We start from the raw sequence: 72089 nt of genomic DNA, 5'->3' as shown, positions 1-72089 counted from the left end.
TGACTAGAATATTTGCGGTATGTTCCTAAAAAGAGCACATCACTCCTGTTATATAGAGGATCTTTGACTAGAATATTTGCGGTATGTTCCTAAAAAGAGCACATCACTCCTGTTATATAGAGGATCTTTGACTAGAATATTTGCGGTATGTTCCTAAAAAGAGCACATCACTCCTGTCATATAGAGGATCTTTGACTAGAATATTTTCTGTATGTTCCTAAAAAGAGCACATCACTCCTGTTATATAGAGGATCTTTGACTAGAATATTTGCGGTATCTTCCTAAAAAGAGCACATCACTCCTGGTATATAGAGGATCTTTGACTAAAATATTTGCGGTATGTTCCTAAAAAGAGCACATCACTCCTGTTATATAGAGGATCTTTGACTAGAATATTTGCGGTATGTTCCTAAAAAGAGCACAACACTCCTGTTATATAGAGGATCTTTGACTAGAATATTTTCTGTATGTTCCTAAAAAGAGCACATCACTCCTGTTATATAGAGGATCTTTGACTAGAATATTTGCGGTATGTTCCTAAAAAGAGCACATCACTCATGTTATATAGAGGATCTTTGACTAGAATATTTGCGGTATGTTCCTAAAAAGAGCACAACACTCCTGTCATATAGAGGATCTTTGACTAGAATATTTGCGGTATGTTCCTAAAAAGAGCACATCACTCCTGTCATATACAGGATCTTTGACTAGAATATTTGCTGTATCTTCCTAAAAAGAGCACAACACTCCTGTCGTATAGAGGATCTTTGACTAGAATATTTTCTGTATGTTCCTAAAAAGAGCACATCACTCCTGTTATATAGAGGATCTTTGACTAGAATATTTGCGGTATGTTCCTAAAAAGAGCACATCACTCCTGTCATATAGAGGATCTTTGACTAGAATATTTGCGGTATGTTCCTAAAAAGAGCACATCACTCCTGTCATATACAGGATCTTTGACTAGAATATTTGCTGTATCTTCCTAAAAAGAGCACAACACTCCTGTCATATAGAGGATCTTCGACTAGAATATTTTCTGTATGTTCCTAAAAAGAGCACATCACTCCTGTTATATAGAGGATCTTTGACTAGAATATTTGCGGTATGTTCCTAAAAAGAGCACATCACTCCTGTCATATAGAGGATCTTTGACTAGAATATTTGCGGTATGTTCCTAAAAAGAGCACATCACTCCTGTTATATAGAGGATCTTTGACTAGAATATTTGCGGTATGTTCCTAAAAAGAGCACATCACTCCTGTCATATAGAGGATCTTTGACTAGAATATTTTCTGTATGTTCCTAAAAAGAGCACATCACTCCTGTTATATAGAGGATCTTTGACTAGAATATTTGCGGTATCTTCCTAAAAAGAGCACATCACTCCTGTTATATAGAGGATCTTTGACTAGAATATTTACGGTATGTTCCTAAAAAGAGCACAATACTCCTGTCATATAGAGGATCTTTGACTAGAATATTTGCGGTATGTTCCTAAAAAGAGCACATCACTCCTGGTATATAGAGGATCTTTGACTAGAATATTTGCGGTATGTTCCTAAAAAGAGCACATCACTCCTGTTATATAGAGGATCTTTGACTAGAATATTTGCGGTATGTTCCTAAAAAGAGCACATCACTCCTGTTATATAGAGGATCTTTGACTAGAATATTTGCGGTATGTTCCTAAAAAGAGCACAACACTCCTGTTATATAGAGGATCTTTGACTAGAATATTTGCGGTATGTTCCTAAAAAGAGCACATCACTCCTGTTATATAGAGGATCTTTGACTAGAATATTTGCGGTATGTTCCTAAAAAGAGCACATCACTCCTGTTATATAGAGGATCTTTGACTAGAATATTTGCGGTATGTTCCTAAAAAGAGCACATCACTCCTGTTATATAGAGGATCTTTGACTAGAATATTTGCGGTATGTTCCTAAAAAGAGCACATCACTCCTGTTATATAGAGGATCTTTGACTAGAATATTTGCGGTATGTTCCTAAAAAGAGCACATCACTCCTGTTATATAGAGGATCTTTGACTAGAATATTTGCGGTATGTTCCTAAAAAGAGCACATCACTCCTGTCATATAGAGGATCTTTGACTAGAATATTTGCGGTATGTTCCTAAAAAGAGCACATCACTCCTGTCATATACAGGATCTTTGACTAGAATATTTGCTGTATCTTCCTAAAAAGAGCACAACACTCCTGTCATATAGAGGATCTTTGACTAGAATATTTTCTGTATGTTCCTAAAAAGAGCACATCACTCCTGTTATATAGAGGATCTTTGACTAGAATATTTGCGGTATGTTCCTAAAAAGAGCACATCACTCCTGTCATATAGAGGATCTTTGACTAGAATATTTGCGGTATGTTCCTAAAAAGAGCACATCACTCCTGTTATATAGAGGATCTTTGACTAGAATATTTGCGGTATGTTCCTAAAAAGAGCACATCACTCCTGTCATATAGGGGATCTTTGACTAGAATATTTTCTGTATGTTCCTAAAAAGAGCACATCACTCCTGTTATATAGAGGATCTTTGACTAGAATATTTGCGGTATCTTCCTAAAAAGAGCACATCACTCCTGTTATATAGAGGATCTTTGACTAGAATATTTACGGTATGTTCCTAAAAAGAGCACAATACTCCTGTCATATAGAGGATCTTTGACTAGAATATTTGCGGTATGTTCCTAAAAAGAGCACATCACTCCTGTTATATAGAGGATCTTTGACTAGAATATTTGCGGTATGTTCCTAAAAAGAGCACATCACTCCTGTTATATAGAGGATCTTTGACTAGAATATTTGCGGTATGTTCCTAAAAAGAGCACATCACTCCTGTTATATAGAGGATCTTTGACTAGAATATTTGCGGTATGTTCCTAAAAAGAGCACATCACTCCTGTTATATAGAGGATCTTTGACTAGAATATTTGCGGTATGTTCCTAAAAAGAGCACATCACTCCTGTTATATAGAGGATCTTTGACTAGAATATTTGCGGTATGTTCCTAAAAAGAGCACATCACTCCTGTTATATAGAGGATCTTTGACTAGAATATTTGCGGTATGTTCCTAAAAAGAGCACATCACTCCTGTTATATAGAGGATCTTTGACTAGAATATTTGCGGTATGTTCCTAAAAAGAGCACATCACTCCTGTTATATAGAGGATCTTTGACTAGAATATTTGCGGTATGTTCCTAAAAAGAGCTGCCATATAAAGAGAATGTTAGAATGTTTTTGCAGTAGCTTCCTAAAAACAGTCGACAAGCCATGTCATATAGAGGATCTTTGACTTGCAGTTTTGCAGTATCAAAAAAAGGTGTGGCAGATGTAAACATGCTGGTTTTTCCAGCATGTTCCTAAAAACCGCAGTGCTCTTGTCATACACAAAAGCGTTGAGTAATGTTTTTGCAGCTGAGTGTTCCTGTCATTTAGAGGATCTTTGACTTACAATTTGACTATAAATTCCTTAGGAAATAGCAGTAAAATAGAGGATCTTTGACAAGCATCTTTGCAGCAGAGCCCTAAAAACAGCAGTGGTCCTGTAAAATAGATGATCTTTGACTGCATCTTTGCTGTAATGTTGCTTTGTTAGTGTTCCATGAGGAAGTAGGAAGGAGGAAGTAGGAAGTAGGAAGTAGGAAGTAGATGCATCATAGCAGTGATTGTCCTGCAGGGGGTGAGCTGACCCTTTAACTGCCAGGTCAACATTCTCAGCAGCACTTAACGAGGTGGGCGCTTAACGAGGTGGGCTTCTCATGCTAATGTGCGTCTCTCTGAGACACCTGCCGCCATCTTGTGTCACTCCATACTAATATACACACACAGTAATATACACACACAGTAATATACACACTAAATACACACAATAATATACACACTAAATACACACAATAATATACACACTGAACACACACAGTAATATACACACTAAATACACACAATAATATACACACTAAACACACACAATAATATACACACTGAACACACACAGTAATATACACACACAGTAATATACACACTAAACACACACAGTAATATACACACTAAACACACACAATAATATACACACTAAATACACACAATAATATACACACTAAATACACACAATAATATACACACTGAACACACACAGTAATATACACACTAAATACACACAATAATGTACACACTAAACACACACAATAATATACACACTGAACACACACAGTAATATACACACACAGTAATATACACACTAAACACACACAGTAATATACACACTAAACACACACAATAATATACACACTGAACACACACAGTAATATACACACACAGTAATATAGACACTAAACACACACAGTAATATACACACTGAACACACACAGTAATATACACACTAAACACACACAGTAATATACACACTAAACACACACAATAATATACACACTAAACACACACAGTAATATAGACAGTTTTAGTTAACATGTATCTGCTGCCACCTGGTGGTTGAATGTAGTTACTGTAGACAGTTTTATGTATCTGCTGCCACCTGGTGGGTGAATGTAGTTACTGTAGACAGTTTTATGTATCTGCTGCCACCTGGTGGTTGAATGTAGTTACTGTAGACAGTTTTATGTATCTGCTGCCACCTGGTGGTTGAATGTAGTTACTGTAGACAGTTTTATGTATCTGCTGCCACCTGGTGGTTGAATGTAGTTACTGTAGACAGTTGTATGTATCTGCTGCCACCTGGTGGGTGAATGTAGTTACTGTAGACAGTTTTATGTATCTGCTGCCACCTGGTGGTTGAATGTAGTTACTGTAGACAGTTTTATGTATCTGCTGCCACCTGGTGGTTGAATGTAGTTACTGTAGACAGTTTTATGTATCTGCTGCCACCTGGTGGTTGAATGTAGTTACTGTAGACAGTTTTATGTATCTGCTGCCACCTGGTGGGTGAATGTAGTTACTGTAGACAGTTTTATGTATCTGCTGCCACCTGGTGGTTGAATGTAGTTACTGTAGACAGTTTTATGTATCTGCTGCCACCTGGTGGTTGAATGTAGTTACTGTAGACAGTTTTATGTATCTGCTGCCACCTGGTGGGTGAATGTAGTTACTGTAGACAGTTTTATGTATCTGCTGCCACCTGGTGGGTGAATGTAGTTACTGTAGACAGTTTTATGTATCTGCTGCCACCTGGTGGTTGAATGTAGTTACTGTAGACAGTTTTATGTATCTGCTGCCACCTGGTGGTTGAATGTAGTTACTGTAGACAGTTGTATGTATCTGCTGCCACCTGGTGGTTGAATGTAGTTACTGTAGACAGTTGTATGTATCTGCTGCCACCTGGTGGTTGAATGTAGTTACTGTAGACAGTTTTATGTATCTGCTGCCACCTGGTGGTTGAATGTAGTTACTGTAGACAGTTTTATGTATCTGCTGCCACCTGGTGGTTGAATGTAGTTACTGAACTTAGACTGCTGGCCTCACAAGTCAGAAATATTTGACTTCAGTTTGCGGAGCAGAAAGATATAAACTACCTTTGTGACTTTTATTAACATCCAAACATGCATATAATAACTATAGTTACATTATATACTTACTATAGTTACATTACATAGTTACTATAGTTACATCACATAGTTACTATGTTACATAATAGATACTATAGTTACATTAGATAGTTACTATGTTACAGCTCATAGTTACTATAGTTACATCAGAAAGTTATTATAGTTACATCACATAATTACTATAGTTCCATCACATAGTTACTATGTTACATCACATAGTTACTATAGTTACATCACATAGTTACTATAGTTACATCACAAAGTTATTATAGTTACATCACATAATTACTATAGTTACATCACATAGTTACTATAGTTACATCACATAGTTACTATAGTTACATCACATAGTTACTATAGTTACATCACATAGTTACTATAGTTACATTGCATAGTTTTATAGTTACATCACATAGTTACTATGTTACATCACATAGTTACTATAGTAACGTCACATAGTTGCTATAGTTACATCACATAGTTACTATAGTTACATTGCATAGTTTTATAGTTACATCACATAGTTACTATGTTACATCACATAGTTACTATAGTAACGTCACATAGTTACTATAGTTACATCACATAGTTACTATAGTTACATTGCATAGTTTATATAGTTACATCACATAGTTATTATGTTACATCACATAGTTACTATAGTTACATTACATAGTTACTATAGTATTACGTTAAGAAAAGTAGTATTGCAGTATTACTACTACTATGTAGTATTTATCCCGTACACAAAGCTGACGTAGACGACGGATGTTTCCGGCAGTTTGGGGAGGCGGAGCTCCGGGAAAGGCAGCGTCCCGTCGCTGTCGATGTGCGTCTGGACCGTGTAGACTTTGACGGAAGCTCCGCCCCCCAGCACGGAGGTGTGGACAACTCCCAGCCGGGCCTGCTCCTGGTAGGCCGCCCCCTGCTCCCTGCCCAGGTAGATGTCCTGGACCCGGGGCGAGTCGGGGGACCCGATGGCGTGAAAATGGAGGTGGTTGTCGCCGTGTGCATCCGTGCTGGCGAAGGTGACCACGCTCAGCCTCTCCAGGTGCTGCACAGCAAAGTGTCCCTCCAAAGGGGGCGGTGCCCTCTCCCTGGAGGACCCCGGCCCGCAGTACATCAAGGTGAGGTGCCTCACCTCGGAGTTGTTGAGCAGGCGCGCGGCGTTCCAGGGCGACGTGTACCACACGGTCAGGCGCCTCATGCTGAAGACGGGCGAGGCGGGCGACGGGGGGCGGTGCAGCGCCGAGAGCGTGATGTCTTTGCAGCGGCAGTCGGCGAGCGCCGCCACCCTGCAGGGCTCCGGCTCCTGGCTGCAGGAGTAGCAGAAGAAGCTGTTGTGGCTCACGTAGGCCACACGCATGTCGGAGCGCTGCAGGGCCGTGGACACCCACAGCAGGACGCACAGGAAGGGGGCGGGCGGGCCGAGGGACGGCATCACTGCTGGGGGCGGGGCTCGGCGGCCATCTTGACTGGTAGTGGGATGCCTGAAACGTGAGGACGCCTCGTTTAGCCAACAGTAGAATATTTTCTCAAGTACTTTTAGTCAACGATATTGTTTTTGTACCTAACCTTTTTCACCTCGGGGCCCAACTTTTCCACTCAAATATGAACACTGAAGGAGTCGTTGGACTTCTACTTCCTGTTTACTACCTTGCCACATGCTAGGAGAGCATGTTCATCACAAAGATTGCTATCTAGGCTTAGGTCAGGCTAATAAGTGGCTTGGCACTTGGTGGAGGCGGTGACATTTTCTCCCTACTTGCTTTCTTGTCCTGTCCTGTCTGACTCCTTCTTTCTTGTCCTGTCTGACTCCTTCTTTCTTGTCCTGTCTGACTCCTTCTTTCTTGTCCTGTCCTGTCTGACTCCTTCTTTCTTGTCCTGTCTGACTCCTTCTTTCTTGTCCTGTCTGACTTCTTCTTTCTTGTCCTGTCCTGTCTGACTCCTTCTTTCTTGTCCTGTCTGACTCCTTCTTTCTTGTCCTGTCTGACTCCTTCTTTCTTGTCCTGTCTGACTTCTTCTTTCTTGTCCTGTCCTGTCTGACTCCTTCTTTCTTGTCCTGTCTGACTCCTTCTTTCTTGTCTTGTCTGACTCCTTCTTTCTTGTCCTGTCTGACTCCTTCTTTCTTGTCCTGTCTGACTTCTTCTTTCTTGTCCTGTCCTGTCTGACTCCTTCTTTCTTGTCCTGTCTGACTCCTTCTTTCTTGTCCTGTCTGACTCCTTCTTTCTTGTCCTGTCTGACTCCTTCTTTCTTGTCCTGTCTGACTCCTTCTTTCTTGTCCTGTCTGACTCCTTCTTTCTTGTCCTGTCCTGTCTGACTCCTTCTTTCTTGTCCTGTCTGACTCCTTCTTTCTTGTCCTGTCTGACTCCTTCTTTCTTGTCCTGTCCTGTCTGACTCCTTCTTTCTTGTCCTGTCTGACTCCTTCTTTCTTGTCCTGTCCTGTCTGACTCCTTCTTTCTTGTCCTGTCTGACTCCTTCTTTCTTGTCCTGTCTGACTCTTTCTTTCTTTCTTGTCCTGTCTGACTCCTTCTTTCTTGTCCTGTCTGACTCCTTCTTTCTTGTCCTGTCTGACTCCTTCTTTCTTGTCCTGTCTGACTCCTTCTTTCTTGTCCTGTCTGACTCCTTCTTTCTTGTCCTGTCTGACTCCTTCTTTCTTGTCCTGTCTGACTCCTTCTTTCTTGTCCTGTCCTGTCTGACTCCTTCTTTCTTGTCCTGTCCTGTCTGACTCTTTCTTTCTTTCTTGTCCTGTCTGACTCCTTCTTTCTTGTCCTGTCTGACTCCTTCTTTCTTGTCCTGTCTGACTCCTTCTTTCTTGTCCTGTCCGACTCCTTCTTTCTTGTCCTGTCTGACTCCTTCTTTCTTGTCCTGTCTGACTCTTTCTTTCTTTCTTGTCCTGTCTGACTCCTTCTTTCTTGTCCTGTCTGACTCCTTCTTTCTTGTCCTGTCTGACTCCTTCTTTCTTGTCCTGTCTGACTCCTTCTTTCTTGTCCTGTCTGACTCTTTCTTTCTTTCTTGTCCTGTCTGACTCCTTCTTTCTTGTCCTGTCTGACTCCTTCTTTCTTGTCCTGTCTGACTCCTTCTTTCTTGTCCTGTCTGACTCCTTCTTTCTTGTCCTGTCTGACTCCTTCTTTCTTGTCCTGTCTGACTCCTTCTTTCTTGTCCTGTCTGACTCCTTCTTTCTTGTCCTGTCCTGTCTGACTCCTTCTTTCTTGTCCTGTCCTGTCTGACTCCTTCTTTCTTGTCCTGTCCTGTCTGACTCTTTCTTTCTTTCTTGTCCTGTCTGACTCCTTCTTTCTTGTCCTGTCTGACTCCTTCTTTCTTGTCCTGTCCTGTCTGACTCCTTCTTTCTTGTCCTGTCTGACTCCTTCTTTCTTGTCCTGTCTGACTCCTTCTTTCTTGTCCTGTCTGACTCCTTCTTTCTTGTCCTGTCTGACTCCTTCTTTTTTGTCCTGTCTGACTCCTTCTTTCTTGTCCTGTCTGACTCCTTCTTTCTTGTCCTGTCTGACTCCTTCTTTCTTGTCCTGTCCTGTCTGACTCCTTCTTTCTTGTCCTGTCCTGTCTGACTCTTTCTTTCTTTCTTGTCCTGTCTGACTCCTTCTTTCTTGTCCTGTCTGACTCCTTCTTTCTTGTCCTGTCTGACTCCTTCTTTCTTGTCCTGTCTGACTCCTTCTTTCTTGTCCTGTCTGACTCCTTCTTTCTTGTCCTGTCTGACTCTTTTTTTCTTGTCCTGTCTGACTCCTTCTTTCTTGTCCTGTCTGACTCCTTCTTTCTTGTCCTGTCTGACTCCTTCTTTCTTGTCCTGTCCTGTCTGACTCCTTCTTTCTTGTCCTGTCCTGTCTGACTATTTCTTTCTTTCTTGTCCTGTCTGACTCCTTCTTTCTTGTCCTGTCTGACTCTTTCTTTCTTGTCCTGTCTGACTCCTTCTTTCTTGTCCTGTCTGACTCCTTCTTTCTTGTCCTGTCTGACTCCTTCTTTTATTGTCCTGTCTGACTCCTTCTTTCTTGTCCTGTCTGACTCCTTCTTTCTTGTCCTGTCTGCCTCCTTCTTTCTTGTCCTGTCTGACTCCTTCTTTCTTGTCCTGTCCTGTCTGACTCCTTCTTTCTTGTCCTGTCCTGTCTGACTCTTTCTTTCTTTCTTGTCCTGTCTGACTCCTTCTTTCTTGTCCTGTCTGACTCTTTCTTTCTTTCTTGTCCTGTCTGACTCCTTCTTTCTTGTCCTGTCTGACTCCTTCTTTCTTGTCCTGTCTGACTCCTTCTTTCTTGTCCTGTCCTGTCTGACTCCTTCTTTCTTGTCCTGTCTGACTCCTTCTTTCTTGTCTTGTCTGACTCCTTCTTTCTTGTCCTGTCTGACTCCTTCTTTCTTGTCCTGTCTGACTCTTTCTTTCTTTCTTGTCCTGTCTGACTCCTTCTTTCTTGTCCTGTCTGACTCTTTCTTTCTTGTCCTGTCTGACTCCTTCTTTCTTGTCCTGTCTGACTCCTTCTTTCTTGTCCTGTCTGACTCCTTCTTTTATTGTCCTGTCTGACTCCTTCTTTCTTGTCCTGTCTGACTCCTTCTTTCTTGTCCTGTCTGACTCCTTCTTTCTTGTCCTGTCTGACTCCTTCTTTCTTGTCCTGTCCTGTCTGACTCCTTCTTTCTTGTCCTGTCCTGTCTGACTCTTTCTTTCTTTCTTGTCCTGTCTGACTCCTTCTTTCTTGTCCTGTCTGACTCTTTCTTTCTTTCTTGTCCTGTCTGACTCCTTCTTTCTTGTCCTGTCCTGTCTGACTCTTTCTTTCTTTCTTGTCCTGTCTGACTCCTTCTTTCTTGTCCTGTCTGACTCCTTCTTTCTTGTCCTGTCTGACTCCTTCTTTCTTGTCCTGTCTGACTCCTTCTTTCTTGTCCTGTCTGACTCCTTCTTTCTTGTCCTGTCTGACTCCTTTTTTCTTGTCCTGTCTGACTCCTTCTTTCTTGTCCTGTCTGACTCCTTCTTTCTTGTCCTGTCTGACTCCTTCTTTCTTGTCCTGTCCTGTCTGACTCCTTCTTTCTTGTCCTGTCCTGTCTGACTCTTTCTTTCTTTCTTGTCCTGTCTGACTCCTTCTTTCTTGTCCTGTCTGACTCTTTCTTTCTTGTCCTGTCTGACTCCTTCTTTCTTGTCCTGTCTGACTCCTTCTTTCTTGTCCTGTCTGACTCCTTCTTTTATTGTCCTGTCTGACTCCTTCTTTCTTGTCCTGTCTGACTCCTTCTTTCTTGTCCTGTCTGACTCCTTCTTTCTTGTCCTGTCTGACTCCTTCTTTCTTGTCCTGTCCTGTCTGACTCCTTCTTTCTTGTCCTGTCCTGTCTGACTCTTTCTTTCTTTCTTGTCCTGTCTGACTCCTTCTTTCTTGTCCTGTCTGACTCTTTCTTTCTTTCTTGTCCTGTCTGACTCCTTCTTTCTTGTCCTGTCTGACTCCTTCTTTCTTGTCCTGTCTGACTCCTTCTTTCTTGTCCTGTCTGACTCCTTCTTTCTTGTCCTGTCTGACTCCTTCTTTTATTGTCCTGTCTGACTCCTTCTTTCTTGTCCTGTCTGACTCCTTCTTTCTTGTCCTGTCTGACTCCTTCTTTCTTGTCCTGTCTGACTCCTTCTTTCTTGTCCTGTCCTGTCTGACTCCTTCTTTCTTGTCCTGTCCTGTCTGACTCTTTCTTTCTTTCTTGTCCTGTCTGACTCCTTCTTTCTTGTCCTGTCTGACTCCTTCTTTCTTGTCCTGTCTGACTCTTTCTTTCTTGTCCTGTCCTGTCTGACACTTTCTTTATTGTCCTGTCTGACTCCTTCTTTCTTGTCCTGTCCTGTCTGACTCCTTCTTTCTTGTCCTGTCTGACTCCTTCTTTCTTGTCCTGTCTGACTCTTTCTTTCTTTCTTGTCCTGTCTGACTCCTTCTTTCTTGTCCTGTCTGACTCCTTCTTTCTTGTCCTGTCTGACTCTTTCTTTCTTTCTTGTCCTGTCTGACTCTTTCTTTCTTTCTTGTCCTGTCTGACTCCTTCTTTCTTGTCCTGTCTGACTCCTTCTTTCTTGTCCTGTCTGACTCCTTCTTTCTTGTCCTGTCTGACTCCTTCTTTTATTGTCCTGTCTGACTCCTTCTTTCTTGTCCTGTCTGACTCCTTCTTTCTTGTCCTGTCTGACTCCTTCTTTCTTGTCCTGTCCTGTCTGACTCCTTCTTTCTTGTCCTGTCTGACTCCTTCTTTCTTGTCTTGTCTGACTCCTTCTTTCTTGTCCTGTCTGACTCCTTCTTTCTTGTCCTGTCTGACTCTTTCTTTCTTTCTTGTCCTGTCTGACTCCTTCTTTCTTGTCCTGTCTGACTCTTTCTTTCTTGTCCTGTCTGACTCCTTCTTTCTTGTCCTGTCTGACTCCTTCTTTCTTGTCCTGTCTGACTCCTTCTTTTATTGTCCTGTCTGACTCCTTCTTTCTTGTCCTGTCTGACTCCTTCTTTCTTGTCCTGTCTGACTCCTTCTTTCTTGTCCTGTCTGACTCCTTCTTTCTTGTCCTGTCCTGTCTGACTCCTTCTTTCTTGTCCTGTCCTGTCTGACTCTTTCTTTCTTTCTTGTCCTGTCTGACTCCTTCTTTCTTGTCCTGTCTGACTCTTTCTTTCTTTCTTGTCCTGTCTGACTCCTTCTTTCTTGTCCTGTCCTGTCTGACTCTTTCTTTCTTTCTTGTCCTGTCTGACTCCTTCTTTCTTGTCCTGTCTGACTCCTTCTTTCTTGTCCTGTCTGACTCCTTCTTTCTTGTCCTGTCTGACTCCTTCTTTCTTGTCCTGTCTGACTCCTTCTTTCTTGTCCTGTCTGACTCCTTTTTTCTTGTCCTGTCTGACTCCTTCTTTCTTGTCCTGTCTGACTCCTTCTTTCTTGTCCTGTCTGACTCCTTCTTTCTTGTCCTGTCCTGTCTGACTCCTTCTTTCTTGTCCTGTCCTGTCTGACTCTTTCTTTCTTTCTTGTCCTGTCTGACTCCTTCTTTCTTGTCCTGTCTGACTCTTTCTTTCTTGTCCTGTCTGACTCCTTCTTTCTTGTCCTGTCTGACTCCTTCTTTCTTGTCCTGTCTGACTCCTTCTTTTATTGTCCTGTCTGACTCCTTCTTTCTTGTCCTGTCTGACTCCTTCTTTCTTGTCCTGTCTGACTCCTTCTTTCTCGTCCTGTCTGACTCCTTCTTTCTTGTCCTGTCCTGTCTGACTCCTTCTTTCTTGTCCTGTCCTGTCTGACTCTTTCTTTCTTTCTTGTCCTGTCTGACTCCTTCTTTCTTGTCCTGTCTGACTCTTTCTTTCTTTCTTGTCCTGTCTGACTCCTTCTTTCTTGTCCTGTCTGACTCCTTTATCTTGTCCTGTCTGACTCCTTCTTTCTTGTCCTGTCTGACTCCTTCTTTCTTGTCCTGTCTGACTCCTTCTTTTGTTGTCCTGTCTGACTCCTTCTTTCTTGTCCTGTCTGACTCCTTCTTTCTTGTCCTGTCTGACTCCTTCTTTCTTGTCCTGTCTGACTCCTTCTTTCTTGTCCTGTCCTGTCTGACTCCTTCTTTCTTGTCCTGTCCTGTCTGACTCTTTCTTTCTTTCTTGTCCTGTCTGACTCCTTCTTTCTTGTCCTGTCTGACTCTTTCTTTCTTTCTTGTCCTGTCTGACTCCTTCTTTCTTGTCCTGTCTGACTCCTTCTTTCTTGTCCTGTCTGACTCCTTCTTTCTTGTCCTGTCCTGTCTGACTCCTTCTTTCTTGTCCTGTCTGACTCCTTCTTTCTTGTCTTGTCTGACTCCTTCTTTCTTGTCCTGTCTGACTCCTTCTTTCTTGTCCTGTCTGACTCTTTCTTTCTTTCTTGTCCTGTCTGACTCCTTCTTTCTTGTCCTGTCTGACTCTTTCTTTCTTGTCCTGCCTGACTCCTTCTTTCTTGTCCTGTCTGACTCCTTCTTTCTTGTCCTGTCTGACTCCTTCTTTTATTGTCCTGTCTGACTCCTTCTTTCTTGTCCTGTCTGACTCCTTCTTTCTTGTCCTGTCTGACTCCTTCTTTCTTGTCCTGTCTGACTCCTTCTTTCTTGTCCTGTCCTGTCTGACTCCTTCTTTCTTGTCCTGTCCTGTCTGACTCTTTCTTTCTTTCTTGTCCTGTCTGACTCCTTCTTTCTTGTCCTGTCTGACTCTTTCTTTCTTGTCCTGTCCTGTCTGACACTTTCTTTATTGTCCTGTCTGACTCCTTCTTTCTTGTCCTGTCCTGTCTGACTCCTTCTTTCTTGTCCTGTCTGACTCCTTCTTTCTTGTCCTGTCTGACTCTTTCTTTCTTTCTTGTCCTGTCTGACTCCTTCTTTCTTGTCCTGTCTGACTCTTTCTTTCTTTCTTGTCCTGTCTGACTCCTTCTTTCTTGTCCTGTCTGACTCCTTCTTTCTTGTCCTGTCTGACTCCTTCTTTCTTGTCCTGTCTGACTCCTTCTTTCTTGTCCTGTCTGACTCTTTCTTTTATTGTCCTGTCTGACTCCTTCTTTCTTGTCCTGTCTGACTCCTTCTTTCTCGTCCTGTCTGACTCCTTCTTTCTTGTCCTGTCCTGTCTGACTCCTTCTTTCTTGTCCTGTCCTGTCTGACTCTTTCTTTCTTTCTTGTCCTGTCTGACTCCTTCTTTCTTGTCCTGTCTGACTCTTTCTTTCTTTCTTGTCCTGTCTGACTCCTTCTTTCTTGTCCTGTCTGACTCCTTTATCTTGTCCTGTCTGACTCCTTCTTTCTTGTCCTGTCTGACTCCTTCTTTCTTGTCCTGTCTGACTCCTTCTTTTGTTGTCCTGTCTGACTCCTTCTTTCTTGTCCTGTCTGACTCCTTCTTTCTTGTCCTGTCTGACTCCTTCTTTCTTGTCCTGTCTGACTCCTTCTTTCTTGTCCTGTCCTGTCTGACTCCTTCTTTCTTGTCCTGTCCTGTCTGACTCTTTCTTTCTTTCTTGTCCTGTCTGACTCCTTCTTTCTTGTCCTGTCTGACTCTTTCTTTCTTTCTTGTCCTGTCTGACTCCTTCTTTCTTGTCCTGTCTGACTCCTTCTTTCTTGTCCTGTCTGACTCCTTCTTTCTTGTCCTGTCCTGTCTGACTCCTTCTTTCTTGTCCTGTCTGACTCCTTCTTTCTTGTCTTGTCTGACTCCTTCTTTCTTGTCCTGTCTGACTCCTTCTTTCTTGTCCTGTCTGACTCTTTCTTTCTTTCTTGTCCTGTCTGACTCCTTCTTTCTTGTCCTGTCTGACTCTTTCTTTCTTGTCCTGCCTGACTCCTTCTTTCTTGTCCTGTCTGACTCCTTCTTTCTTGTCCTGTCTGACTCCTTCTTTTATTGTCCTGTCTGACTCCTTCTTTCTTGTCCTGTCTGACTCCTTCTTTCTTGTCCTGTCTGACTCCTTCTTTCTTGTCCTGTCTGACTCCTTCTTTCTTGTCCTGTCCTGTCTGACTCCTTCTTTCTTGTCCTGTCCTGTCTGACTCTTTCTTTCTTTCTTGTCCTGTCTGACTCCTTCTTTCTTGTCCTGTCTGACTCTTTCTTTCTTGTCCTGTCCTGTCTGACACTTTCTTTATTGTCCTGTCTGACTCCTTCTTTCTTGTCCTGTCCTGTCTGACTCCTTCTTTCTTGTCCTGTCTGACTCCTTCTTTCTTGTCCTGTCTGACTCTTTCTTTCTTTCTTGTCCTGTCTGACTCCTTCTTTCTTGTCCTGTCTGACTCTTTCTTTCTTTCTTGTCCTGTCTGACTCCTTCTTTCTTGTCCTGTCTGACTCCTTCTTTCTTGTCCTGTCTGACTCCTTCTTTCTTGTCCTGTCTGACTCCTTCTTTCTTGTCTCTGCTCTGTCCTCCCAAATCTAAACACCAGACATGGAATCCATTAGCTGGACTCTCGACTCTGTTCACAACAACTTCTGGACGAGGGTAAGAGGTTCTGGGGAGCTTGGCTGCCCTGACAGACTTGCTGCAAGAAATGGAGACTTACCTGCCTGTCAGTCCGTGGAGGACGTGGATCTACCTTTTTGGAACCCTGATGGTAGGGCAACTTGTGGCATTGTCCTGGTGGGTCGTCTGGTTGGGAACACGATGGCGGGCGTTCAAGGAGCCCAAAGTCGCAATGGAAGGCTTGGGTCGGGCTGTGGGATCACGGACTGTGAACTGAATGGTAAGTTGGATCACATCATGGAGAACTGAATGGTAAGTTGGATCACATCATGGAGAACTGAATGGTAAGTTGGATCACATCATGGAGAACTGAATGGTAAGTTGGATCACGTCATGGAGAACTGAATGGTAAGTTGGATCACATCAGGGAGAACTGAATGGTAAGTTGGATCACGTCATGGAGAACTGAATGGTAAGTTGGATCAGATCATGGAGAACTGAATGGTAAGTTGGATCACATCATGGAGAACTGAATGGTAAGTTGAATCACATCATGGAGAACTGAATGGTAAGTTGGATCACATCATGGAGAACTGAATGGTAAGTTGGATCAGATCATGGAGAACTGAATGGTAAGTTGGATCACATCATGGAGAACTGAATGGTAAGTTGGATCACATCATGGAGAACTGAATGGTAAGTTGGATCACATCATGGAGAACTGAATGGTAAGTTGGATCACATCATGGAGAACTGAATGGTAAGTTGGATCACGTCATGGAGAACTGAATGGTAAGTTGGATCACATCAGGGAGAACTGAATGGTAAGTTGGATCACGTCATGGAGAACTGAATGGTAAGTTGGATCACATCATGGAGAACTGAATGGTAAGTTGGATCACGTCATGGAGAACTGAATGGTAAGTTGGATCACATCAGGGAGAACTGAATGGTAAGTTGGATCACGTCATGGAGAACTGAATGGTAAGTTGGATCAGATCATGGAGAACTGAATGGTAAGTTGGATCACATCATGGAGAACTGAATGGTAAGTTGAATCACATCATGGAGAACTGAATGGTAAGTTGGATCACATCATGGAGAACTGAATGGTAAGTTGGATCAGATCATGGAGAACTGAATGGTAAGTTGGATCACATCATGGAGAACTGAATGGTAAGTTGGATCACATCATGGAGAACTGAATGGTAAGTTGGATCACATCATGGAGAACTGAATGGTAAGTTGGATCACATCATGGAGAACTGAATGGTAAGTTGGATCACGTCATGGAGAACTGAATGGTAAGTTGGATCACATCAGGGAGAACTGAATGGTAAGTTGGATCACGTCATGGAGAACTGAATGGTAAGTTGGATCAGATCATGGAGAACTGAATGGTAAGTTGGATCACATCATGGAGAACTGAATGGTAAGTTGAATCACATCATGGAGAACTGAATGGTAAGTTGGATCACATCATGGAGAACTGAATGGTAAGTTGGATCACATCATGGAGAACTGAATGGTAAGTTGGATCACATCATGGAGAACTGAAAGGTAAGTTGGATCACATCATGGAGAACTGAATGGTAAGTTGGATCACATCATGGAGAACTGAATGGTAAGTTGGATCACATCATGGAGAACTGAAAGGTAAGTTGGATCACATCATGGAGAACTGAATGGTAAGTTGGATCACATCATGGAGAACTGAATGGTAAGTTGGATCACATCATGGAGAACTGAAAGGTAAGTTGGATCACATCATGGAGAACTGAATGGTAAGTTGGATCACATCATGGAGAACTGAAAGGTAAGTTGGATCACATCATGGAGAAGCTTACTGAAATGCCTAAATTGTCCCCCGAGAGAACAGACAAGCCCTTCAAATGTCTGCTGGCTCGGAAACAACAATGGTAATCTACCATTTGACTCCCTGGCACGCTGCTCAAGACAGAAGACGGGTGTTCTGTCCACATCCCCCAGGGACACCTCAGTGATGGACTCTCTGACCTCCCAGGTGAACTTTGCTGGTCACGCCTGCAGAGCGACTCCAGGCCTACAGACACAACCACACTAGACCCTGGACAACATGCACACAAACCCCCACACCTTAACCACCGCTTGAATCCCTGAGGGGTGATGGACGGCTGGGCAGCGCTTAGATAGCAGCAGCACTCACTCCCCTCTGTTGCAAGTCTTGTGGATTCTTTAACTTGTTTATGTGTGCTATGGCTATTGAGGGGTTTTTTCCAGACCTCAGTCTGGACCCCCTCCCCAGGAGTCCAGCCTTAGACTGAATATGTTTTTACTCATCCACCCCCCAATGTTTACCTGTTTCCCACCTTTTTAAGGGGCGCCGGAAGTTGGCTGACCCGTCAAGGACAAGATATTATTTGTCAAACAACTTTGTGATGAACACGTTTCCTGTCATGTGACAAACTGGGAGGAGCTTAGATATCAGTCTTCAATATAGCACTCAAATCAATATTTGCTCATTCAGTGTTAATATCTGAGTGGGCCCCGGGCCCCTCTGTAGTAGCAAAGTTGGGCCCCGAGGTGAAAAGGTAAGAAGCCCTGCCCTAAAGGAAGCAGTGAGTGACGGTAAGAAACACTCTGTTCCACACCGGGAAAGCACATTTCTCACATAGCTGACTTGTGGGGAACTTGGAAGGATCCAGTTCTTGGTTTGGCTCAAACATCTAAAAGTCCACACAGGAAGGAAGCTAACCGCTACATTCTTCTCTCAGGCTGGGAACTTCTAACTTTTCTTCTGCTGCTTGTGGCTGACATGCTACAGCATGCTAAATGTGCTAGCACCTTTCAAGCAAATGTTGTGCTGACATGCTACAGCATGCTAAATGTGCTAGCACCTTTCAAGCAAATGTTGTGCTGACATGCTACAGCATGCTAAATGTGCTAGCACCTTTCAAGCAAATGTTGTGCTGACATGCTACAGCATGCTAAATGTGCTAGCACCTTTCAAGCAAATGTTGTGCTGACATGCTACAGCATGCTAAATGTGCTAGCACCTTTCAAGCAAATGTTGTGCTGACATGCTACAGCATGCTAAATGTGCTAGCACCTTTCAAGCAAATGTTGTGCTGACATGCTACAGCATGCTAAATGTGCTAGCACTTTTCAAGCAAATGTTGTGCTGACATGCTACAGCATGCTAAATGTGCTAGCACCTTTCAAGCAAATGTTGTGCTGACATGCTACAGCATGCTAAATGTGCTAGCACTTTTCAAGCAAATGTTGTGCTGACATGCTACAGCATGCTAAATGTGCTAGCACTTTTTAAGCAAATGTTGTGCTGACATGCTACAGCATGCTAAATGTGCTAGCACTTTTTAATGAAATGTTGTGTGTGACAAAAGCAACATTATTTATAATCTATTGAAGGCAGCGATTATTTCACATCAAAGATTACACTTTGAGTGTTTTTTGGGGGGTCAAATATTGCACATTTTGTGTTTTACCACGACCAAAGAGGGTTTCCTTTGACAAAAAGGACACATAAAAGATGTGAAAGAATGAAAAGTTGATGTCAACAAATGTAAAAGTGGTGGTCACAATGAAACATTGAGGGGAGTCCTGGTGGTCACAATGAAACATTGAGGGGAGTCCTGGTGGTCACAATGAAACATTGAGGGGAGCCCTGGTGGTCACAATGAAACATTGAGGGGAGTCCTGGTGGTCACAATGAAACATTGAGGGGAGCCCTGGTGGTCACAATGAAACATTGAGGGGAGTCCTGGTGGTCACAATGAAACATTGAGGGGAGTCCTGGTGGTCACAATGAAACATTGAGGGGAGCCCTGGTGGTCACAATGAAACATTGAGGGGAGTCCTGGTGGTCACAATGAAACATTGAGGGGAGTCCTGGTGGTCACAATGAAACATTGAGGGGAGCCCTGGTGGTCACAATGAAACATTGAGAGGAGTCCTGGTGGTCACAATGAAACATTGAGGGGAGTCCTGGTGGTCACAATGAAACATTGAGGGGAGTCCTGGTGGTCACAATGAAACATTGAGGGGAGTCCTGGTGGTCACAATGAAACATTGAGGGGAGTCCTGGTGGTCACAATGAAACATTGAGGGGAGTCCTGGTGGTCACAATGAAACATTGAGGGGAGTCCTGGTGGTCACAATGAAACATTGAGGGGAGTCCTGGTGGTCACAATGAAACATTACATTGCTTTGAAAAAGAAATGAGAAGTACCAACACACGTGTGGCCCTCAGTGGAGAAGGTTTGGAGGCCCCTGGTGATCACATGACACGTCCATCAGCTAACTTCTTCTTCTTGATGCTCACAAACAGAAGCAATGGAACTTTTCCTCTCTCCCTCCAAGACTGTAATTTCTCCCACATGTGGAGTTGCAATGCGAGGCTGCCAACCTTCAAGAGGAAAACTTCTTGTTGGACTTTGTGTTATAAAGTCATGTGCAGCTCAACTTACATAATAGTCAGCAACTTTCAACGTGGAACTACTTCTTCTTTGTCAGCTCCACACATGCAGCATCCAAGTCCTAATAAAATAGTCACACATGCATCATTTAAGTCTACATAAAATAGTCACACATGCATCATTTAAGTCTACATAAAATAGTCACACATGCATCATTTAAGTCTACATAAAATAGTCACACATGCATCATTTAAGTCTACATAAAATAGTCACACATGCATTATTTAAGTCTACATAAAATAGTCACACATGCATCATTTAAGTGTACATAAAATAGTCACACATGCATCATTTAAGTCTACATAAAATAGTCACACATGCATCATTTAAGTCTACATAAAATAGTCACACATGCATCATTTAAGTCTACATAAAATAGTCACACATGCATCATTTAAGTCTACATAAAATAGTCACACATGCATCATCTAAGTGTACATAAAATAGTCACACATGCATCATTTAAGTGTACATAAAATAGTCACACATGCATCATTTAAGTGTACATAAAATAGTCACACATGCATCATTTAAGTGTACATAAAATAGTCACACATGCATCATTTCAGTCTACATAAAATAGTCACACATGCATCATCTAAGTGTACATAAAATAGTCACACATGCATCATTTAAGTCTACATAAAATAGTCACACATGCATCATTTAAGTGTACATAAAATAGTCACACATGCATCATCTAAGTCTACATAAAATAGTCACACATGCATCATTTAAGTGTACATAAAATAGTCACACATGCATCATCTAAGTGTACATAAAATAGTCACACATGCATCATTTAAGTCTACATAAAATAGTCACACATGCATCATCTAAGTGTACATAAAATAGTCACACATGCATCATTTAAGTGTACATAAAATAGTCACACATGCATCATCTAAGTGTACATAAAATAGTCACACATGCATCATCTAAGTGTACATAAAATAGTCACACATGCATCATCTAAGTGTACATAAAATAGTCACACATGCATCATCTAAGTGTACATAAAATAGTCACACATGCATCATTTAAGTGTACATAAAATAGTCACACATGCATCATCTAAGTGTACATAAAATAGTCACACATGCATCATCTAAGTGTACATAAAATAGTCACACATGCATCATTTAAGTCTACATAAAATAGTCACACATGCATCATTTAAGTCTACATAAAATAGTCACACATGCATCATCTAAGTCTACATAAAATAGTCACACATGCATCATTTAAGTGTACATAAAATAGTCACACATGCATCATTTAAGTGTACATAAAATAGTCACTCATGCATCATTTAAGTCTACATAAAATAGTCACACATGCATCATCTAAGTGTACATAAAATAGTCACACATGCATCATTTAAGTCTACATAAAATAGTCACACATGCATCATCTAAGTGTACATAAAATAGTCACACATGCATCATTTAAGTGTACATAAAATAGTCACACATGCATCATCTAAGTGTACATAAAATAGTCACACATGCATCATCTAAGTGTACATAAAATAGTCACACATGCATCATCTAAGTGTACATAAAATAGTCACACATGCATCATCTAAGTGTACATAAAATAGTCACACATGCATCATCTAAGTGTACATAAAATAGTCACACATGCATCATTTCAGTCTACATAAAATAGTCACACATGCATCATTTCAGTCTACATAAAATAGTCACACATGCATCATCCAAGTGTACATAAAATAGTCACACATGCATCATCCAAGTGTACATAAAATAGTCACACATCATCATACATAAAATAGTGTACTTACACCAAGTGGTGGCTGAAGGAGTGAAGGAGTGAATGAGTGAAGGAGTGAATGAGTGAAGGAGTGAAGGAGTGAAGGAGTGAATGAGTGAAGGAGTGAAGGAGTGAAGGAGTGAAGGAGTGAAGGAGTGAATGAGTGAGTTCCCAGCAGGCTGGAGAAGAAGATTGCCACATCAGCTGACGTCAGCATGAAGGCGGGGAGAATAAGTCACATGCACACTTTAGTCTTTATCATCTTTCTCATAACTATCATCATTCACATGTAACTATCATCATTGACAAGTAACTATCATCATTGACAAGTAACTATCATCATTGACATGTAACTATCATCATTGACATGTAACTATCATCATTGACAAGTAACTATCATCATTGACATGTAACTATCATCATTGACATGTAACTATCATCATTGACATGTAACTATCATCATTGACATGTAACTATCATCATTGACATGTAACTATCATCATTGACAAGTAACTATCATCATTGACATGTAACTATCATCATTGACATGTAACTATCATCATTGACATGTAACTATCATCATTGACATGTAACTATCATCATTGACATGTAACTATCATCATTGACATGTAACTATCATCATTGACAAGTAACTAGTCTGGACTTGTGATGAGTTAGCAGACATAGATCACACAATGGACTTCTTCACAGGACTCAATATATGTATTAAATACTATCATTATACATCATTGACTCAATATATGTAATAAATACTATCATTATGACTCAATATATGTATTAAATACTATCATTATACATCATTGACTCAATATATGTAATAAATACTATCATTATGACTCAATATATGTATTAAATACTATCATTATACATCATTGACTCAATATAAGATGCCAAAAGTCAACACTGCCGACTAGCGGCCAAAATAAAGAAGTGCATGAGGAAGGAGTTTAATAAAAGCATGACAACATTTACAGTATCAGAGTTCAGAGTGGACTTTTATTGTGGTAGTCTGAGGCACACCTGTGCAATAATCATGTTGTTTAATCATCATCTTGATATGTCACACCTGTGCAATAATCATGTTGTTTAATCATCATCTTGATATGTCACACCTGTGCAATAATCATGTTGTCTGATCATCATCTTGATATGATAAGCATATGGTGTTTACAAAGAAGAATGAAGTTACTGGAAGTATGATAAGCATATGGTGTTCACAGAGAAGAATTAAGTTACTGGAAGTATGATAAGCATATGGTGTTTACAAAGAAAAATGACGTTACTAGAAGTATGATAAGCATATGGTGTTTACAAAGAAGAATGAAGTTACTGGAAGTATAATAAGCATATGGTGTTCACAAAGAAGAATGAAGTTATTGGAAGTATGATACGCATATGGTGTTCACAAGGAAGAATGAAGTTACTGGATGTATGATAAGAATATGGTGTTCACAGAGAAGAATTAAGTTACTGGAAGTATGATAAGCATATGGTGTTTACAAAGAACAATGAAGTTACTGGAAGTATGATAAGCATATGGTGTTTACAAAGAACAATGAAGTTACTGGAAGTATGATAAGCATATGGTGTTCCCAGAGAAGAATGAAGTTACTGGAAGTATGATAAGCATATGGTGTTTACAAAGAAGAATGAAGTTACTGGAAGTATGATAAGCATATGGTGTTCCCAGAGAAGAACATGTCCATTGAACATGAGAGTAGGATCAAATAAGCTTTGCTTGCTCGCACTTAAAAGTCTTACATAGTTAATTGTACTTGTTAATTGTTCTCTACATGTTTTAATATCCATCAGAATGATACCAACACTCCTTGGTATCGACACTATGGATATTTGGATTGATACGCCCAGCCTGTGTTGTGTATAGGGATGATGTTCGAAATCGGTTCTCCCGGTTGTTCGATAAGAAAAGAACCGATTCCATGGACTCGAATCCCTTTTTGAGAACCGGTTCCCATTATCGAGGCCACTATAGTAAAGAAAAAGAGTTGGTTCTTTATTCGAATCCCTGAGAACTAATCCCTTCCCACATACAGGAAATGCCCTGTGGGACCTGCAATGTTTTGCCCATTTGATTGTAGACTCTTACTGACACCTTGTGGCCATATGAAAATACTACACGTCATTAGTTTGGGCACTTCCGGGTTGAGACAATTGAGAAGTCGACAAGTTGCGTTAGCTCTTACAAGCCTTGGAAAAGATAAGTGTGTAAGTAAACTGTTTAACTTGTTTATGTAACTCCATATTAAGGTGGAAAGTGTGTAAGTTTGATACTAAGATGTTTATTGAAAAACGATTTTTGTGCGCCGTTTCAATGGATGTTTTGACGACTTCAAATGGCTGCCAGTCGTGTATTTACACCATCCAAATAGTTTCAACACTCAGAAGTATTTGTTTGATGATAGTACTGTATATTTGTGTGAAGCTAATATTTACATACATTCATTGAATCACGTAGCTTATACATTTGTCATTGTGTGTATTTCAGTTGAAAAAAAATAAAATAACAGTCCAGTGCAAGACAAAAGTAAAGATAGGAAAAGACAAAGCAAGATCAACAACAATAAAGAGCCTGCATGGATGAATGTGCTGTGGATTGTTAGTTAGCTGTCTGCCAAGATGTATAAGCTCAACATGTGGATTGTTAGTTAGCTGTCTGCCAAGATGTATAAGCTCAACATGTGGATTGTTAGTTAGCTGTCTGCCAAGATGTATAAGCTCAACATGTGGATTGTTAGTTAGCTGTCTGCCAAGATGTATAAGCTCAACATGTGGATTGTTAGTTAGCTGTCTGCCAAGATGTATAACCTCAACATGTGGATTGTTAGTTAGCTGTCTGCCAAGATGTATAAGCTCAACATGTGGATTGTTAGTTAGCTGTCTGCCAAGATGTATAAGCTCAACATGTGGATTGTTAGTTAGCTGTCTGCCAAGATGTATAAGCTCAACATGTGGATTGTTAGTTAGCTGTCTGCCAAGATGTATAAGCTCAACATGTGGATTGTTAGTTAGCTGTCTGCCAAGATGTATAAGCTCAACATGTGGATTGTTAGTTAGCTGTCTGCCAAGATGTATAAGCTCAACATGTGGATTGTTTGTTAGCTGTCTGCCAAGATGTATAAGCTCAACATGTGGATTGTTAGTTAGCTGTCTGCCAAGATGTATAAGCTCAACATGTGGATTGTTTGTTAGCTGTCTGCCAAGATGTATAAGCTCAACATGTGGATTGTTAGTTAGCTGTCTGCCAAGATGTATAAGCTCAACATGTGGATTGTTTGTTAGCTGTCTGCCAAGATGTATAAGCTCAACATGTGGATTGTTAGTTAGCTGTCTGCCAAGATGTATAAGCTCAACATGTGGATTGTTTGTTAGCTGTCTGCCAAGATGTATAAGCTCAACATGTGGATTGTTAGTTAGCTGTCTGCCAAGATGTATAAGCTCAACATGTGGATTGTTAGTTAGCTGTCTGCCAAGATGTATAAGCTCAACATGTGGATTGTTAGTTAGCTGTCTGCCAAGATGTATAAGCTCAACATGTGGATTGTTAGTTAGCTGTCTGCCAAGATGTATAAGCTCAACATGTGGATTGTTTGTTAGCTGTCTGCCAAGATGTATAAGCTCAACATGTGGATTGTTTGTTAGCTGTCTGCCAAGATGTATAAGCTCCACATGTGGATTGTTAGTTAGCTGTCTGCCAAGATGTATAAGCTCAACATGTGGATTGTTTGTTAGCTGTCTGCCAAGATGTATAAGCTCAACATGTGGATTGTTTGTTAGCTGTCTGCCAAGATGTATAAGCTCAACATGTGGATTGTTAGTTAGCTGTCTGCCAAGATGTATAAGCTCAACATGTGGATTGTTAGTTAGCTGTCTGCCAAGATGTATAAGCTCAACATGTGGATTGTTAGTTAGCTGTCTGCCAAGATGTATAAGCTCAACATGTGGATTGTTTGTTAGCTGTCTGCCAAGATGTATAAGCTCAACATGTGGATTGTTAGTTAGCTGTCTGCCAAGATGTATAAGCTCAACATGTGGATTGTTTGTTAGCTGTCTGCCAAGATGTATAAGCTCAACATGTGGATTGTTAGTTAGCTGTCTGCCAAGATGTATAAGCTCAACATGTGGATTGTTTGTTAGCTGTCTGCCAAGATGTATAAGCTCAACATGTGGATTGTTAGTTAGCTGTCTGCCAAGATGTATAAGCTCAACATGTGGATTGTTTGTTAGCTGTCTGCCAAGATGTATAAGCTCCACACGTATAGTGAGGGCAGGACAATTATTGCCAGGCTTCACTCTCATGTAAGAATTGTTGATTGATGACTGTGGTGTTCTTAGTGTCATAGTGAGTGTACTTAGTATGTTCCAATAGCAGCAGAAGTGCACTTTTTGGAGAGCTGTATTATTTTCAGTTTTGTGCCCAAGGGACTGATTTTATTTAAAACTATATTATTATTTATACACCTATAGTGATCACAGAGACAGCTTGCTTTTGTGTTACTGTATATATTTGTTTTTATGAAAAATCCCACTTAATATACTTTGGGTAACAACAGTCAATATTTTTTTTTGGGGGGGGGGAGTCAATATTTATTTTTTTATTTTATTTTATTTTTTTATTATAAAATAAAAGTGAGTTTTGTTAAACCAAATATTGTGTTTTTTTCCATATACAACAACCTATCTGGACTCCATAAGAGAATCGATAAGGAATCGGTTCGATAAGAGGATTGGATAATAGACTCGAACTCGATCATTTCTTATCAAACATAAATAAATGATGATGACATCATCAACATCATCCCTAGTTGTGTATGGTATGAGCACAAGTCCACGTGACCCCCATTCAGAGTTTTTACTCCCACCGACAAGGAATTGTATTCAATATGTTTAGCAATTGTGAAAAATAGACATACAAAAAAACGTTATTTTAAACCACCAATAATAATAACACAATCTCTTCTTATTCTTTTTGGATTTGAAAATGTAGCTTGTTGAAAAACTTATACTTTATAATATTCCTTTTAGTTTGCTTTTGCTCAACTATTGTTTAGTATTGTTTAGTATAGTTTAGTATAGTTTAGTATTGTTTAGTATTGTTTAGTATAGTTTAGTATTGTTTAGTATAGTTTAGTTTAGTATTGTTTAGTATAGTTTAGTATTGTTTAGTATAGTTTAGTATAGTTTAGTATTGTTTAGTATTGTTTAGTATAGTTTAGTATAGTTTAGTGAAGTGAAGTGAAATGAATTATATTTATATAGCGCTTTTGTCTAGTGACTCAAAGTGCTTTACATAGTGAAAGCCAAGATGTAAGTTCCATTTAAAGCAGTGTGGCTGGCACTGGGTCAAGTGTCTTGCCCAAGGACACAACGGCAGTGACTAGGTTGGCAGAAGTGGCGATCGAACCTGGAACCCTCAAGTTGCTGGCACGGCCACTCTACCAACCGAGCTATACCGCCCCATAGTATTGTTTAGTGTTTAGTATACGGTAGTTTAGTGTAGTTTATTATTGTTGTTCCCTGACGGTTATTCCCGGGGATTTACGCCAGCCGGAGGCGAGATGCGGCCTTCATTGCAAAAGGAAATGTCAACATTTTTAGACAGTGACATGTATTTACGTTGATTAGAACACATTGAAATACAAACTTGTATTCCAGCCATGGAATTATTGTTTTCTATGATGCATGTCAGGTTTATGTATCTATTAGCGACGTCAATTTGATCATCACATCAACATAAAATGTATCTGTGTAACATTTCCGAGGGTATTTGAAGGCAGCAGAGGCGGAAGTGGGAAGCCAGGCTTGGGAAACTTCCCCTCCGGAGTCGCCACTAAGTTCAAGTGCTCCTAACGCTCGGACATGACTCGCACTTCTTTAATGGCTCTGCTGGGCGTCTTCTTCGTCTTGCCACCCAGCACGACACACGGTAGGAAGGAAAAGAATTCAAACTAGGCGACGTTATTTGCTATTATTCCTGTCCACTGTCCAGCACTCGACCACACAGCATTTAAGCTAACGTTAGCCTCAAACAGCTGACGTCATCATACTTGACTGTTTATTGTTTTTAAATCATACTTGACTGTTTATTGTTTTTAAATCATACTTGACTGTTTATTGTTTTTAAATCATTGTTTTTGTAACTCCACCGGAATGTTGCTAAATCCCGTTGGTCCCAAGTGTTTTCTTGCTAATTTTTATTGTAAAGAAATAACTCCAATGTGTTATTACGTCATGATTATGTATTAGGACACACCACCAGGAATCAAATAGGTGTACAATAAGTGTTGCAAACTGTCAAATGTGAACATTTGCTCGATGCATTTCATATTTGTTGTTTTAAAACAGTCATTTGCAGTTTTCTGTTCCATTCTTCTGAATGTAATGTTGTGTAAACAACTTCTATTTAGTCTCAGACACCTTTAGGTCTACACACTATTCCAGTTCCCATTGCAGCGTGTTACTGCATACACCTAAATACACACCTGCAGCAGGCCACACACACTACACTTTTGTGCATATACACACCTGCAGCAGGGCACACACTTCACCTTTGTACATACACCTAAATACACACCTGCAGCAGGGCACACACACTACACTTGTGTGCATACACACACTTGCAGCAGGCCACACACACTACACTTGTGTGCATATACACACCTGCAGCAGGCCACACACTTCACCTTTGTACATACACCTAAATACACACCTGCAGCAGGCTACACACACTACACTTGTGTGCATATACACACCTGCAGCAGGCCACACACTTCACCTTTGTACATACACCTAAATACACACCTGCAGCAGGCCACACACTACACTTTTGTGCATATACACACCTGCAGCAGGCCACACACACTACACTTTTGTGCTTATACACACCTGCAGCAGGCCACACACACTACACTTTTGTGCATACACCTAAATAGTCATCTTACAATGGAGCCTATGGGAGGCGCGCTATTCTGCCTATAGAGCCCTTAAAAACATCCATCCATTTATATACAGTACATGATGTAAGTATATATGTCATGTAGTAACATTCATAATAACATGTCATATATACATGATGTAAGTATGTATGTCATGTAGTAACATTCATAATAACATGTAATATATACATGATGTAAGTATATATGTCATGTAGTAACATTCATAATAACATGTCATATATACATGATGTAAGTATATATGTCATGTAGTAACATTCATAATAACATGTAATATATACATGATGTAAGTATATATGTCATGTAGTAACATTCATAATAACATGTAATATATACATGATGTAAGTATATATGTCATGTAGTAACATTCATAATAACATGTAATATATACATGATGTAAGTATATATGTCATGTAGTAACATTCATAATAACATGTAATATATACATGATGTAAGTATATATGTAATATATACATGATGTAAGTATATATGTCATGTAGTAACATTCATAATAACATGTAATGTATACGTGATGTAAGTATATATGTCGTGTAGTAACATTCATAATAACATGTAATATATACATGATGTAAGTATATATGTCATGTAGTAACATTCATAATAATATGTAATATATACATGATGTAAATATATATGTCATGTAGTAACATTCATAATAACATGTCATATATACATGATGTAAATGTAATTCACATGTAAGTATATATGTCATGTAGTAACATTCATAATAACATGTAATATATACACGATGTAAGTATATATGTCATGTAGTAACATTCATAATAACATGTAATATATACATGATGTAAGTATATATGTCATGTAGTAACATTCATAATAACATGTAATATATACATGATGTAAGTATGTATGTCATGTAGTAACATTCATAATATATTTACCTATTTTGATCATTTTAAGCATACGCAGCGCATTAATTAAAAAAAACGGCGTTTGCTTTTTTTCTTCATCACTGATTTTTACTCCCTGCAGACTTCATGAAAGCCTACAAACATAATAAACATCACTTACTGTACAATGTGTGCTGTCATTAGGATAATAAACATCACTTACTGTACAATGTGTGCTGTCATTAGGATAATAAACATCACTTACTGTACAATGTCTGCTGTCATTAGGATAATAAACATCACTTAGTGTACAATGTCTGCTGTCATTAGGATAATAAACATCACTTACTGTACAATGTGTGCTGTCATTAGGATAATAAACATCACTTACTGTACAATGTCTGCTGTCATTAGGATAATAAACATCACTTAGTGTACAATGTCTGCTGTCATTAGGATAATAAACATCACTTACTGTACAATGTCTGCTGTCATTAGGATAATAAACATCACTTAGTGTACAATGTCTGCTGTCATTAGGATAATAAACATCACTTACTGTACAATGTCTGCTGTCATTAGGATAATAAACATCACTTAGTGTACAATGTCTGCTGTCATTAGGATAATAAACATCACTTACTGTACAATGTCTGCTGTCATTAGGATGCAGACTGCTAGGATGTTCATATATTCCCATTTAGATGGCGAATGACTCATAAACCTCACGAGGAAAAGGGAGGTGCAACAAGCATATTTTCGTGTCGTTCTCGCCAGTTCCAAGTCCTAAATGGCGGTCAAAGTGTCCCAACTTGTCAGATTATATTCTCAGCCATCTCCTTTTCAGGTGAGAGGCATGATTTATGATGTACAATAAACTTGCAAGGAAAGGAGGAAGCAGCTGATCAGTCGATCATGTCAACTTTGGCACACCAGCTGGTGCCACTATAAATAGTTTGTCTGCGTTAGCACTCATAATAACAATATCGCAATATTAATCCACTGTGCCTATATTTCACCAACCATGGAAGACACCACGCAATGTAAAGCAATCAGAAACAACGTAAGGCGGGTGTTGTTGTCTCTCTTTCACACACCTCAGCTGTACTTTGTTTCTGATTGCTTTGAATGGTGTGCTGGGTTGAATGTAGGCACACCTCAGATATGCACACGCAGACCTCGGAGGCGCTCCTGGTGGAAATTCCAATTAGGAACTGTGAAATTCCGTACCAGTGGAACACACCTGTGCTTAGTTTGCACACTAGATGGAGCCATGCAGAAGGCGGAGAGGAACATCTTCATAAGTCCACTGTTCTACTTAGTTACTAATGTTACTAACATCACTACACACTACAATGAATATATAGTATGTAACATCAGTACACACTACAATGAATATATAGTATGTAACATCAGTACACACTACAATGAATATATAGTATATATAGTATGTAACATCAGTACACACTACAATGAATATATAGTATATATAGTATGTAACATCAGTACACACTACAATGAATATATAGTATATATAGTATGTAACATCACTACACACTACAATGAATATATAGTATGTAACATCAGTACACACTACAATGAATATATAGTATGTAACATCAGTACACACTACAATGAATATATAGTACGTAACATCAGTACACACTACAATGAATATATAGTATATATAGTATGTAACATCAGTACACACTACAATGAATATATAGTATGTAACATCAGTACACACTACAATGAATATATAGTATGTAACATCAGTACACACTACAATGAATATATAGTATGTAACATCAGTACACACTACAATGAATATATAGTATGTAACATCAGTACACACTACAATGAATATATAGTATGTAACATCAGTACACACTACAATGAATATATAGTATGTAACATCAGTACACACTACAATGAATATATAGTATGTAACATCAGTACACACTACAATGAATATATAGTATATATAGTATGTAACATCAGTACACACTACAATGAATATATAGTATGTAACATCAGTACACACTACAATGAATATATAGTATGTAACATCAGTAACACTACAATGAATATATAGTACGTAACATCAGTACACACTACAATGAATATATAGTATATATAGTATGTAACATCAGTACACACTACAATGAATATATAGTATGTAACATCAGTACACACTACAATGAATATATAGTACGTAACATCAGTACACACTACAATGAATATATAGTATATATAGTATGTAACATCAGTACACACTACAATGAATATATAGTATGTAACATCAGTACACACTACAATGAATATATAGTATGTAACATCAGTACACACTACAATGAATATATAGTATGTAACATCAGTACACACTACAATGAATATATAGTATGTAACATCAGTACACTACAATGAATATATAGTATGTAACATCAGTACACACTACAATGAATATATAGTATGTAACATCAGTACACACTACAATGAATATATAGTATGTAACATCAGTACACACTACAATGAATATATAGTACAATAGTATGTAACATCAGTACACACTACAATGAATATATAGTATGTAACATCAGTACACACTACAATGAATATATAGTATGTAACATCAGTACACTACAATGAATATATAGTATGTAACATCAGTACACACTACAATGAATATATAGTATGTAACATCAGTACACACTACAATGAATATATAGTATGTAACATCAGTACACTACAATGAATATATAGTATGTAACATCAGTACACACTACAATGAATATATAGTATATATAGTATGTAACATCAGTACACACTACAATGAATATACTATGTAACATCAGTACACACTACAATGAATATATAGTATATATAGTATGTAACATCAGTACACACTACAATGAATATATAGTATATATAGTATGTAACATCAGTACACACTACAATGAATATATAGTATATATAGTATGTAACATCAGTACACACTACAATGAATATATAGTATATATAGTATGTAACATCAGTACACACTACAATGAATATATAGTATATATAGTATGTAACATCAGCTACACACTACAATGAATTATAGTATATATAGTATGTAACATCAGTACACACTACAATGAATATATAGTATATATAGTATGTAACATCACTACACACTACAATGAATATATAGTATATATAGTATGTAACATCAGTACACACTACAATGAATATATAGTATATATAGTATGTAACATCAGTACACACTACAATGAATATATAGTATATATAGTATGTAACATCAGTACACACTACAATGAATATATAGTATATATAGTATGTAACATCAGTACACACTACAATGAATATATAGTATGTAACATCAGTACACACTACAATGAATATATAGTATGTAACATCAGTACACACTACAATGAATATATAGTATGTAACATCAGTACACACTACAATGAATATATAGTATATATAGTATGTAACATCAGTACACACTACAATGAATATATAGTATATAGTATGTAACATCAGTACACACTACAATGAATATATAGTATATATAGTATGTAACATCACTACACACTACAATGAATATATAGTATATATAGTATGTAACATCAGTACACACTACAATGAATGTATAGTATATATAGTATGTAACATCAGTACACACTACAATGAATATATAGTATATATAGTATGTAACATCAGTACACACTACAATGAATATATAGTATATATAGTATGTAACATCACTACACACTACAATGAATATATAGTATATATAGTATGTAACATCAGTACACACTACAATGAATATATAGTATATATAGTATGTAACATCAGTACACACTACAATGAATATATAGTATATATAGTATGTAACATCACTACACACTACAATGAATATATAGTATATATAGTATGTAACATCAGTACACACTACAATGAATATATAGTATATATAGTATGTAACATCAGTACACACTACAATGAATATATAGTATATATAGTATGTAACATCACTACACACTACAATGAATATATAGTATATATAGTATGTAACATCAGTACACACTACAATGAATATATAGTATATATAGTATGTAACATCACTACACACTACAATGAATATATAGTATATATAGTATGTAACATCAGTACACACTACAATGAATATATAGTATATATAGTATGTAACATCACTACACACTACAATGAATATATAGTATATATAGTATGTAACATCAGTACACACTACAATGAATATATAGTACATATAGTATGTAACATCAGTACACACTACAATGAATATATAGTATGTAACATCAGTACACACTACAATGAATATATAGTATATATAGTATGTAACATCACTACACACTACAATGAATATATAGTATATATAGTATGTAACATCAGTACACACTACAATGAATATATAGTACATATAGTATGTAACATCAGTACACACTACAATGAATATATAGTATGTAACATCACTACACACTACAATGAATATATAGTATATATAGTATGTAACATCACTACACACTACAATGAATATATAGTATATATAGTATGTAACATCACTACACACTACAATGAACATATAGTATATATAGTTTGTAACATCAGTACACACTACAATGAATATATAGTATATATAGTATGTAACATCACTACACACTACAATGAATATATAGTATATATAGTATGTAACATCACTACACACTACAATGAATATATAGTATATATAGTATGTAACATCAGTACACACTACAATGAATATATAGTATATATAGTATGTAACATCACTACACACTACAATGAATATATAGTATATATAGTATGTAACATCAGTACACACTACAATGAATATATAGTATATATAGTATGTAACATCAGTACACACTACAATGAATATATAGTATATATAGTATGTAACATCAGTACACACTACAATGAATATATAGTATATATAGTATGTAACATCACTACACACTACAATGAATATATAGTATATATAGTATGTAACATCAGTACACACTACAATGAATATATAGTATATATAGTATGTAACATCAGTACACACTACAATGAATATATAGTATATATAGTATGTAACATCACTACACACTACAATGAATATATAGTATATATAGTATGTAACATCAGTACACACTACAATGAATATATAGTATATATAGTATGTAACATCAGTACACACTACAATGAATATATAGTATATATAGTATGTAACATCACTACACACTACAATGAATATATAGTATATATAGTATGTAACATCAGTACACACTACAATGAATATATAGTATATATAGTATGTAACATCACTACACACTACAATGAATATATAGTATATATAGTATGTAACATCAGTACACACTACAATGAATATATAGTATATATAGTATGTAACATCACTACACACTACAATGAATATATAGTATATATAGTATGTAACATCAGTACACACTACAATGAATATATAGTACATATAGTATGTAACATCAGTACACACTACAATGAATATATAGTATGTAACATCAGTACACACTACAATGAATATATAGTATATATAGTATGTAACATCACTACACACTACAATGAATATATAGTATATATAGTATGTAACATCAGTACACACTACAATGAATATATAGTACATATAGTATGTAACATCAGTACACACTACAATGAATATATAGTATGTAACATCACTACACACTACAATGAATATATAGTATGTAACATCACTACACACTACAATGAATATATAGTATATATAGTATGTAACATCACTACACACTACAATGAACATATAGTATATATAGTATGTAACATCAGTACACACTACAATGAATATATAGTATATATAGTATGTAACATCAGTACACACTACAATGAATATATAGTATATATAGTATGTAACATCACTACACACTACAATGAATATATAGTATATATAGTATGTAACATCAGTACACACTACAATGAATATATAGTGTATATGGTATGTAACATCACTACACACTACAATGAATATATAGTATATATAGTATGTAACATCAGTACACACTACAATGAATATATAGTATGTAACATCAGTACACACTACAATGAATATATAGTATATATAGTATGTAACATCAGTACACACTACAATGAATATATAGTATATATAGTATGTAACATCAGTACACACTACAATGAATATATAGTATGTAACATCAGTACACACTACAATGAATATATAGTATATATAGTATGTAACATCAGTACACACTACAATGAATATATAGTATATATAGTATGTAACATCACTACACACTACAATGAATATATAGTATATACAGGTAAAAGCCAGTAAATTAGAATATTTTGAAAAACTTGATTTATTTCAGTAATTGCATTCAAAAGGTGTAACTTGTACATTATATTTATTCATTGCACACAGACTGATGCATTCAAATGTTTATTTCATTTAATTTTGATGATTTGAAGTGGCAACAAATGAAAATCCAAAATTCCGTGTGTCACAAAATTAGAATATTACTTAAGGCTAATACAAAAAAGGGATTTTTAGAAATGTTGGCCAACTGAAAAGTATGAAAATGAAAAATATGAGCATGTACAATACTCAATACTTGGTTGGAGCTCCTTTTGCCTCAATTACTGCGTTAATGCGGCGTGGCATGGAGTCCATGAGTTTCTGGCACTGCTCAGGTGTTATGAGAGCCCAGGTTGCTCTGATAGTGGCCTTCAACTCTTCTGCGTTTTTGGCTCTGGCATTCTGCATCTTCCTTTTCACAATACCCCACAGATTTTCTATGGGGCTAAGGTCAGGGGAGTTGGCGGGCCAATTTAGAACAGAAATACCATGGTCCGTAAACCAGGCACGGGTAGATTTTGCGCTGTGTGCAGGCGCCAAGTCCTGTTGGAACTTGAAATCTCCATCTCCATAGAGCAGGTCAGCAGCAGGAAGCATGAAGTGCTCTAAAACTTGCTGCTAGACGGCTGCGTTGACCCTGGATCTCAGGAAACAGAGTGGACCGACACCAGCAGATGACATGGCACCCCAAACCATCACTGATGGTGGAAACTTTACACTAGACTTCAGGCAACGTGGATCCTGTGCCTCTCCTGTCTTCCTCCAGACTCTGGGACCTCCATTTCCAAAGGAAATGCAACATTTGCTTTCGTCAGAAAACATGACTTTGACCACTCAGCAGCAGTCCAGCTCTTTTTTCCAGGGTCAACGCAGCCGTCTACCAGCAAGTTTTAGAGCACTTCATGCTTCCTGCTGCTGACCTGCTCTATGGAGATGGAGATTTCAAGTTCCAACAGGACTTGGCGCCTGCACACAGCGCAAAATCTACCCGTGCCTGGTTTACGGACCATGGTATTTCTGTTCTAAATTGGCCCGCCAACTCCCCTGACCTTAGCCCCATAGAAAATCTGTGGGGTATTGTGAAAAGGAAGATGCAGAATGCCAGAGCCAAAAACGCAGAAGAGTTGAAGGCCACTATCAGAGCAACCTGGGCTCTCATAACACCTGAGCAGTGCCAGAAACTCATGGACTCCATGCCACGCCGCATTAACGCAGTAATTGAGGCAAAAGGAGCTCCAACCAAGTATTGAGTATTGTACATGCTCATATTTTTCATTTTCATACTTTTCAGTTGGCCAACATTTCTAAAAATCCCTTTTTTGTATTAGCCTTAAGTAATATTCTAATTTTGTGACACACGGAATTTTGGATTTTCATTTGTTGCCACTTCAAATCATCAAAATTAAATGAAATAAACATTTGAATGCATCAGTCTGTGTGCAATGAATAAATATAATGTACAAGTTACACCTTTTGAATGCAATTACTGAAATAAATCAAGTTTTTCAAAATATTCTAATTTACTGGCTTTTACCTGTATAGTATGTAACATCAGTACACACTACAATGAATATATAGTATATATAGTATGTAACATCAGTACACACTACAATGAATATATAGTATATATAGTATGTAACATCAGTACACACTACAATGAATATATAGTATATATAGTATGTAACATCAGTACACACTACAATGAATATATAGTATATATAGTATGTAACATCAGTACACACTACAATGAATATATAGTATATATAGTATGTAACATCACTACACACTACAATGAATATATAGTATATATAGTATGTAACATCAGTACACACTACAATGAATATATAGTATATATAGTATGTAACATCACTACACACTACAATGAATATATAGTATATATAGTATGTAACATCAGTACACACTACAATGAATATATAGTACATATAGTATGTAACATCAGTACACACTACAATGAATATATAGTATATATAGTATGTAACATCAGTACACACTACAATGAATATATAGTATGTAACATCACTACACACTACAATGAATATATAGTATATATAGTATGTAACATCAGTACACACTACAATGAATATATAGTATGTAATATCAGTACACACTACAATGAATATATAGTATATATAGTATGTAACATCAGTACACACTACAATGAATATATAGTATATATAGTATGTAACATCAGTACACACTACAATGAATATATAGTATATATAGTATGTAACATCAGTACACACTACAATGAATATATAGTATATATAGTATGTAACATCAGTACACACTACAATGAATATATAGTATATATAGTATGTAACATCAGTACACACTACAATGAATATATAGTATATATAGTATGTAACATCAGTACACACTACAATGAATATATAGTATATATAGTATGTAACATCAGTACACACTACAATGAATATATAGTATATATAGTATGTAACATCACTACACACTACAATGAATATATAGTATATATAGTATGTAACATCAGTACACACTACAATGAATATATAGTATATATAGTATGTAACATCACTACACACTACAATGAATATATAGTATATATAGTATGTAACATCAGTACACACTACAATGAATATATAGTACATATAGTATGTAACATCAGTACACACTACAATGAATATATAGTATATATAGTATGTAACATCAGTACACACTACAATGAATATATAGTATGTAACATCACTACACACTACAATGAATATATAGTATATATAGTATGTAACATCAGTACACATACAATGAATATATAGTATGTAATATCAGTACACACTACAATGAATATATAGTATATATAGTATGTAACATCAGTACACACTACAATGAATATATAGTATATATAGTATGTAACATCACTACACACTACAATGAATATATAGTATATATAGTATGTAACATCAGTACACACTACAATGAATATATAGTATATATAGTATGTAACATCAGTACACACTACAATGAATATATAGTATGTAATATCAGTACACACTACAATGAATATATAGTATATATAGTATGTAACATCAGTACACACTACAATGAATATATAGTATGTAACATCACTACACACTACAATGAATATATAGTATATATAGTATGTAACATCAGTACACACTACAATGAATATATAGTACATATAGTATGTAACATCAGTACACACTACAATGAATATATAGTATATATAGTATGTAACATCAGTACACACTACAATGAATATATAGTACATATAGTATGTAACATCAGTACACACTACAATGAATATATAGTATATATAGTATGTAACATCAGTACACACTACAATGAATATATAGTATATATAGTATGTAACATCAGTACACACTACAATGAATATATAGTATGTAACATCAGTACACACTACAATGAATATATAGTATATATAGTATGTAACATCAGTACACACTACAATGAATATATAGTATGTAACATCAGTACACACTACAATGAATATATAATATGTAACATCAGTACACACTACAATGAACATATAGTACAATGTGCTGAGTAGAAACATATTGAAAATGAGCCTCATGGCTCTTCACAGCGGGCCAAAGGAAGTGAAATTGCTGTTGTGGTGTGACATCCTGTGGGAGGTGGCAACACCCGACAGACTAGCATCTTGGATGTGGTTAACATATATAGATGTGTGTGGTTAACATATATAGTTGTATGTGGTTAACATATATAGTTGTGTGTGGTTAACATATATAGATGTGTGTGGTTAACATATATAGTTGTGTGTGGTTAACATATATAGTTGTGTGTGGTTAACATATATAGTTGTGTGTGGTTAACATATATAGTTGTATGTGGTTAACATATATAGTTGTGTGTGGTTAACATATATAGTTGTGTGTGGTTAACATATATAGATGTGTGTGGTTAACATATATAGTTGTGTGTGGTTAACATATATAGATGTGTGTGGTTAACATATATAGTTGTGTGTGGTTAACATATATAGTTGTGTGTGGTTAACATATATAGTTGTATGTGGTTAACATATATAGTTGTATGTGGTTAACATATATAGTTGTGTGTGGTTAACATATATAGTTGTGTGTGGTTAACATATATAGATGTGTGTGGTTAACATATATAGTTGTGTGTGGTTAACATATATAGTTGTGTGTGGTTAACATATATAGTTGTGTGTGGTTAACATATATAGTTGTGTGTGGTTAACATATATAGTTGTGTGTGGTTAACATATATAGTTGTGTGTGGTTAACATATATAGATGTGTGTGGTTAACATATATAGATGTGTGTGGTTAACATATATAGTTGTGTGTGGTTAACATATATAGTTGTGTGTGGTTAACATATATAGTTGTGTGTGGTTAACATATATAGTTGTGTGTGGTTAACATATATAGTTGTGTGTGGTTAACATATATAGTTGTATGTGGTTAACATATATAGTTGTATGTGGTTAACATATATAGTTGTGTGTGGTTAACATATATAGTTGTGTGTGGTTAACATATATAGATGTGTGTGGTTAACATATATAGTTGTGTGTGGTTAACATATATAGTTGTGTGTGGTTAACATATATAGTTGTGTGTGGTTAACATATATAGTTGTGTGTGGTTAACATATATAGTTGTGTGTGGTTAACATATATAGTTGTGTGTGGTTAACATATATAGTTGTGTGTGGTTAACATATATAGATGTGTGTGGTTAACATATATAGTTGTATGTGGTTAACATATATAGTTGTGTGTGGTTAACATATATAGTTGTGTGTGGTTAACATATATAGATGTGTGTGGTTAACATATATAGTTGTGTGTGGTTAACATATATAGTTGTGTGTGGTTAACATATATAGTTGTGTGTGGTTAACATATATAGTTGTGTGTGGTTAACATATATAGTTGTGTGTGGTTAACATATATAGTTGTGTGTGGTCATCCTACCTTGATTGGTTTTGAACTTTGCACGTTTGAGTGCAAAGGAAAGTGACAGTGACAACGTTGTGGAGCATGCAAAGACACTTTCAGTCACGCAATGTTGTGAAATATTGAAGTTATAGTGTGTTTGTAATACATAAGAGGATATAGTTAGTAGGCATTATAGTGTGTTTGTAGTACATAAGAGGATATTGCTGATTATCGGTCCTGCTAGACACCAACATCTATTTAATAATACCACCTTAACATTTGACAACCAAACAATTAAACAAGGAGACTCGGTAAAGAATCTGGGTATTATCTTCCACCCAACTCTCTCGTTTGAGTCACACATTAAGAGTGTTACTAAAACAACTCTCTCGTTTGAGTCACACATTAAGAGTGTTACTAAAACAACTCTCTCGTTTGAGTCACACATTAAGAGTGTTACTAAAACAACTCTCTCGTTTGAGTCACACATTAAGAGTGTTACTAAAACAACTCTCTCGTTTGAGTCACACATTAAGAGTGTTACTAAAACAACTCTCTCGTTTGAGTCACACATTAAGAGTGTTACTAAAACAACTCTCTCGTTTGAGTCACACATTAAGAGTGTTACTAAAACAACTCTCTCGTTTGAGTCACACATTAAGAGTGTTACTAAAACAACTCTCTCGTTTGAGTCACACATTAAGAGTGTTACTAAAACGGCCTTCTTTCATCTCCGTAATATCGCTAAAATTCGTTCCATCTTGTCCACTAGCGACGCTGAGATCATTATTCATGCGTTCGTTACGTCTCGTCTCGATTACTGTAACGTTTTATTTTGGGGCCTCCCTATGTCTAGCATTAAAAGATTACAGTTGGTACAAAATGCGGCTGCAAGGCTTCTGACAAAAACAAGAAAGTTTGATCATATTACGCCTATACTGTATATACCTTTATATACATATATATATATATACCTATACTGGCTCACTTGCACTGGCTTCCTGTGCACCTAAGATGCGACTTTAAGGTTTTACTACTTACGTATAAAATACTACACGGTTTAGCTCCAGCCTATCTTGCAGATTGTATTGTACCATATGTCCCGACAAGAAATCTGCGTTCAAAGAACTCCGGCTTATTAGTGATTCCCAGAGCCAAAAAAAAGTCTGCGGGCTATAGAGCGTTTTCTATTGGGGCTCCAGTACTCTGGAATGCCCTCCCGGTAACAGTTAGAGATGCTACCTCAGTAGAAGCATTTAAGTCCCATCTTAAAACTCATTTGTATAATCTAGCCTTTAAATAGACCCCCCCTTTTTTTAGACCAGTTGATCTGCCGTTTCTTTTCTTCTCTCCTCTTCTCCCCTGTCCCTTGCGAGGGGGAGTTGCATAGGTCCGGTGGCCATGGATGAAGTGCTGGCTGTCCAGAGCCGGGACCCCGGGTGGACCACTAGCCTGTGCATCGGTTGGGGACATCTCTGCGCTGCTGACCCGTCTCCGCTCAGGATGGTTTCCTGTTGGCCCCGCTGTGGACTGGACTCCCGCTGATGTGTTGGATCCACTGTGGACTGGACTTTCACAATGTTATGTCAGACCCACTCCACATCCGTTGCTTTCGGTCTCCCCTAGAGGGGGGGGGGGGTTACCCACATATGCGGTCCTCTCCAAGGTTTCTCATAGTCATTCACCGACGTCCCACTGAGGTGAGTTTTTCCTTGCCCGTATGTGGGCTCTGTACCGAGGATGTCGTTGTGGCTTGTACAGCCCTTTGAGACACTTGTGATTTAGGGCTATATAAATAAACATTGATTGATTGATTGATTGATATAGTTAGTAGGCATTATAGTGTGTTTGTAGTACATAAGAGGATATAGTTAGTAGGCATTATAGTGTGTTTGTAGTACATAAGAGGATATAGTTAGTAGGCATTATAGTGTGTTTGTAGTACATAAGAGGAGATAGTTAGTAGGCATTATAGTGTGTTTGTAGTACATAAGAGGATATAGTTAGTAGGCATTATAGTGTGTTTGTAGTACATAAGAGGATATAGTTAGTAGGCATTATAGTGTGTTTGTAGTACATAAGAGGATATCTTGTCTTGGACATTTCCTGTCAATCTCAACCCTTAACTCTTTGACTTATGTTGCTACTTAACTCTTTGACTTATGTTGCTACTTAACTCTTTGACTTATGTTGCTACTTAACTCTTTGACTTATGTTGCTACTTAACTCTTTGACTCATGTTGCTACTTAACTCTTTGACTCATGTTGCTACTTAACTCTTTGACTCATGTTGCTACTTAACTCTTTGACTCATATTGCTACTTAACTCTTTGACTTATGTTGCTACTTAACTCTTTGACTTATGTTGCTACTTAACTCTTTGACTCATGTTGCTACTTAACTCTTTGACTTATGTTGCTACTTAACTCTTTGACTTATGTTGCTACTTAACTCTTTGACTTATGTTGCTACTTAACTCTTTGACTCATGTTGCTACTTAACTCTTTGACTCATGTTGCTACTTAACTCTTTGACTCATGTTGCTACTTAACTCTTTGACTCATGTTGCTACTTAACTCTTTGACTTATGTTGCTACTTAACTCTTTGACTTATGTTGCTACTTAACTCTTTGACTTATGTTGCTACTTAACTCTTTGACTTATGTTGCTACTTAACTCTTTGACTTATGTTGCTACTTAACTCTTTGACTTATGTTGCTACTTAACTCTTTGAGTTATGTTGCTACTTAACTCTTTGACTTATGTTGCTACTTAACTCTTTGACTTATTTTGCTACTTAACTCTTTGACTTATGTTGCTACTTAACTCTTTGACTTATGTTGCTACTTAACTCTTTGAGTTATGTTGCTACTTAACTCTTTGAGTTATGTTGCTACTTAACTCTTTGACTCATGTTGCTACTTAACTCTTTGACTCATGTTGCTACTTAACTCTTTGACTCATGTTGCTACTTAACTCTTTGACTTATGTTGCTACTTAACTCTTTGACTTATGTTGCTACTTAACTCTTTGACTTATGTTGCTACTTAACTCTTTGACTCATGTTGCTACTTAACTCTTTGACTTATGTTGCTACTTAACTCTTTGACTTATGTTGCTACTTAACTCTTTGACTTATGTTGCTACTTAACTCTTTGACTTATGTTGCTACTTAACTCTTTGACTTATGTTGCTAACAGACAAACAAAGCCTGGCCAAAACATAAGAAGTAAGAAAGTCTGCATTTGCAAAGCACACCAATTTTGTCTCAACGGAAGTCAGTGCACACCTTGACCAATCTAAGTCTAAGACTAGATGTGACCAATCTAAGTCTAAGACTAGATGTGACCAATCTAAGTCTAAGACTAGATGTGACCAGTCTAAGTCTAAGACTAGATGTGACCAATCTAAGTCTAAGACTAGATGTGACCAGTCTAAGTCTAAGACTAGATGTGACCAGTCTAAGTCTAAGTCTAGATGTGACCAGTCTAAGTCTAAGACTAGATGTGACCAGTCTAAGTCTAAGACTAGATGTGACCAGTCTAAGTCTAAGACTAGATGTGACCAATCTAAGTCTAAGACTAGATGTGACCAATCTAAGTCTAAGACTAGATGTGACCAGTCTAAGACTAGATGTGACCAGTCTAAGTCTAAGACTAGATGTGACCAGTCTAAGTCTAAGACTAGATGTGACCAATCTAAGTCTAAGACTAGATGTGACCAATCTAAGTCTAAGACTAGATGTGACCAATCTAAGTCTAAGACTAGATGTGACCAGTCTAAGTCTAAGACTAGATGTGACCAATCTAAGTCTAAGACTAGATGTGACCAGTCTAAGTCTAAGTCTAGATGTGACCAGTCTAAGTCTAAGACTAGATATGACCAGTCTAAGTCTAAGACTAGATGTGACCAGTCTAAGTCTAAGACTAGATGTGACCAATCTAAGTCTAAGACTAGATGTGACCAGTCTAAGACTAGATGTGACCAGTCTAAGACTAGATGTGACCAGTCTAAGACTAGATGTGACCAGTCTAAGACTAGATGTGACCAGTCTAAGACTAGATGTGACCAATCTAAGTCTAAGACTAGATGTGACCAGTCTAAGTCTAAGACTAGATGTGACCAGTCTAAGTCTAAGACTAGATGTGACCAGTCTAAGTCTAAGACTAGATGTGACCAGTCTAAGTCTAAGACTAGATGTGACCAGTCTAAGTCTAAGACTAGATGTGACCAGTCTAAGTCTAAGACTAGATGTGACCAATCTAAGTCTAAGACTAGATGTGACCAATCTAAGTCTAAGACTAGATGTGACCAATCTAAGTCTAAGACTAGATGTGACCAGTCTAAGTCTAAGACTAGATGTGACCAGTCTAAGTCTAAGACTAGATGTGACCAGTCTAAGTCTAAGACTAGATGTGACCAATCTAAGTCTAAGACTAGATGTGACCAATCTAAGTCTAAGACTAGATGTGACCAATCTAAGTCTAAGACTAGATGTGACCAATCTAAGTCTAAGACTAGATGTGACCAATCTAAGTCTAAGACTAGATGTGACCAATCTAAGTCTAAGACTAGATGTGACCAGTCTAAGTCTAAGACTAGATGTGACCAGTCTAAGTCTAACACTAGATGTGACCAGTCTAAGTCTAAGACTAGATGTGACCAATCTAAGTCTAAGACTAGATGTGACCAATCTAAGTCTAAGACTAGATGTGACCAGTCTAAGTCTAAGACTAGATGTGACCAATCTAAGTCTAAGACTAGATGTGACCAATCTAAGTCTAAGACTAGATGTGACCAGTCTAAGACTAGATGTGACCAGTCTAAGACTAGATGTGACCAATCTAAGTCTAAGACTAGATGTGACCAGTCTAAGTCTAAGACTAGATGTGACCAGTCTAAGTCTAAGACTAGATGTGACCAGTCTAAGTCTAAGACTATATGTGACCAGTCTAAGTCTAAGACTAGATGTGACCAATCTAAGTCTAAGACTAGATGTGACCAATCTAAGTCTAAGACTAGATGTGACCAATCTAAGTCTAAGACTAGATGTGACCAATCTAAGTCTAAGACTAGATGTGACCAATCTAAGTCTAAGACTAGATGTGACCAATCTAAGTCTAAGACTAGATGTGACCAATCTAAGTCTAAGACTAGATGTGACCAGTCTAAGTCTAAGACTAGATGTGACCAGTCTAAGTCTAAGACTAGATGTGACCAATCTAAGTCTAAGACTAGATGTGACCAATCTAAGTCTAAGACTAGATGTGACCAATCTAAGTCTAAGACTAGATGTGACCAATCTAAGTCTAAGACTAGATGTGACCAATCTAAGTCTAAGACTAGATGTGACCAATCTAAGTCTAAGACTAGATGTGACCAATCTAAGTCTAAGACTAGATGTGACCAATCTAAGTCTAAGACTAGATGTGACCAGTCTAAGTCTAAGACTAGATGTGACCAATCTAAGTCTAAGACTAGATGTGACCAGTCTAAGTCTAAGACTAGATGTGACCAATCTAAGTCTAAGACTAGATGTGACCAATCTAAGTCTAAGACTAGATGTGACCAATCTAAGTCTAAGACTAGATGTGACCAATCTAAGTCTAAGACTAGATGTGACCAATCTAAGTCTAAGACTAGATGTGACCAGTCTAAGTCTAAGACTAGATGTGACCAATCTAAGTCTAAGACTAGATGTGACCAGTCTAAGTCTAAGACTAGATGTGACCAATCTAAGTCTAAGACTAGATGTGACCAATCTAAGTCTAAGACTAGATGTGACCAGTCTAAGACTAGATGTGACCAGTCTAAGACTAGATGTGACCAGTCTAAGACTAGATGTGACCAATCTAAGTCTAAGACTAGATGTGACCAGTCTAAGTCTAAGACTAGATGTGACCAGTCTAAGTCTAAGACTAGATGTGACCAGTCTAAGTCTAAGACTAGATGTGACCAGTCTAAGTCTAAGACTAGATGTGACCAGTCTAAGTCTAAGACTAGATGTGACCAATCTAAGTCTAAGACTAGATGTGACCAATCTAAGTCTAAGACTAGATGTGACCAATCTAAGTCTAAGACTAGATGTGACCAATCTAAGTCTAAGACTAGATGTGACCAATCTAAGTCTAAGACTAGATGTGACCAATCTAAGTCTAAGACTAGATGTGACCAATCTAAGTCTAAGACTAGATGTGACCAGTCTAAGTCTAAGACTAGATGTGACCAGTCTAAGTCTAAGACTAGATCTGACCAATCTAAGTCTAAGACTAGATGTGACCAATCTAAGTCTAAGACTAGATGTGACCAATCTAAGTCTAAGACTAGATGTGACCAATCTAAGTCTAAGACTAGATGTGACCAATCTAAGTCTAAGACTAGATGTGACCAATCTAAGTCTAAGACTAGATGTGACCAATCTAAGTCTAAGACTAGATGTGACCAATCTAAGTCTAAGACTAGATGTGACCAGTCTAAGTCTAAGACTAGATGTGACCAATCTAAGTCTAAGACTAGATGTGACCAATCTAAGTCTAAGACTAGATGTGACCAGTCTAAGTCTAAGACTAGATGTGACCAATCTAAGTCTAAGACTAGATGTGACCAATCTAAGTCTAAGACTAGATGTGACCAATCTAAGTCTAAGACTAGATGTGACCAATCTAAGTCTAAGACTAGATGTGACCAATCTAAGTCTAAGACTAGATGTGACCAATCTAAGTCTAAGACTAGATGTGACCAGTCTAAGTCTAAGACTAGATGTGACCAGTCTAAGTCTAAGACTAGATGTGACCAATCTAAGTCTAAGACTAGATGTGACCAATCTAAGTCTAAGACTAGATGTGACCAATCTAAGTCTAAGACTAGATGTGACCAATCTAAGTCTAAGACTAGATGTGACCAGTCTAAGTCTAAGACTAGATGTGACCAATCTAAGTCTAAGACTAGATGTGACCAATCTAAGTCTAACACTCCACAAGGTTGCAGTGTGTGTTTATATCTTCTGGGAAGGCTGTCCACAAGGTTGCAGAGTGTGTTTATATCTTCTGGGAAGGCTGTCCACAAGGTTGCGGAGTGTGTTTATATCTTCTGGGAAGGCTGTCCACAAGGTTGCGGAGTGTGTTTATATCTTCTGGGAAGGCTGTCCACAAGGTTGCAGAGTGTGTTTATATCTTCTGGGAAGGCTGTCCACAAGGTTGCAGAGTGTGTTTATATCTTCTGGGAAGGCTGTCCACAAGGTTGCAAAGTGTGTTTATATCTTCTGGGAAGGCTGTCCACAAGGTTGCAAAGTGTGTTTATATCTTCTGGGAAGGCTGTCCACAAGGTTGCGGAGTGTGTTTATATCTTCTGGGAAGGCTGTCCACAAGGTTGCGGAGTGTGTTTATATCTTCTGGGAAGGCTGTCCACAAGGTTGTGGAGTGTGTTTATATCTTCTGGGAAGGCTGTCCACAAGGTTGCAGAGTGTGTTTATATCTTCTGGGAAGGCTGTCCACAAGGTTGTGGAGTGTGTTTATATCTTCTGGGAAGGCTGTCCACAAGGTTGCAAAGTGTGTTTATATCTTCTGGGAAGGCTGTCCACAAGGTTGCAAAGTGTGTTTATATCTTCTGGGAAGGCTGTCCACAAGGTTGCGGAGTGTGTTTATATCTTCTGGGAAGGCTGTCCACAAGGTTGCGGAGTGTGTTTATATCTTCTGGGAAGGCTGTCCACAAGGTTGTGGAGTGTGTTTATATCTTCTGGGAAGGCTGTCCACAAGGTTGCAGAGTGTTTATATCTTCTGGGAAGGCTGTCCACAAGGTTGTGGAGTGTGTTTATATCTTCTGGGAAGGCTGTCCACAAGGTTGCAGAGTGTGTTTATATCTTCTGGGAAGGCTGTCCACAAGGTTGCAGAGTGTGTTTATATCTTCTGGGAAGGCTGTCCACAAGGTTGCAGAGTGTGTTTATATCTTCTGGGAAGGCTGTCCACAAGGTTGCAGAGTGTGTTTATATCTTCTGGGAAGGCTGTCCACAAGGTTGCAGAGTGTGTTTATATCTTCTGGGAAGGCTGTCCACAAGGTTGCAGGGTGTGTTTATATCTTCTGGGAAGGCTGTCCACAAGGTTGCAGAGTGTGTTTATATCTTCTGGGAAGGCTGTCCACAAGGTTGCAGAGTGTGTTTATATCTTCTGGGAAGGCTGTCCACAAGGTTGCAGAGTGTGTTTATATCTTCTGGGAAGGCTGTCCACAAGGTTGCAGAGTGTGTTTATATCTTCTGGGAAGGCTGTCCACAAGGTTGCAGAGTGTGTTTATAGGAATTTCCCACCACTCTTCCAAAAGCACATTGGTGAGGTCACACTCTGATGTTGGTGGAGAAGGCCTGGCTCTCAGTCTCCGTTCTAATTCATCCCAAAGGTGTTCTATCGGGTTCAGGTCAGGACTCTGTGCAGGCCAGTCAAGTTCATCAAGTGTCATCCATGTCTTTATGGACCTTGCTTTGTGCACGGGTGCACAGTCATGTTGGAGGAGGAAGGGGCCCGCTCCAAACTGTTCCCACCAGGTTGGGAGCATGGAATTGTCCAACATGTTTTGCTATCCTGGAGCATTCAAAGTTCCTGTCACTGGAACTAAGGGGCTCAGCCCAACTCCTGAAAAACAACCCCACACCATAATTCCTCCTCCACCAAAGTTCACCCTCGGCATAATGCAGTCCATTTGTTTTAAAGTTGTCCTTGAATGTTGATGTTTGAAATGAGCTTTTCTTCTATGCGCTTCATTCTCTGAAGTCATGGCAAACATTTGTTGTAAATTTGCTGCTAATGTTTTACTTTTAGTCTTAAATACAACACATCATGTCTGTAACTTTACTAGCTCCTGTAGTTTTACTTTTAGTCTTAAATACAACACATCATGTCTGTAACTTTACTAGCTGCTAATGTTTTACTTTTAGCCTTAAATACAACACATCATGTCTGTAACTTTACTAGCTGCTAATGTTTTACTTTTAGTCTTAAATACAACACATCATGTCTGTAACTTTACTAGCTGCTAATGTTTTACTTTTAGCCTTAAATACAACACATCATGTCTGTAACTTTACTAGCTGCTAATGTTTTACTTTTAGTCTTAAATACAACACATCATGTCTGTAACTTTACTAGCTGCTAATGTTTTACTTTTAGCCTTAAATACAACACATCATGTCTGTAACTTTACTAGCTGCTAATGTTTTACTTTTAGTCTTAAATACAACACATCATGTCTGTAACTTTACTAGCTGCTAATGTTTTACTTTTAGCCTTAAATACAACACATCATGTCTGTAACTTTACTAGCTGCTAATGTTTTACTTTTAGCCTTAAATACAACACATCATGTCTGTAACTTTACTAGCTGCTAATGTTTTACTTTTAGCCTTAAATACAACACATCATGTCTGTAACTTAACTAGCTGCTAATGTTTTACTTTTAGTCTTGAATACAACACATGTCTGTAACTTTACTAGCTGCTAATGTTTTACTTTTAGTCTTAAATACAACACATCATGTCTGTAACTTTACTAGCTCCTGTAGTTTTACTTTTAGCCTTAAATACAACACATCATGTCTGTAACTTAACTAGCTGCTAATGTTTTACTTTTAGTCTTAAATACAACACATCATGTCTGTAACTTTACTAGCTGCTAATGTTTTACTTTTAGCCTTAAATACAACACATCATGTCTGTAACTTAACTAGCTGCTAATGTTTTACTTTTAGTCTTAAATACAACACATCATGTCTGTAACTTTACTAGCTGCTAATGTTTTACTTTTAGTCTTAAATACAACACATCATGTCTGTAACTTTACTAGCTGCTAATGTTTTACTTTTAGTCTTAAATACAACACATCATGTCTGTAACTTTACTAGCTGCTGTAGTTTTACTTTTAGCCTTAAATACAACACATCATGTCTGTAACTTTACTAGCTCCTGTAGTTTTACTTTTAGCCTTAAATACAACACATCATGTCTGTAACTTTACTAGCTGCTAATGTTTTACTTTTAGCCTTAAATACAACACATCATGTCTGTAACTTTACTAGCTCCTGTAGTTTTACTTTTAGCCTTAAATACAACACATCATGTCTGTAACTTTACTAGCTCCTGTAGTTTTACTTTTAGCCTTAAATACAACACATCATGTCTGTAACTTTACTAGCTCCTGTAGTTTTACTTTTAGCCTTAAATACAACACATCATGTCTGTAACTTTACTAGCTGCTAATGTTTTACTTTTAGTCTTAAATACAACACATCATGTCTGTAACTTTACTAGCTGCTAATGTTTTACTTTTAGTCTTAAATACAACACATCATGTCTGTAACTTTACTAGCTCCTGTAGTTTTACTTTTAGCCTTAAATACAACACATCATGTCTGTAACTTAACTAGCTGCTAATGTTTTACTTTTAGTCTTAAATACAACACATCATGTCTGTAACTTTACTAGCTGCTAATGTTTTACTTTTAGCCTTAAATACAACACATCATGTCTGTAACTTAACTAGCTGCTAATGTTTTACTTTTAGTCTTAAATACAACACATCATGTCTGTAACTTTACTAGCTGCTAATGTTTTACTTTTAGTCTTAAATACAACACATCATGTCTGTAACTTTACTAGCTGCTAATGTTTTACTTTTAGCCTTAAATACAACACATCATGTCTGTAACTTTACTAGCTGCTAATGTTTTACTTTTAGCCTTAAATACAACACATCATGTCTGTAACTTAACTAGCTGCTAATGTTTTACTTTTAGTCTTAAATACAACACATCATGTCTGTAACTTTACTAGCTGCTAATGTTTTACTTTTAGCCTTAAATACAACACATCATGTCTGTAACTTTACTAGCTGCTAATGTTTTACTTTTAGTCTTAAATACAACACATCATGTCTGTAACTTAACTAGCTGCTAATGTTTTACTTTTAGTCTTAAATACAACACATCATGTCTGTAACTTTACTAGCTCCTGTAGTTTTACTTTTAGCCTTAAATACAACACATCATGTCTGTAACTTTACTAGCTGCTAATGTTTTACTTTTAGCCTTAAATACAACACATCATGTCTGTAACTTTACTAGCTGCTAATGTTTTACTTTTAGCCTTAAATACAACACATCATGTCTGTAACTTTACTAGCTGCTAATGTTTTACTTTTAGCCTTAAATACAACACATCATGTCTGTAACTTTACTAGCTGCTAATGTTTTACTTTTAGCCTTAAATACAACACATCATGTCTGTAACTTTACTAGCTGCTAATGTTTTACTTTTAGCCTTAAATACAACACATCATGTCTGTAACTTTACTAGCTGCTGTAGTTTCAATAAACCACAAGTAATTAAAAAAATGACCGACAGGAAGGCGAGAAACACTTTTTATTTCAACAGACTCTCGCACCGTACCTGCCAGCAAAACTCTAAAGACCGACTGCACGGTTCCTGTCTTCACAATAAAAGCCCTGCTCCATCCTGCCTGCACTAACAAAATAAGAGTCTCAGGAAGCTAGCAAGCTAGGGAGTTAGTATTTCTTGTAAAGTGTATAAAAAGGAGTATGACAAACTTTCATGTGGTATTGGACAGGAAGGAGGACTTTTGTTGTCCTCCATTGTAAAATGTGGAGGTTCTCATCACTACTGTCTGAAGGAAGGAAGGAGGACTTTTGTTGTCCTCCATTGTAAAATGTGGAGGTTATCATCACTACTGTCTGAAGGAAGGAAGGAGGACTTTTGTTGTCCTCCATTGTAAAATGTGGAGGTTATCATCACTACTGTCTGAAGGAAGGAGGACTTTTGTTGTCCTCCATTGTAAAATGTGGAGGTTATCATCACTACTGTCTGAAGGAAGGAGGACTTTTGTTGTCCTCCATTGTAAAATGTGGAGGTTCTCATCACTACTGTCTGAAGGAAGGAGGACTTTTGTTGTCCTCCATTGTAAAATGTGGAGGTTCTCATCACTACTGTCTGAAGGAAGGAGGACTTTTGTTGTCCTCCATTATAAAATGTGGAGGTTCTCATCACTACTGTCTGAAGGAAGGAAGGAGGACTTTTGTTGTCCTCCATTGTAAAATGTGGAGGTTATCATCACTACTGTCTGAAGGAAGGAAGGAGGACTTTTGTTGTCCTCTATTGTAAAATGTGGAGGTTATCATCACTACTGTCTGAAGGAAGGAAGGAGGACTTTTGTTGTCCTCCATTGTAAAATGTGGAGGTTCTCATCACTACTGTCTGAAGGAAGGAAGGAGGACTTTTGTTGTCCTCCATTGTAAAATGTGGAGGTTATCATCACTACTGTCTGAAGGAAGGAAGGAGGACTTTTGTTGTCCTCCATTGTAAAATGTGGAGGTTATCATCACTACTGTCTGAAGGAAGGAAGGAGGACTTTTGTTGTCCTCCATTGTAAAATGTGGAGGTTCTCATCACTACTGTCTGAAGGAAGGGGGACTTTTGTTGTCCTCCATTGTAAAATGTGGAGGTTATCATCACTACTGTCTGAAGGAAGGAAGGAGGACTTTTGTTGTCCTCCATTGTAAAATGTGGAGGTTATCATCACTACTGTCTGAAGGAAGGAGGACTTTTGTTGTCCTCCATTGTAAAATGTGGAGGTTCTCATCACTACTGTCTGAAGGAAGGAAGGAGGACTTTTGTTGTCCTCCATTGTAAAATGTGGAGGTTCTCATCACTACTGTCTGAAGGAAGGAAGGAGGACTTTTGTTGTCCTCCATTGTAAAATGTGGAGGTTATCATCACTACTGTCTGAAGGAAGGAAGGAGGACTTTTGTTGTCCTCCATTGTAAAATGTGGAGGTTCTCATCACTACTGTCTGAAGGAAGGAAGGAGGACTTTTGTTGTCCTCCATTGTAAAATGTGGAGGTTATCATCACTACTGTCCGAAGGAAGGAGGACTTTTGTTGTCCTCCATTGTAAAATGTGGAGGTTATCATCACTACTGTCTGAAGGAAGGAAGGAGGACTTTTGTTGTCCTCCATTGTAAAATGTGGAGGTTATCATCACTACTGTCCGAAGGAAGGAGGACTTTTGTTGTCCTCCATTGTAAAATGTGGAGGTTCTCATCACTACTGTCTGAAGGAAGGAAGGAAGGAGGACTTTTGTTGTCCTCCATTGTAAAATGTGGAGGTTCTCATCACTACTGTCTGAAGGAAGGAAGGAGGACTTTTGTTGTCCTCCATTGTAAAATGTGGAGGTTCTCATCACTACTGTCTGAAGGAAGGAGGACTTTTGTTGTCCTCCATTATAAAATGTGGAGGTTCTCATCACTACTGTCTGAAGGAAGGAAGGAGGACTTTTGTTGTCCTCCATTGTAAAATGTGGAGGTTCTCATCACTACTGTCTGAAGGAAGGAGGACTTTTGTTGTCCTCCATTGTAAAATGTGGAGGTTCTCATCACTACTGTCTGAAGGAAGGAGGACTTTTGTTGTCCTCCATTGTAAAATGTGGAGGTTCTCATCACTACTGTCTGAAGGAAGGAGGACTTTTGTTGTCCTCCATTGTAAAATGTGGAGGTTATCATCACTACTGTCCGAAGGAAGGAGGACTTTTGTTGTCCTCCATTGTAAAATGTGGAGGTTCTCATCACTACTGTCTGAAGGAAGGAAGGAGGACTTTTGTTGTCCTCCATTGTAAAATGTGGAGGTTATCATCACTACTGTCTGAAGGAAGGAAGGAGGACTTTTGTTGTCCTCCATTGTAAAATGTGGAGGTTCTCATCACTACTGTCTGAAGGAAGGAGGACTTTTGTTGTCCTCCATTATAAAATGTGGAGGTTATCATCACTACTGTCTGAAGGAAGGGGGACTTTTGTTGTCCTCCATTATAAAATGTGGAGGTTCTCATCACTACTGTCTGAAGGAAGGAAGGAGGACTTTTGTTGTCCTCCATTGTAAAATGTGGAGGTTCTCATCACTACTGTCTGAAGGAAGGAAGGAGGACTTTTGTTGTCCTCCATTGTAAAATGTGGAGGTTATCATCACTACTGTCTGAAGGAAGGAAGGAGGACTTTTGTTGTCCTCCATTGTAAAATGTGGAGGTTATCATCACTACTGTCTGAAGGAAGGAAGGAGGACTTTTGTTGTCCTATATTGTAAAATGTGGAGGTTATCATCACTACTGTCTGAAGGAAGGAGGACTTTTGTTGTCCTCCATTGTAAAATGTGGAGGTTCTCATCACTACTGTCTGAAGGAAGGAAGGAGGACTTTTGTTGTCCTCCATTGTAAAATGTGGAGGTTCTCATCACTACTGTCTGATTCCAATCAATCACAATCACACCAACTTATATTCTGGTCTTCATGAAAGTGTGTTAAACATGCTAGTATTAGCATTAAACATCTTTACCTCTCTTTCATCAATATAAATGATGTTTATGAATGATCCCCTCCACTTGCTACATTGAAAGGATCTGGCCTGCAGAAAAGGTGTGGTCACCCTGCTGTAGTTTGATGGACTTACAAAGTCTGCACTTCCAACCAGAAATGGGTGAAAACTCTTTGATGGATCCTAAACTTGTCTGCAGTGGCGCCCCCTAGCAACGTGACGCTGCACTGCGGCAACCTGAGGAACAAAGTGGTGTGGAACTACGACTCCCTGCCTCCAGGACTCCAATTCAGGGTGGATGTCGGCCAGGTGTCGGACTCGAATGGGTGAGTGTTTTTATTTCATTTTTTATAGTAGGGTCATTTTGTTTTTTGTGGTATGGTACCAGGGAGGGCAATGTTTTTTTTCCCCAATTTGGTGATGAAATAGCATTACTGCTAAATTAGCATATTTGGCTGTGATGCAAAGCGTGTACAAACACATTTATTTAGGGCTGCAACTAACGATTAATTTGATAATCGATTAATCTGTGGATTATCACTTCGATTAATCGATTAATAATCGGATAAAAGAGACAAACTACATTTCTATCCTATCCAGTATTTTATTGGAAAAAAACCAGCATACTGGCACCATACTTATTTTGATTATTGTTTCTCAGCTGTTTGTAAATGTTGCAGTTTATAAATAAAGGTTTATTAAAAAAAATAATAATACAAAAAAAAGTTTAATTAAAAAAAATAAAAATTAAAACCTCTGCGCATGCACATAGCATACATCCAACCAATCCATGACTAAATTAAAGGCCTACTGAAATGATTTTTTTTTATTTAAACGGGAATATCAGATCCATTCTATGTGTCGTACTTGATCATTTCGCTATATTGCCATATTTTTGCTGAAAGGATTTAGTAGAGAATATCGACGATAAAGTTCGCAACTTTTGCTCGCTGATAAAAAAAAAGCCTTGCCTGTAGCGGAAGTAGCGTGACGTCACAGGAGCTAGTATTCCTCACAATTTGAAGTAGCATGACGTCACAGGAGCTAGTATTCCTCACAATTTGAAGTAGCGTGACGTCACAGGAGCTAGTATTCCTCACAATTCCCCGTTGTTTACAATGGAGCGAGAGAGATTCGGAGCGAGAAAGTGATGATTACCCCATTAATTTGAGCCAGGATGAAAGATTCGTAGACGAGGAACGTTACAGTGAAGGACTTGAGAGGCAGTGCAGGACGTATCTTTTTTCGCTCTGACCGTAACTTAGGTACAAGCTGGCTCATTGGATTCCACACTCTCCTTTTTCTATTGTGGATCACAGATTTGTATTTTAAACCACCTGGGATACTATATCCTCTTGAAAATGAGAGTCGAGCACGCGAAATGGACATTTAAAGTGACTTTTATCTCCAAGACAATACATCGGTGACACACTTAGCTACTGAGCTAACGTGCTAGCATCGTTCTCAAATGAAGATAGAAACCAAATAAATAAACCCCTGACTGGAAGGATAGACAGAAGACCAACAATACTATTAAACCATGTACATGTAACTACACGGTTAAACATTCTCAGCCTGGTAAGGCTTAACAATGCTGTTGCTAACGACGCTAAGGTTAATTTAGCAACTTAGCAACCGGACCTCACAGAACTATGATAAAAACATTAGCGCTCCACCTACGCCAGCCAGCCCTCATCTTCCCATCAACACCCGTGCTCACCTGCGTTCCAGCGATCAACGGCGCGACGAAGGACTTCACCCGTGGGTTTGGCGGCAAGCATCGGCTAGGCGTCTGCTATCAGGGTAAGTAGTCCTTGTTGTGTTGCTGTAAGTGTTGTACTTAGCCGCTAAGACACCGATCCATCCCACCTACAGCTTTCTTCTTTGCAGCCTCCATTGTTCATTAAACAAATTGCAAAAGATTCACCAACACAGATGTCCACAATACTGTGGAATTTTGTCGAAGAAAACAAGAGGTTTTTGTATCGGGTCCGATGGGGTCCGACCACTTCCGTGGATTTTGTGACGTCACGCGCATAAATCATATCCAAAGGAGTTTTTCAACCAGAAGTGTGGCGGGAAATGTAAAATGTCACTTTCTAAGTTAACCCGGCCGTATTGGCATGTGTTGCAATGTTAAGATGTCATCATTGATATATAAACTATCAGACTGCGTGGTCGCTAGTAGTGGCTTTCAGTAGGCCTTTAATAGGCAACTATTTTAATCATCGATTTAATCAATTAGTTGTTGCGGTCCTACATTTATTCACTATATTTTCTCCCTTTTTTGAAAAAGTACCCAACAGAAGTGATTACCAGTACAGTCTAGCTGTACAGTTACTAAGTGGGCAACACTACTACTCTGTCTTCTTATTGTCTGGCAGACCAGGTGTGTCATGTGTTTATGAGCAAAGGAAAACTGGTAGCCCAAAATCTATTTGTGGTGAGCAACAAAGTGAATGTATGAAACATTTACACGCTAGTCATATATACAGGACTGTCTCAGAAAATTAGAATATTGTCATAAAGTCCTTTATTTTCTGTAATGCAATTAAAAAAAACAAAAATGTCATACATCCTGGATTCATTACACAGCAACTGAAATATTGCAAGCCTTTTATTATTTGAATATTGCTGATTATGACATACAGCTTAAGAAAACTCAAAAATCTTATCTCTAAAAATTAGAATATTTCCTCAGACCAAGTAAAAAAAAAGATTTATAACAGCAAAACAAAATGAAACATTTGAAAATGTCAATGAATGCACTCAGTACTTGGTTGGGAATCCTTTTGCACGGATGACTGCATCAATGTGGTGTGGCATGGAGCCAATCAGCCTGTGGCATTGCTGAGGTGTTATGGAGGCTTCAATAGCTCATTTGCATTATTGTCTTTCAGTTTCTTCTTCACAATTGTCTTTCAGCTTCTTCTTCACAATACCCCACAAATTCTCTATGGGGTTCATAGAGCTTTTCAACAGATGGAGAGGATGATTTCATGATCTGGCACCTGCCCACAGTGGCAAAACCAGCAGTAACTGGTGTACTGACCATGGCATTACTGTCCTCCATTGGCCTGCCAACTCCCCTGACCTCAACCCCATAGAGAATTTGTGGGGTATTGTGAAGAAGAAGCTGAAAGACAATAATGCAAATGAGCTATTGAAGCATCCATAACACCTCAGCAATGCCACAGGCTGATTGGCTCCATGCCACGCCACATTGGTGCAGTCATCCGTGCAAAAGGATTCCCAACCAAGTACTGAGTGCATTCATTGACATTTTCAAATGTTTCATTTTGTTTTGCTGTTATAAATCTTTTTTTTTTTACTTGGTCTGAGGAAATATTCTAATTTTTTGAGATGGGATTTTTGAGTTTTCTTAAGCTGTATGTCATAATCAGCAATATTCAAATAATAAAAGGCTTGCAATATTTCAGTTGCTGTGTAATGAATCCAGGATGGATGACATTTTCATGTTTTTACTTGCATTACAGAAAATAAAGGACTTTATCACAATATTCTAATTTTCTGAGACAGTCCTGTAAGCCGCCACAAACGTCTTTGTTGTGCGACTGAGATCCGCCACCACAAGCCCAGGGAGTGTGCATTACCATAACATGCAGAAAACCTGCAGAAGCATGCCGGTTTACCTTTCCTACGGCCATGAGTGCGAAGAACACACAGCTTAGACACTCTTTTGTCACACTTTGAACACCACTGCTTGACCTTTTTCACTAGGAAGGCAAAGTGTGGCCTGGGGGCCGTTTGCTGAACGCTTATTATGGCGGGTGGCACATTGTACAAATGAAATAACAAATACAGCAACAATGGAAACAGAACAACAGGCATTACATCATGAGAAAAGGATGGATATTTGAATATAAGAATATTTGTCTTTAATTATGATTTAGCCTTTTTATTAGCAGATATGATGATGTCGCGCTACAAGAATATTTAGAACAATATTATTTGTTTTATTTACTTGAAGGCTCTGCTGTTATTTCTTGGAATGTAAAATAGTTATTTATGAGCACAGTATTGTTTGTTTTGATATACCGGAGGCTCTGGGCCACTGCTGGTCTTTTTTTAAATGGAGAGTTGCCATTGAAATTCTGTGCAATAAGAAGTTGTAGCACTTGAAGCACTTTTCAATCAAGTAGTGCATTCATTCATGGTGGTATGGAATAAGTGGTGGAAATACACAGATGAGGACTATTGATATTGGTGACAAGCCAAGATGAAACACTGGTGATGACAAGAAGAATTGCTTTTAATGTCCATCTGTTCTGACTCTCCAGACGCATTGCCCCACTGTGGGTGGACCCGCCCCACCTCCAAGCTGACGTGTCTTTTCTCTCGGACCCGGACAACGATTACTCCCTAACCGTGACCGCCGTCCTCGGAGAGAACCAGTCCGAGCCCGCTCCAGCCGATGGCATTGACTTCAGCTACTACAGGAATTCTCCAGCCAGCCAGATCTGTGAGCTGAAAGAAATGTTTGTGGTTTCTGAAGAGGAGTGACTTAGTCCTGTTGCTTTCTAGGTTCTTTGGACCTGCCGCCTGTGACCGTGTTGGAACAGCAGGATCACTCTGTCCTGCTCAGCTTCCAGCATCCGTGGCTCTTATACCACCAGAAACTTTCTTCCCAGTCCGGAAGCAGAAAGAAGAAGAGGCACGAGCAGCCCGACGACCTTCTGCCTGTCTTCAAATACGATGTCACCATCAACCAGGTGGGCCACATCAATCAATCACAGTGGAACCTCCATTTACGACCTTTTCGGTTGACAAACCTCTACATGGCACACTTGAGTATACTGCTAGTGTGTGCTTGCGCTAGCGGTGGCTATGTGACGCCAGTGCTTGTTTATCTCGCCAAAACTCCCAGGGTGTTCAACAATGTCTCAAATATTCGCAGACACAAGGTCAAATAATTATCCCTTTTTTAATTTGTTTTATTGTAGCAACATGGTGGTTAACGTTCTGGAGCATACCAACGAGACTTTAGTGTGTGTGTGCGTGTTGACATTTAGGCATGTAGAAGTCTGTAATCTTTATCACTCTTCAACGGTGAGTGACAGAACCCAAAGCAAAAATCACATTTTTGAATTATTAATTTGCATTTTATTGCATGACATAGGTATTTGATCACCGACCAAGCAGTTAGAATTCCGGCTCTCACAGACCTGTTAGGCTTTTCTTTAGGAAATCCTTGTGCTCTCTACTCATTACCTGTATTAACTGCACCTGTGCGAAATCGTTAACTGTATAAAGACACCTGTCTACACACACAATCAAGCAGACTCCAACCTCTGCACAACGGCCAAGACTGGAGACCTGTGTGAGGACATCAGATCTCAACTTGTAGACCTGCACAAGGCTGGGATGGGCTTCAGGACAATAGGTGAGGAGGCAACAAATGTTGGCGTGTTTATTAGAAAATTGAAGTTCAAGACATCCATGCAAGATCTCCCCTCGTGGAGGACTTTTGATCATGAGGACTGTGAGGGATCAGCCCAGACAGGACCTGGTCAATGACCTGAAGAGAGCTGGGACCACAGTCTCGTAAAGAAAACGATCAGTAACACACTACGCCGATTCAAATCCTGCAGCGAATGTCAAGGCCCCTTTGAAGTTTGGCAATGACCACGATGATCCAGATGAGGAATGAGAGAAGGTCATGTGGTCGGATGAGACAAGAATTTAAACTCCACCCGCCGAAGGATGAGTACAATCCCAAGAACACCATTCCAACCGTGAAGTACAAAGGTGGAAACAACATTCATTGGGGGTGCTTTTCTGCAAAGCTGACAGGACGATTGCTTCGTATTGACGGATGTGGCCATACATCGCAAGATCTTGGTGATGTATCTCCTTCCCCCAGTAAGAGAATTGAAGACGGGTCGTGGCTCCCAGCATGACAACCACACCAAACTCAAAGCCAGGACAACTAAGGAGTGGCTCTGTAATAAGCATCTCAAGGTCCTGGAATGGCTGAGAGTCTCTAGACCTGAACCCAAGTGAACATCTTTGGAAAGAGCCGAAGGTCTATATTGCCCCGCAACAAGTAAGTAAGTACATTTGAATTATAAAGCACTTTTCACAGATCAAGTCACAAAGTGCTGTACACAACATAGGTGAAGTAAAACAACAATTCAATGAAAACAACAACACAAAAAGGATACAAAGTGGATTAAAATTGATAGTTAAAAGGTGCATTCACTAAAATCTTTACTAAAAAAGAGAATCATGCAAATGTTTCTTGAAAGAGTCAACACAGTCAAGATCACGGAGGGACTGGTGCACGTTGTCCCAGAGTCTGGAAGCTATAGTCTGGAATGCCAGGGTTTTAAAATGAGTTTTTGGGATCTTTAGAAGACCCTGGCCTGAAGACCGGAGGCTGCGCCCTGAACAAGTCAGTGATGTACTGAGGGGCCCCACCATGCAACACACGGAAAGTCAGGACTAAAATCTTCAAGTCAATGCGGAGTTTGACTGGAAGCCAATGAGGACTGGACCAAATGGGCAGGTCCAGGTCCAAAGTCTGGCAGCTGCATTTTGTACCGTCTGAAGTCTCTTCAGCGTTGACTTGTTGAAAAGAGAACTGCAATAGTCAATACCAGATGAAAAGAACGTGAATGATCAGGCCGTAAGACTCTTGAACGCATCATAATTCAATGACCCCCTCAACTCCCCCCAAAATGGATGAACTCGCTGGAATAAAAAAGACAATATAACATACATCCATAAACGTGGACGCATGTGAAAAAGTGCAATATATTTATCTGTACAGTAAGTTATTTATTTATTTATATATGCACCTTATTGCTTTTTTATCCTGCACTACCATGAGCTTATGTAAGGAAATGTCCTTCTTATCTGTGCTGTAAAGTTCACATTTGAATGACAATGAAAAGGAAGTCGAAGTCTAAATTCCAGATTCAATTTTAACAGCAAATTTCTCACTTTAGAAATATTTCTGAGGTGATAGAAGCAGTTTTTGGTCAGTTGACAACAGTGACCCTCCAAAGACTTGGACTGATCCAACACAAGACCAAGGGAGGTCTTCATCAGGGGCAGATGCACCAAGGGAGGTCTTCATCAGGGGCAGATGCACCAAGGGAGGTCTTCATCAGGGGCAGATGCACCAAGGGAGGTCTTCATCAGGGGCAGATGCACCAAGGGAGGTCTTCATCAGGGGCAGATGCACCAAGGGAGGTCTTCATCAGGGGCAGATGCACCAAGGGAGGTCTTCATCAGGGGCATCTTTTTATCGGGAGCAATTATCAGAGTTTCTGTTTTCACCATTCAACACCAAGACCTAAAGGATTTATATGGAGGAGTGGGTCAAAATCCCTGCCAGGCTGGTCCAGAACTACAGGTACCTATGACAAAGATTACAGACTTACATGCTTTATATATATATATATATATATATATATATATATATATATATATATATATATATATATATATATATATATATATATATATATATATATATATATATATATATATATATATATATATATATATATATATATATATATATATATATATACACAATATATACTGTATTTGCACAATATATTTACATTAAAATGTTTTCAAAGTTTGCAGTTTTTTACTAATACAGGGACTTTTGTTGAGGAGTCGAGGACCAATTATTTATGTTTACATTGATTTTTATGGGGAATTCTACTTTACTACACAAACTTTCCAACGTATGAACCATGTTCCAGAACCGTGTAAGTTCGTAAATCCAGGTTCCACTTTATATCACTTTACATATGCAGGCAGGCTGCTACACTAAATGCTTTACAACAATTGACCACACAAAACTCTAATATGAAAGAAATGAAATCAATTCAAAGCAAAGTAGTGAGAATAATAGTACTAACAAACTAGTGAGAATAATAGTAGTAGCAAAGTAGTGAGAATAATAGTAGTAGCAAAGTAGTGAGAATAATAGTACTAGCAAAGTAGTGAGAATAATAGTACTAGCAAAGTAGTGAGAATAATAGTAGTAGCAAAGTAGTGAGAATAATAGTACTAGCAAAGTAGTGAGAATAATAGTACTAGCAAAGTAGTGAGAATAATAGTAGTAGCAAAGTAGTGAGAATAATAGTAGTAGCAAAGTAGTGAGAATAATAGTAGTAGCAAAGTAGTGAGAATAATAGTAGTAGCAAAGTAGTGAGAATAATAGTAGTAGCAAAGTAGTGAGAATAATAGTAGTAGCAAAGTAGTGAGAATAATAGTACTAGCAAAGTAGTGAGAATAATAGTACTAGCAAAGTAGTGAGAATAATAGTACTAGCAAAGTAGTGAGAATAATAGTACTAGCAAAGTAGTGAGAATAATAGTACTAGCAAAGTAGTGAGAATAATAGTACTAGCAAAGTAGTGAGAATAATAGTAGTAGCAAAGTAGTGAGAATAATAGTAGTAGCAAAGTAGTGAGAATAATAGTACTAGCAAAGTAGTGAGAATAATAGTACTAGCAAAGTAGTGAGAATAATAGTACTAGCAAAGTAGTGAGAATAATAGTACTAGCAAAGTAGTGAGAATAATAGTACTAGCAAAGTAGTGAGAATAATAGTAGTAGCAAAGTAGTGAGAATAATAGTAGTAGCAAAGTAGTGAGAATAATAGTACTAGCAAAGTAGTGACAATAATAGTACTAGCAAAGTAGTGAGAATAATAGTAGTAGCAAAGTCGTGAGAATAATAGTACTAGCAAAGTCGTGAGAATAATAGTACTAGCAAAGTAGTGAGAATAATAGTAGTAGCAAAGTAGTGAGAATAATAGTACTAGCAAAGTAGTGAGAATAATAGTACTAGCAAAGTAGTGAGAATAATAGTAGTAGCAAAGTAGTGAGAATAATAGTAGTAGCAAAGTAGTGAGAATAATAGTAGTAGCAAAGTAGTGAGAATAATAGTACTAGCAAAGTAGTGAGAATAATAGTAGTAGCAAAGTAGTGAGAATAATAGTACTAGCAAAGTAGTGAGAATAATAGTACTAGCAAAGTAGTGAGAATAATAGTAGTAGCAAAGTAGTGAGAATAATAGTACTAGCAATGAAAAAAGTGTCTGCTGGTGTGGTGCAGAAGCAGTTTGCCGAGCTGAGCTGCTCTGAGCGAGTGTGTGAGAAGATGCTCCCGGTGGACCCCCAGCAGGAAAAGCATTGTGTGACCATCAGGGGCGTGCTGAACAAAATGAAGGTTGACGGAACGCAGGACTACTGCGCACTGCCAATGAAGGGAAACAGTTGAGTACAAAGTCCTTTCATTCTATTGTGTGCCATCAAACACTTTGGACTATGTCACATGTTCCCCTTTTTCAATGGCGGCAATAATGTCAATACTTTTAGTTTTACTTTCTACTAGTGATGGGTTGATGAGGCCTCATGAAGCGTTTCGACACATTGCAAAACTGTATTGATACTGTGTCGATACTGTGTCACTAAATACTGACATCTGCTGGACATTAAAAATCCCTACAGGCAACCTATGGACCGACTCAACTGACACTGATATTATGACCTAGTATATACAATAATATAAACCAAGTCATTGTATTTCATTTAGGATTATTTCATATCTTCATTTAAATAAAAATATATTTTTTAGATACAGTCAAATAATGTGAACATGTATCATGACTAGGATGGTAGAAGGTGGGGATTGAACCCCAGTAACCAATTGCTGGCACAGCCACGCTACCAACTTCGCCACGCCGTCATTCCTGTACTTTCTCTAGTAACAGTAGTGATGGGTCCTGCAACACAGATGCATCGGCGCATGCGTCGAGCTCATAGAGCGAAACCCTGTGTCGGTGCGCGTACCGCTTTTAGAAAGTCACGTGACCGATCATGAGCTGCTTTGGTCACGTGACCGATACGCGAACTGTATCGCACTGACGCCTCCTCTGTGCCCTGTGAGCAACATTCCCTCTAAGGTGCGCGCCTGCGCAATTGCGCAGTGCTCAGGCGTCCTCCGCGCACACCGTGCGCCGCACAGCCAATATATGCCGCGCACCAAATCAAACCCATCTGAATTCTAAACAAAATAAACACATTTATTCTGTGTAATTTTGAAATGCAACTTTGAGTGACAGTGACAACAAGCGGCCCTAATGGTGTTCGTCAACAACACGCATTGCGCCGCTTCCTAATAAACACAGTTTGGCGCGCAGGCGTCAGTGCGATACAGTTCATGAGCGGTCACGTGACCAGAAAAGCTCATGAGCGGTCACGTGACCAAAACAGCTCGTGTTCGGTCACGTGACTTTCTAAAAGCGATACGCGCACCGACACAGGGTATCGCTCTATGAGCTCGACGCATGCGCCGATGCATCGGTGTTGCCGGACCCATCACTACTTTCTACATTTCAAGCATTTGCGTTAAAAGCTCCCTAAAATAAGACTAGTACCGCATTTTTCAAATTATAAGTCGCTCCGGAGTATAAGTCGCACCGGCCGAAAATGCATGATAAAGAAGGAAGAAAACTTATATAAGTCTCACTAGTGCAGGGGTCAGCAACCTTTTTGAAAGCAAGAGCTACTTCTTGGGTAGTGATTCATGCGAAGGGCTACCAGTTTGATGCACACTTCAATAAATTGCCAGAAATAGCCAATTTGCTCAATTTACCTTTAACTCTATGTTATTATTAATAATTAATGATGTTTACACTTATTTTAACGGTTTAAAAGAGGAGAAAACACGAAAAAAAATGACAAGTAAATTTTGAAACATAGTTTATCTTCAAATTCGATTCTTTAAAACTCAAAATTCAACCGAAAAAAGAAGAGAAAAACTAGCTAATTCGAATCTTTTTGAAAAAATTAAAAAAATAATTTATGGAACATCATTAGTAATTTTTCCTGATTAAGATTAATTTTAGAATTTTGATGACATGTTTTAAATAGGTTAAAATCCAATCTGCACTTTGTTAGAATATAGAACAAATTGGACCAAGCTATATTTATAACAAACACTAATCATTATTTCTTCCAGAACAAAAATTCAAAAAAAAATTCAAAAGACCTTGGAATAATATTTAAATTTGATTCTACAGATTTTCTAGATTTGCCAGAATAAATTTTTTGAATTTTAATCATAATAGGTTTGAAGAAATATTTCACAAATATTCTGCGTAAAAAAAACAGAAGGTAAAAAGGTATATGTGTTTAAAAATCCTAATATCATTTTTAAGGTTGTATTTTTTCTCTAAAATTGTCTTTCTGAAAGTTATAAGAAGCAAAGTAAAAAAATTAATGAATTTATTTAAACAAGTGAAGACCAAGTCTTTAAAATATTTTCTTGGATTTTCTAATTCTATTTGAGTTTTGTCTCTCTTAGAATTAAAAATGTCAGGCAAAGCGAGACCAGCTTGCTAGTAAATAAATACAATTTAAAAAATCGAGGCAGCTCACTGGTAAGTGCTGCTCTTTGAGCTATTTTTAGAACAGGCCAGCGGGCTACTCATCTGGTCCTTACGGGCTACCTGGTGCCCGCGGGCACCGTGTTGGTGACCCCTGAACTAGAGTATAAGTCGCCAGTCCCTTACAAGTTTCTCACTTACTCCAAACTTTCTTTCTGCTGCTCGATTGCCGTTTTCTGCTGCATGTTTCACTTCTTCCAGCTTGTAACCTGCAGTTTGTGATGTCCTTTTTGCTGCCATTTTTGTTCAGTCCTTCTCAGTTTTTGTAAGTTACCGCCAATGTTGAAATGATCCATTTTCTTTGGTACGGAAGTAGTAGCAGGTAGCATCTTTTTCTTCACAATGCACTTCTGCCATGACCCACAATGCACTTCTGCCATGACCCACAATGCACTTCTGCCATGACCCACAATGCACTTCTGCCATGACCCACAATGCACTTGTGCCATGACCCACAATGCACTTCTGCCATGAGCCACAATGCACTTCTGCCATGACCCACAATGCACTTGTGCCATGAGCCGCCCCCGCCAAATGTGTATTGGTTGACATGTGTGTGTGACGATTGCTGATACACGTCTAGTCTCTTACGTGAATGAGATCAATCATGTTATTTGATATTTTACGCTAATGTGTTAATCATTTCACACATACTGTAAGTCGCTCCAGAGTATAAGTCGCACCCCCGGCCAAACTATGAAAAAAACTGCGACTTATAATCCGAAAAACACGGTACATGGTAATAAGGTCTTTTCAAGACACTGAACAACAACAAATAATCAAATGATCAATATTAAAAATGTTACGCATTAAAACAGTTTGAAATGTGAGTCCTGTGCAGGCTTTTGAAGGAAGTTAGATCGTAGTGGTTTGAGTCCCACAGTGTGGGAACCAGTTCTTGCTGAGAACCAGTTCCCTGTGTTGGATTCCTTAGAATGGTTTTGTGTGATTGTCCTTTGAGTGTGCATGATGTGACTATGCAAGAATACATGTCAACTTTGAGTGTGCATGATGTGACTATGCAAGAATACATGTCAACTTTGAGTGTGCATGATGTGACTATGCAAGAATACATGTCAACTTTGAGTGTGCATGATGTGACTATGCAAGAATACATGTCAACTTTGAGTGTGCATGATGTGACTATGCAAGAATACATGTCAACTTTGAGTGTGCATGATGTGACTATGCAAGAATACATGTCAACTTTGAGTGTGCATGATGTGACTATGCAAGAATACATGTCAACTTTGAGTGTGCATGATGTGACTATGCAAGAATACATGTCAACTTTGAGTGTGCATGATGTGACTATGCAAGAATACATGTCAACTTTGAGTGTGCATGATGTGACTATGCAAGAATACATGTCAACTTTGAGCGTGCATGATGTGACTATGCAAGAATACATGTCAGGAAGTTGAGGGACAGGAAGTTGAGGGACAGGAAGTTGAGGTACAAAGAGTGTTTTACGTGAAGTTGATTTCCAAGGTGTAAAAAGCCTGTGATGTGATTTGCTTCAGAAGTGGTGGTTGTCTCTGTGCTGGTGTCCCTGCTGGTCCTGGCTGGTGTCGCCATGGTCTTCATCATGTGCTGCAGACAACACACCAAAGCCTCCTTTGATCCTCCATCCTCACTGGTGCGTTGATGTTCCCCCGCAGTCTGGTGTTGGTACTGCCTCCCCAGCTCTGCTCTGTTGTGTGTTCCTCAGGAGGTCAGCCACAATCCCAACACCAACACCTGCACCCTGACACCTGTCCAGGAGGCGGCCCACGTTCCTGAAGTCACCTGCAGCGTGTCCTCTCTGCACGACCAAGAACTGCTCAGCAACCCCAGCGGCGAGCCTGACGCCGATGTGCAGGAGGAGGAGCAGGAGGAGGAGGAGGAGGAGGAGGAGGAGGAGGAGGGTTACATGGGCGGGGACAACTTGGAGGAAGACCTGCTGGACTCATTCAACCCTTATGAGAAACGTTGTGCTGTCTAGCAGCAGGTGAGACTTTATGCTAGCATGCACCTGCTGTCTCAGCCAATCACACGCCCCTGAGTGGGGGACACGCCCCTGAGTGAGGGACACGCCCCTTGTCTTCTTGCATCTCAGGAAGATGAAAGGACGCACCTAGAATAGATGATCCTGTGACGTGGAAATGATGGAGCTGTTAGGAGTCCAAAGTCAAATAGGAGTCAGACGTGGAAGATTGCATTGACATTTAACTTCATTTTAGCAAGTGGAAGGCAGATTTACTACAAGTTGACTTGCTGCTGACTCAAAGTGAGGAAGGAAGGGTGTTAGAACCTGCAGCAAGTCTGCTTCATGTCTTACCTGCACTCACCTTGCTTCCCCTCAATGGGACTGTGGGCGGGGCTTATTCAACATGTATTTATTTCATATTGTATTCAAGCTGTGAATATATTTCTATTATTTCTCTTGAAAATGCACTTCCTGTTTAATGGCTAACAACAAACTGGAACTTCCAATTTCTATTTCCACTCAAATGTTTGTTTGTGTTGAAAGCACCTTACACTAATTTAGCCCAGCAATGGAGGGACATTGTCAGGTTAGTCTTTGGTGATGATAACCATAGAAACATGCATGTTAGTCTTTGGTGATGATAACCATAGAAGCATGCATGTTAGTCTTTGGTGATGATAACCATAGAAACATGCATGTTAGTCTTTGGTGATGATAACCATAGAAACATGCATGTTAGTCTTTGGTGATGATAACCATAGAAACATGCATGTTAGTCTTTGGTGATGATAACCATAGAAACATGCATGTTAGTCTTTGGTGATGATAACCATAGAAACATGCATGTTAGTCTTTGGTGATGATAACCATAGAAACATGCATGTTAGTCTTTGGTGATGATAACCATAGAAACATGCATGTTAGTCTTTGGTGATGATAACCATAGAAGCATGCATGTTAGTCTTTGGTGATGATAACCATAGAAGCATGCATGTTAGTCTTTGGTGATGATAACCATAGAAGCATGCATGTTAGTCTTTGGTGATGATAACCATAGAAACATGCATGTTAGTCTTTGGTGATGATAACCATAGAAACATGCATGTTAGTCTTTGGTGATGATAACCATAGAAACATGCATGTTAGTCTTTGGTGATGATAACCATAGAAACATGCATGTTAGTCTTTGGTGATGATAACCATAGAAACATGCATGTTAGTCTTTGGTGATGATAACCATAGAAACATGCATGTTAGTCTTTGGTGATGATAACCATAGAAACATGCATGTTAGTCTTTGGTGATGATAACCATAGAAGCATACATGTTAGTCTTTGGTGATGATAACCATAGAAACATGCATGTTAGTCTTTGGTGATGATAACCATAGAAACATGCATGTTAGTCTTTGGTGATGATAACCATAGAAACATGCATGTTAGTCTTTGGTGATGATAACCATAGAAACATGCATGTTAGTCTTTGGTGATGATAACCATAGAAACATGCATGTTAGTCTTTGGTGATGATAACCATAGAAACATGCATGTTAGTCTTTGGTGATGATAACCATAGAAACATGCATGTTAGTCTTTGGTGATGATAACCATAGAAACATGCATGTTAGTCTTTGGTGATGATAACCATAGAAGCATGCATGTTAGTCTTTGGTGATGATAACCATAGAAACATGCATGTTTGACTACAATGTGTTTCCATCAGAGAGCAGGTGTGAGACTAAAGTGTAGTTAGTTGTGTGTAAGATTGTTGTACAGAAGTTAGTTCCATTAAAGCCAACGTGTCAAATTAAGAAGCTGCTGTTACTTCAATTCACTCAGACAAGAAGACAGTAGAAGTTTCACTTTACTACACGTGTGTTACTACACGTGTGTTACTACACGTGTGTTACTACATGTGTGTTACTACACGTGTGTTACTACACGTGTGTTACTACATGTGTGTTACTACATGTGTGTTACTACATGTGTGTTACTACATGTGTGTTACTACATGTGTGTTACTACACGTGTGTTACTACACGTGTGTTACTACACGTGTGTTACTACACGTGTGTTACTACACGTGTGTTACTACACGTGTGTTACTACACGTGTGTTACTACACGTGTGTTACTACACGTGTGTCACTACACGTGTGTTACTACACGTGTGTTACTACACGAGTGTCACTACACGTGTGTCACTACGTGTGTGTCACTACGCGTGTGTTACTACGCGTGTGTCACTACGCGTGTGTCACTACACGTGTGTCACTACACGTGTGTTACTACATGAGTGTTACTACACGTGTGTTACTACATGTGTGTTACTACACGTGTGTTACTACACGTGTGTTACTACACGTGTGTCACTACACGTGTGTTACTACACGTGTGTTACTACACGAGTGTCACTACACGTGTGTCACTACGTGTGTGTCACTACGCGTGTGTTACTACGCGTGTGTCACTACGCGTGTGTCACTACACGTGTGTCACTACACGTGTGTTACTACATGAGTGTTACTACACGTGTGTTACTACACGTGTGTCACTACACGTGTGTCACTACACGTGTGTCACTACACGTGTGTCACTACACGTGTGTCACTACACGTGTGTCACTACACGTGTTTTACTACACGTGTGTCACTACACGTGTGTCACTACACGTGTGTCACTACACGTGTGTCACTACACGTGTGTCACTACACGTGTGTTACTAAATGTGTGTCACTACATGTGTGTCACTACATGTGTGTTACTACACGTGTGTCACTACACGTGTGTTACTAAATGTGTGTTACTAAATGTGTGTTACTACATGTGTGTCACTACATGTGTGTTACTAAATGTGTGTCACTACATGTGTGTCACTACACGTGTGTTACTACATGTGTGTCACTACACGTGTGTTACTAAATGTGTCACTACATGTGTGTCACTACACGTGTGTCACTACACGTGTGTTACTAAATGTGTGTTACTACACGTGTGTTACTAAATGTGTGTCACTACATGTGTGTCACTACACGTGTGTTGCTACATGTGTGTCACTACATGTGTGTCACTACACGTGTGTTGCTACATGTGTGTCACTACATGTGTGTTACTACACGTGTGTTACTAAATGTGTGTCACTACATGTGTGTCACTACACGTGTGTTGCTACATGTGTGTCACTACACGTGTGTTACTACATGTGTGTCACTACACGTGTGTTACCTGCAGTGTCACTCAGCACCCCTGAACAGGTGACCTTGGACTCAGCAGACTTGAACAATGTGGACCACCACCACCACCACCAACCACAGTGAGGTATGCTCCCACCACCACCACCAACCACAGTGAGGTATGCTCCCACCACCACCACCAACCACAGTGAGGTATGCTCCCACCACCACCAACCACAGTGAGGT

The 72089-nt window shown here is 38.5% G+C and overlaps 2 protein-coding genes across 4 annotated transcripts; one reads left to right on the top strand and one right to left on the bottom strand.

Moving 5' to 3' along the window:
• Positions 1–6095: 6095 nt before the first annotated feature.
• On the bottom strand, positions 6096–21793 carry si:ch73-52p7.1 (uncharacterized protein LOC100321084 homolog). 2 transcript variants are annotated; one of them, XM_062057585.1, is made up of 4 exons: positions 21685–21782; positions 19869–19938; positions 19631–19807; positions 6096–7076 (listed from the first exon to the last, which is right to left on the bottom strand). In XM_062057585.1, the coding sequence occupies exon 4, from the start codon at positions 7025–7027 to the stop codon at positions 6311–6313; it is 717 nt and encodes a 238-aa protein (XP_061913569.1). In that variant the 5' UTR covers positions 7028–7076; positions 19631–19807; positions 19869–19938; positions 21685–21782; the 3' UTR covers positions 6096–6310. The 2 variants fall into 2 exon arrangements, with proteins under 2 accessions (XP_061913569.1, XP_061913570.1); XM_062057586.1 differs by lacking the exon at positions 19869–19938 and having other exon boundaries at positions 21685–21793.
• A 5682-nt stretch (positions 21794–27475) lies between these two features.
• ifngr1l (interferon gamma receptor 1-like) lies at positions 27476–69135 on the top strand. 2 transcript variants are annotated; one of them, XM_062057986.1, is made up of 8 exons: positions 27476–27618; positions 55466–55592; positions 56998–57069; positions 59568–59749; positions 59812–59999; positions 64369–64528; positions 68227–68342; positions 68415–69135. In XM_062057986.1, exons 1-8 carry the CDS (start codon positions 27552–27554, stop codon positions 68685–68687), a joined length of 1185 nt encoding a protein of 394 aa, XP_061913970.1. In that variant the 5' UTR covers positions 27476–27551; the 3' UTR covers positions 68688–69135. The 2 variants fall into 2 exon arrangements, with proteins under 2 accessions (XP_061913970.1, XP_061913971.1); XM_062057987.1 differs by lacking the exon at positions 56998–57069.
• Positions 69136–72089: the final 2954 nt, after the last annotated feature.

This window comes from Entelurus aequoreus, linkage group LG09 (genome assembly GCF_033978785.1).
Source record: "Entelurus aequoreus isolate RoL-2023_Sb linkage group LG09, RoL_Eaeq_v1.1, whole genome shotgun sequence".
NCBI lineage: Eukaryota > Metazoa > Chordata > Actinopteri > Syngnathiformes > Syngnathidae > Entelurus > Entelurus aequoreus.
This window is presented reverse-complemented; position numbering and strand designations above follow the sequence as displayed.

Excerpts from the sequence above, each read along its gene's own strand:
- si:ch73-52p7.1 (XM_062057586.1), bottom strand. The coding sequence starts at position 7,027 with ATGCCGTCCCTCGGCCCGCCCGCCCCCTTCCTGTGCGTCCTGCTGTGG.
- ifngr1l (XM_062057986.1), top strand. The coding sequence starts at position 27,552 with ATGACTCGCACTTCTTTAATGGCTCTGCTGGGCGTCTTCTTCGTCTTG. Across the intron at positions 57,070-59,567 it reads GCTAGGCGTCTGCTATCAGG|ACGCATTGCCCCACTGTGGG; the intron begins GTAAGTAGTCCT and ends CTGACTCTCCAG. Across the intron at positions 59,750-59,811 it reads TTCTCCAGCCAGCCAGATCT|GTTCTTTGGACCTGCCGCCT; the intron begins GTGAGCTGAAAG and ends GTTGCTTTCTAG.